This window comes from Heterodontus francisci, unplaced genomic scaffold (genome assembly GCF_036365525.1).
Source record: "Heterodontus francisci isolate sHetFra1 unplaced genomic scaffold, sHetFra1.hap1 HAP1_SCAFFOLD_51_2, whole genome shotgun sequence".
NCBI classification, from domain to species: domain Eukaryota; kingdom Metazoa; phylum Chordata; class Chondrichthyes; order Heterodontiformes; family Heterodontidae; genus Heterodontus; species Heterodontus francisci.
In genome coordinates, this window is record NW_027141369.1 from 3,602,388 (window position 1) to 3,674,476 (window position 72,089).

At 45.3% G+C, this 72,089-nt stretch overlaps 2 protein-coding genes across 2 annotated transcripts; one reads left to right on the top strand and one right to left on the bottom strand.

The window, feature by feature from the left end:
• The first annotated feature begins 44,559 nt into the window (after window positions 1–44,559).
• Window positions 44,560–48,505, top strand: LOC137363008 (histone H3-like). Its single transcript, XM_068027127.1, has 2 exons — window positions 44,560–45,027; window positions 48,290–48,505. The coding sequence occupies exons 1-2, from the start codon at window positions 44,596–44,598 to the stop codon at window positions 48,503–48,505; spliced, it is 648 nt and encodes a 215-aa protein (XP_067883228.1). The 5' UTR covers window positions 44,560–44,595.
• A 514-nt stretch (window positions 48,506–49,019) lies between these two features.
• Window positions 49,020–49,394, bottom strand: LOC137362996 (histone H2B 1/2-like). The gene has a single exon (XM_068027114.1). The coding sequence runs from the start codon at window positions 49,392–49,394 to the stop codon at window positions 49,020–49,022; it is 375 nt and encodes a 124-aa protein (XP_067883215.1).
• Window positions 49,395–72,089: the final 22,695 nt, after the last annotated feature.

The window sequence follows — 72,089 nt, forward strand, 5'->3', positions numbered from 1 at the left end:
TCCCCTCTCTTTCCTCCCCTGAAGGTGCTAACTCTGGCTGGGTTCAGTTCCACACTCACTGGTTCCCCTCCCACTCCTCCCCTGAAGGTGCTGACTCTGGCTGGGTTCAGTTCCACACTCACTGCTTCCCCTCCCTCTCCTCTCCTGAAGGTGCTGACTCTGGCTTGATTCAGTTCTACACTCACTGCTTCCCCTCTCTCTCCTCCCCTGAAGGTGCTAACTCTGGCTGGGTTCAGTTCCACACTCACTGCTTCCCCTCCCACTCCTCCCCTGAAGGTGCTGACTCTGGCTGGGTTCAGTTCCACACTCACTGCTTCCCCTCCCACTCCTCCCCTGAAGGTGCTGATCTGGCTGGGTTCAGTTCCACACTCACTGCTTCCCCTCTCTCTCCTCTCCTGAAGGTGCTGACTCTGGCTTGATTCAGTTCTGCACTCACTGCTTCCCCTCTCTCTCCTCCCCTGAAGGTGCTGACTCTGGCTGGGTTCAGTTCCACACTCACTGCTTCCCCTCTCTCTCCTCTCCTGAAGGTGCTGACTCTGGCTTGATTCAGTTCTACACTCACTGCTTCCCCTCTCTCTCCTCCCCTGAAGGTGCTGATTCTGTCTGTGTGTACATGCTCTCTCTTCGCACCCCCCCCGCCCCCCCGCCAACCCCAACACGCTGATCCTCCCGGTTCAACATAATATCTCCCAGTTTTGGTGACGTGCTCTCCCTGACCCCTCTCCATTTCTCCTTCTTATACAGACTTTCCCTGACTGTCACTATTTCACAGAATCATACAGCACAGAAGGAGGCCAATCGGCACATTGTGCCTGTGCTGAATCTCTAAAAAAAAATTATGCAATTATTCCCGCTCACTGCCTATTTCCCCATAGTTCTGGAGAATTTCACTTTGAAATATTTGTCCAATTCCTTTATGAAAGTTGTAATTGAATCTGTTTCCACCACCCTGTCAGACAATTCATTCCAAATCCGAATCAGTTACTGGGTAAAAAGATCTCTCCTCGACTGTCTTTGACGTTTTTGGCCGATTATTTTAAATCTGTGTCCTCTGGTTACTGAGCCCCAGGACAGTGGAAACAGTTTCTCCCTCTCTACCCTATGAAAATCCTTCATGATTCTGAACACCTCTATTAAATCTTCCCTTAACATTCTCTACTCTGAGGAGAACAATCCCAGCTTCACCAGCCTGTCCAGAGAACTGAAACCCCTCATCTCTGGTATCATTCTAGTAAATCTCCTCTGAACTGTCTCAAAAGCTGTGATGTCCTTTCTAAAGCCTGGTGCCCATAACTGGATACATTACTCTAGCTGAGATCGAGCCAGTGACGCCCACATCCCACGAACGAACAAAAAAAGTCCCCTGACCAGTTCCCATTTCCCTCCATTTACAGACACTCCCTGCCCAGTCCTCAATTCTTATCCATTTACAGACACTCCCTGACCAGTCCCCATTTACAGACACTCCCTGCCCAGTCCTCAATTCTTATCCATTTACAGACACTCCCTGACCAGTTCCCATTTCCCTCCATTTACAGACACTCCCTGCCCAGTCCTCAATTCTTATCCATTTACAGACACTCCCTGACCAGTCCCCATTTCCCTCCATTTACAGACACTCCCTGCCCAGTCCTCAATTCTTATCCATTTACAGACACTCCCTGACCAGTCCCCATTTCCCTCCATTTACAGACACTCCCTGCCCAGTCTTCAATACTTATCCATTTACAGACGCTCCCTGCCCAGTTGCCCGACATGTCTGGCTGGCAGTTTCCGAGAAGCCTCACCAGGAAAAGCTTCACCGCCGCCATCCGCAGGGACACAGACGGGATTGTTCCATTATATTGTGGCCCTGAGGCCCTGCTCCAGCTGTGTGAGCCCGCAATGAGCACGGTCTTCCCGCACTTTGTGAATATTACGCTCCCGCTCCGGAGCCGGAGCTCCAACTGCTGACGGAACTCAGCCCCAACCGCGCTTGCGTGCCCCCGCTCCTGGAATAGACAGGGCGGATTCCGGAGCGCAGAGCATTCTCGGTAACCACACCTGTCATTAATGCCAGTCTCTCGTATGCGAATCAGGGTTTATTTCGTACTTTTCAGTTCCTGGTATGTTACTGCATGTTTTCCTTTGTACCTGTCAGTGCCTGGGAGGAGAGAGCCAGCTTCACGTTGTCACCGTGAGTTTCTGGTGTGAGAAAGTGGGCTTCTGCTCGGTATGTTTCAGTTTTTATTTTGAGATACAGCACTGAAACAGGTCCTTCGGACCACAGAATCTGTGCCGACCAAGAACCACCCATTTACACTAACCCTACCGTAATCCCATATTCCCTCCCTGCACTCGGGGCAATTTGCAATGGCCAATTTCTTTGGCGGTGGGAGGAAACCGGAGCACTCGGCGAAAGCCCACACAGTCACAGGGAGAACTTGCAAACTCCGCACAGGCAGTACCCAGAATTGAACCCTGGTCCCTGGAACTGTGAAGCGGCGGTGCTAACCACTGCGCCATTGTGACTGTTTCTGCTATTGTCATGTGAGTTTCACCACATGTATTTCAACAACTTGTATGTGAGCATCAGCTTTTGTTGATATCTATCAGTTTCTAATATGTGAGAAAAGGTTTGATTCGATCCCTACCAGTTTTTGTTACATTACATACCTCCTCTAAGTGTTCTCTATACTTGTCAGTCTCTTGTAGTCTGTGTTTTGCTTTGTATCTCTCACTCTTCCAAGTGTGAGCCTGGGTTTGTACCTAGTTTCCTTTGGACCTTGCAGTTTGGATATGGAAGAAAGGTTTTTACACGTTAGCTGCCAACTCCTGCTAAGTGATAAAAACATAGAAAATAGGAGCAGGAGTAGGCCATTCAGCCCTTTGAGCCTGCTCCGCCATTCATTATGCACATGGCTGATCATCCAATTCAGTAACCTGTTCCCACTTTCCCCCCATATCCTTTGCTCCCTTTCGCCCCAAGAGCTATATCTAACTCCTTCTTGAAAACATATAAAGTTTTGGCCTCAACTGCTTTATGTGGTAGCGAATTCCACAGGCTCACCACTCTCTGGGTGAAGAAATTTCTCCTCATCTCAGTCCTGAAAGGTTTACTCCGCATCCTCAGACTATGACCCCTGGTTATGGACTCCCCCACCATCGGGAACATCCTTCCTGCATCTACCCTGTCAAGTCCTGTTAGAATTTTAGAGGTTTCTATGAGATCCCCCTTCACTCTTCTGAACTCCAGCGAATATAATCCGAGCTGACTCAATCCCTCATACGTCAGTCCCGCCATCCCAGGAATCAGTCTGGTAAACCTTCGCTGCACTCCCTATATAACAAGAACATCCTTCCTCAGATTAGGAGACTGAACCTGCACGCAATATTCCAGGTGTGGCCTCACCAAGGCACTGCATAATTGCAGCAAGACATCCCTGCTCCTGTACTTGAATCCTCTCGCGATGAAGGCCAACATACCATTTGCCCTTTTTACCACCTGTTGCACCTGCATGCTTACCTTCAGTGATTGGTGTATGAGAACACCCAGGTCTCGTTGCATATTCCCCTCTCTCAGTTTATAGCCTTTCAGATGATAATCTGCCTTCCTGTTTTTGCTACCAAAGTGGATAACCTCACATTTATCCACATTATACTCCATCTGCCATGCATTTGCTTACTCAGTCAACTTGCCCAAATCACCCTGAAGCCTCTCTGCATCCCCCTCATAACTCACCCTCCCACCCAGTTTTGTGTCATCTGCAAATTTGGAGATATTACATTTAGTTCCCTCATCTAAATCATTAATATATATTGTGAATAGCTGGGGTCCTAGCATTGATCCCTGCGGTACCCCACTAGTCACTGCCTGCCATTCAGAAAAAGACCCGTTTATTCCTCCTCTTTGTTTCCTATCTGCCAACCAATTTTCTATCCATTGCAGTACACTATCCCCAATCCCATGCGCTTTAATTTTACATGCTAACCTCTTATGTGGGACTTTGTCGAAAGCCTTCTGAAAGTCCAAGTAAACCACATCCACTGGCTCTCCCTCATCAACTCTACTAGTTATATCCTCGAAGAATTCTTGTAGATTTGTCAAAAATGATTTCCCTTTCGTAAATCTATGCTGACTCAAATCCATGCTGACTCTGTCCGATTCTACCACTGTTCTCTAAGTGCTCTGCTCTAAAATCTTTGATAATGGACTCTAGAATTTTTACCACTACCGACGTCAGGCTGACTGGTCTATAATTCCCTGTTTCCTCTCTACCTCCCTTTTTAAATAGTGGGGTTACATTAGCTACCCTCCAATCTGTAGGAACTGTTCCAGAGTCTACAGAATCTTGAAAGATGACCACCAATGCATCCACTATTTTAGGCTCACTTGCTTAAGTACTCTGGGATATAGATTATCAGGCCCTCGGGATTTATTGGCCTTCAATTCCATCAATTTCCCCAACACAATTCCTCTTCTAATACTGATTTCTCTCAGTTCCTCCCTCTCACTAAACCCTGTGTTCCCCAACATTTCTGATATGTTATTTATGTCCTCATTTGTGAAGACTGAAACAAAGTATGCATTTAGTAGGTCAGCCATTTCTTTGTTCCCCAGAATAATTTCCTCTGTTTCTGACTGTAAGGGGCCTACATTTGTCTTCACCAATCTGTTTCTCTTCACATACCTATAGAAACTTTTAGAGTCAGTTTTTATGTTCCCTGCAAGCTTACTCTCGGACTCTATGTTCCCCTTCTTAATCAATCCCTTGGTCCTCCTTTGCTGAACTCTAAACTACTCCCAATCCTCAGGTCTGTTGTTTTTTTCTGGCGAATTTTTATGCCTCTTCCTTGGATCTAATGCTATCTCTACTTTCCCTTGTAAGCCATGGTTTGGCTGCCTTTCCGTTTTACTTTTGCACCAGACAGGAATAAACAATTGTTGCACTTCAGCCATGTGCACTTTGAATGTTTGCCATTGCCTATCCACCGACATCCCTTTAAGTAACATTTCCCAATCCATCATAGTCAACTCGAGCCTCATATTTTTTATTTTACTTTTATTTAGAGATACAGCACTGAAACAGGCCCTTCGGCCCACCGAGATTGTGCCGACCAACAACCACCCATTTATACTAACCCGACAGTCATCCCATATTCCCGATCACCTCCCTACACGAGGGGCAATTTACAATGGCCAATTTACCTATCACCTGCAAGTTTTTGGATGTGGGGGAAACCGGAGCACCCGGCAAAAACCCACGCAGACACAGGGAGAACTTGCAAACTCCGCACAGGCAGTACCCAGAATCGAACCCGGGTCCCTAGAGCTGTGAGGCTGCGGTGCTAACCACTGCGCCACTGTGCCACCCATACTTTCGTACTTTCATTTTTTAAGATTCAGGATCTAGTCTCAGAATCAACTACGTCACTCTCCATCTTGATGAAGAATTCTATCATATTGTGGTCGCTCACCCCCAAGGGGTCTCGCACAACTTGACTGTCAATTATTCCTCTCTCAGTGGACAATACCCAGTCTAGGATGACCTGCTCTCTAGCCGGTTCCTCAACGTATCGGTTTGTGGGTTTCACACTGTATCTGTCAGTCTCTGGTATGTTAGTGTAAGGTTTATACTGGAACTGTTAGTTTCTGGTCTCGGAGTGTTGGTTTTACTCTGTATAGAATCATAGATCGTAGAGTAGTTACAGCACAAAAGGAGGCCATTCAGCCTGTCGTGCTTGTGCTGCCTCTCTGCACACGCTACTCAGCTCAGGACACATCCTCATGTATTCATGAAGCTCTGCAATTTTCTTTTCTCTTCAGATAATTATCTGATACCCTTTTGAAAGGCATGGTTGAATCTACCTCTGTTACAATCTCAGGTAGTGCATATCAGATCTTAACCAGTCGTTGCATAAAAAAAAAGTTTTTTCTCATGTTGGCTTTGGTTCTTTTACCGGTCACCTTCGATTAGTGTACTTTGGTTCTCAAACTCTCCACCAACGAGAACAGTTTCTCCCTATGCACTCTGTCCAGAGCTCCCATGATTTTGAATAGCTCTATCAAATCCCCTCCAACCATCTCTTCTCTAAGCAGAACAGACAAAACTCCTCTAATCTATCAATGTATATGCCAGTCTCTGGTGTATAATGCACTGTACCTGCTGTCATGCACACCGGAACTGCGATGATACACAACCATGGAATAGCTCTGAAGTGTTATGACAAACGGACTTTGTCTTTAAAAAATAAACCTTTATGTTAGAAAGTGAACAATGGTCCAAAATGGCCACCGAAGAAAAAGGGGATTGGCCTTTTGTGTGTTCAAACTGTCTGACAAAGGCAAAGGACAAATCTTCGAATCTAAAAGGTGTTGAGGTAACCCATCCTACATCTATCCTAAAACATTCCAGAATTGAATGTCTTCTTATGAAACAAAGGAGGTGTGAAGTATCCATGTCCTGGTCCATTGTGCAATCACCATGCGGAGGAAACCAGAGTTCCTCCCAACAAGAGTTGAGAGATAACAGCATTTCCTTGAAAAAGAGCCAGAGAGAGAGAGACTCACCCAGGAGCAAAAAGCAACATCAGAACAGCTTTCATTCCAGCCAAGCAAAGAAGCACGTGCCCTGCTGAAAAAATCCAACATCTCCCTTTTTTAGCAGTGAGAGCTGGAAGTAACCCATCGTTTTCAACAGAACCTTCAATCAAGAGAGAAATCTACACTCATCTCAGGCCTGAATTCATCTCGAACTTGATTTCCAAGAGTATTCAACAGGTTTATCATAACCTTTCCCCCACTAAAAACCATCTTCCATTTGCCCTTCTCGATCTATCTTCTTGTGTGTGTGCGCGCGAATGCATGAATGGATGTGGTTGCCACAATTTCAGGATAAAGCATAGTTATCAATAAACAATTGATTTTCTGTTTTTAGAATCTACAAGAAAATCTGTCGCTTTCTGTTTATTAGCACAATAAAGCATCAAGATGCTAAACCCAAATTCAAATACACTTGCTGTGGTCAGGTGGGGAGTTGAAGAATGGGAACCGCTCACATCAAACCACATGGCTGTAACACTGGCAGTTTGTGGTATGTAAATATGCATTTTATTCTCTATCTGCCAGTTTCTGCTACTCGAATCTAGGTTTCACTCTGTATCTGTCAGTCTCTTGTATGTGAGTATGGGTTTTACTCTGTACGTGGCAGTTTTTAGTATGTAAATGAATATCTGCTAGTTTCTGATTTGTGAGTTCTGTCCTGTACCTGTCAGTTTCTGCTTTATACAAATGTATATTATCCTGCACCTGTCAATTTCTGTTATGTAAATCCGTATGTTGTTATGTACCTGTCAGTTTCTGGTACATGAGTCTGGGTTTTGCTCTGTATCTGTCTGTCTCTGAAGTGTCTATATAGATCGGTTGGAGACTTGGGCGGAGAAATGGCAGATGGAGTTTAATCCGGACAAATGTGAGGTAATGCATTTTGGAAGGTCTAATGCAGGTGGGAGGTATACAGTAAATGGCAGAACCCTTAGGAGTATTGACAGGCAGAGAGATCTGGGCGTACAGGTCCACAGGTCACTGAAAGTGGCAACGCAGGTGGATAAGGTAGTCAAGACGGCATTCGGCATGCTTGCCTTCATCGGTCGGGGCATAGAGTATAAAAATTGGCAAGTCATGTGGCAGCTGTACAGAACCTTAGTTAGGCCATACTTAGAATATTGCGTGCAATTCTGGTCGCCACACGTCCAGAAGGATGTAGAGGCTTTGGAGAGGGTAAAGAGGAGGTTTACAAGGATGTTGCCTGGTCTGGAGGGCATTAGCTATGAGGAGAGGTTGGAAAAACTCGGATTGTTTTCACTGGAACGACGGAGGTGGAGGGGCGACATGATAGAGTTTTACAAAGTTATGAGCGGCATGGACAGAGTGGATAGTCAGAAGCTTTTTCCCAGGGTGGAAGAGTCAGTTACTAGGGGACATAGGTTTAAGGTGCGAGGGGCAAAGTTAAGAGGGGATGTGAGAGGCAAGTTTTTTACACAGAGGGTGGTGAGTGCCTGGAACTTGCTGCCAGGGGAGGTGGTGGAAGCAGATACGATAGAGACGTTTAAGAGACATCTTGACAAATATATGAATCGGAAGGAAATAGAGGGATATGGGCCCCGGAAGTGCAGAAGGTGTTAGTTTCAGCAGGCATCAACATCGGCGCAGGCTTGGAGGGCCGAATGTACTGTTCTTTGTTCTTTTTGTTCTTTGTGAGCCTTTTTTCCTTTGTACCTTACAGCCAACAAAATCGGAACTCAGTGAATCCATTGATTCTCTAGCCAGCGGAAAAGCCCCTGGGAAGGACGGCATTACCCCTGAAATAATCAAGAGTGCTAAGCCTGCCATACTTTCAGCACTCTATGAACTGCTTTGCCTGTGCTAGGACGAGGGAGCAGTACACAGGACATGCGCGATGCCAATATCATCACCCTCTATAAAAACAAAGGTAACCGCGGTGACTGCAACAATTACCGTGGAATCTCCCTGTTCAGCATAGTGGGGAAAGTCTTCACTCGAGTTTCTTTAAACAGACTCCAGAAGCTGGCCCAGCATGTCTACCCTGAGGCACAGTGTGGCTTTCAAGCAGAGAGATCAACCATTGACATGCTGTTCTCCCTTCGTCAGCTACAGGAGAAATGCCGCGAACAACAGATGCCCCTCTACATTGCTTTCATTGATGTCATCAAAGCCTTTGATCTCATCAGCAGACGTGGTCTCTTCAGACTACTAGCAAAGATCGGATGTCCACCAAAGCTACTAAGTATCATCACCTGATTACATGACAATATGAAAGGCACAATTCAGCATAGTGGCGCCTCATCAGACCCCTTTCCTATCCTCAGTGGCGTGAAACAGGGCTGTGTTCCCGCACCTACACTGTTTGGGATTTTCTTCTCCCTGCTGTTCTCACATGCGTTCAAGTCTTCAGAAGAAGGAATTTTCCTCCACACAAGATCAGGTGGCAGGTTGTTCAAACTTGCACACCTAAGAACGAAGACCAAAGTACAGAAAGTCCTCATCAGGGAACTCCTCTTTGCTGACGATGCTGCATTAACATCTCACACTGAAGAGTGTCTGCAGAGTCTCATCGACAGGTTTGAGGCTGCCTGCAACAAATTTGGCCTAACCATCAGCCTCAAGAAAACGAACATCATGGGACAGGACGTCAGAAATGCTCCATCCATCAATATCAGCGACCACGCTCTGGAAGTGATTCAAGAGTTCACCTACCTAGGCTCAAATATCACCAGTATCCTGTCTCTCGATGCAGAAATCAACAAGTGCATGGGAAAGGCTTCCACTGCTATGTCCAGACTGGCCAAGAGAGTGTGGGAAAATGGCGCACTGACACGGAACACAAAAGTCCGAGTGTATCAAGTCTGTGTCCTCAGTACCTTGCTCTATGGCAGCGAGGCCCGGACAACGTATGTCAGCCAAGAGCGACGTCTCAATTCATTCCATCTTCGCAGCCTCCGGAGAATCCTTGGCATCAGGTGGCAGGACCGCATCTCCAACACAGAAGTCCTCGAGGCGGCCAACATCCCCAACTTCTACACACTACTGAGTCAGCGGCGCTTGAGATGGCTTGGCGATGTGAGCCGCATGGAAGATGGCAGGATCCCCAAGGACACATTGTACAGCGAGCTCGCCACTGGTATCAGACCTACCAGCCGTCCATGTCTCTGCTTTAAAGAAGTCTGCAAACGCGACATGAAGTCCTGTGACATTGATCACAAGTCGTGGGAGTCAGTTGCCGGCGTTTGCCAGAGCTGGCGGGCAGCCAGAAAGGCGGGGCTAAAGTGTGGTGAGTCGAAGAGACTTAGCAGTTGGCAGGAAAAAAGACAGAAGCGCAAGGGGAGAGCCAACTGTGTAACAGCCCCGACAACCAATTTTTTCTGTAGCACCTGTGGAAGAGTCTGTCACTCGAGTATTGGCCTTTATAGCCACTCCAAGGCGCTGCTCCACAAACCACTGACCACCTCCAGGCGCTTACCCATTGTCTCCCGAGACAAGGAGGCCAAAGAAGAAGAAGACCTTACTGTATGGATGTGGATGAGAGTCATAGAGTTTTACAGCTTTTACACTGGATCTGTCAACTCCTGCTAATCAATTGTGGGCTCACTCTGTATCTGTCAGTCTCTGGAATATGAGTATAAATTTTACTCTGTACCTGTCAGTTTCTAGTATGTAGATATGGGTTGTACTCGTACCTGTCAGTTTCTGGTATATAAATGTGTATTTTGTCTGGACCTGTCAGTTTTTGTAAATGTGTATTTTGTTCCGTACCTGTCACTTTCTGCAATGGGTGTGGGTTTTGCTTCATCCCGGTCAGTTTCTGGTATGTCAGCATGGTTTTATACTTTTCTGGGAGGTGAGTTATGTTTTCTTTCTTTTTCTACTGTTATCATTCAATTTCTGGTCTGTGGGTGTGTGTTTCACTCCATATCTCTCAATCTCTGGTCTACGGCTTCTCTATATCTGTCAGTTTCTGATTTTAAGTGCGGTGTTATCTGTACCTGTCAAATTCTATTTTGTGAGAAAGGTCTTATTCTGTATCTTTCAGCTTCTGATGTGTGTTTATGGCTTGTACTCTGTCCTGGTCAGTTTCTGGTATGAGTATGGGTCTAACTCTTTATTTTTCATTTCTGGTTTATGAGTGGGGATTCACTTTTTATCTTTTATTGTCTGGATTTTGAATTTTGACCAGTACCCGTCCACTTCTAATGTGTGGGTGTGATTTTTAATCTGTGCATGTCATTCTCTGATGGGAGTAGGGGTTTTATTCTGGTATGTGTGTGGATTTTACACCATATCTCTTATTGTCCAGGATGTGATTGTGATTTTTAATCATTGTGTCCCAGTTTCTGACATGTTGGTGTGATTTTTACTCCATACATTTCATTCTCTGGTATTGGACTGTAGATTTTATTCCATACCTGTCAGTTTCTAATATGTGAGTGCAAGTTGTAGTCTGTATCTGGTATATAAATCTGCTTAATTGTGTGTGGGTTTTACTCTGTATCTGTCAGAGTCTGAAGTGTGAGAATAGGGTTTTCTTTGTACATGTCAGGTTCTGGTATGTATGAGAGATTTTCACTCTATACCTGTCAATTTCCAGTATTTCAGTATGGATTTCACTCTGCATCTGTCAGTGTGTAAATGTTTTATTCTGTATCTCTCATTTTCTGGGATGCAAATGTCGATTTGACTGCCTGTTTCTGGTATGTGAGTCTGGGTTTCAATCTGTATCTGCCAGGTTCTGGTACGTGTCTGCTATTTTAATCTGTACCTGTCATTTTTCTGGTATCTGAGTATCAGTTTTAATCTGTATCTGTAGGTTTTGGGTATGTGAGCATGGGTTTATTCTGTATCATTCAATCTCTAGCATATGAGTAGCAGCTCTTCTCTGTATCTGTTGGTTTCTGGTATGTGACTGTGTGTTTTAATTTGCATCTTTCAGTTTCTGATTCATGTGTATGTGTTTTTCTGTAGCTATCAACGTCTGCGTGTCATTCTTACCTTTCAATTTTTGTTATAGAGGAATTGATTCCACTCTGGACCTCTCTGTTTTTGGTATATGTCTGTGTGTTTTACATTGTAACTGTCCATCTTTGTTTTGGGAATCTGGTTTATTCTGTATCTGGCAGTCTCTGGTATATGAGTGGTTTATTTTATTCACTGTACATGTCAGTTTCTGTTTTGTGAGTGAGGATTTTAATCTTTATTTAAACTTTTCAAATACTTTTTAATGTGCTTTTCACACTGTATCTGTCAGTTTCCAGTAGATAAGTGTGCGTTTTATTGTGTATAAATCTTGTATCTTCACCTTGGAATGTGTGTCTCAGTTAAACTCCTCTGTATCTGTCAGTCCCTGATGTGGGCATGTTTATTTTAATCTATATCTGTTAGTCTCATTTAAATGATTGTTTCTGTGTGTGTCTGTGTGTTTAGTATTTACTTTCAATGACCAGAACACCAACCACATCTACACCCAACCCCTCACCTATTTCTAACTCTTGCATTTGTCAAAATATCTAAAATTCAATTACATTCACAGAATCCTGCTAATTTTCAGATTTTTATTTGTGAATTACTACCACAATCTCTGTCCATTAAATACCAACTCAGCTTTCAGTTGTTTGATAACTGTCACAGTTCTATATCTGATACTCATTGAGGCAGTTTGTGTTTGTGAGATTCATTAAGTGTCAGTCAGTCGCTTGATCTTGATCTATTCTGTGTCTTTCTGTGTTAATGTGTGTCAGAGTGTGAATATTTTTATATTTGCCAGTCCGTACTGCTATGTGCCATTGTGGGATTAATTTTAATCTGTCAGTCTCTGGTACGACATGTGAATGTGTGAATATGTAATTGTGAGTCTCTCGTACTGTGTGAGAGTTAGATTAATTCTGTACAACATAGTCTCCAGTGCTGTACGTTAGTATGAAATTGAATCTGTGCTTGTCCGCAATGTGCTGTATGAGAGTCTGTCACATTTTTCCAAATGTTCTTCTGTGCTATTGTATGTTAATTAGTCATTCATTTTGTATCTCTGTCAATCTGTGGTGATGTATGTCAATATGAGATTTATTCTCCAACTGTCACTCACTGCTACTGCATGTTTTGTGGGATTTATTTCTGTGTCTGACAGTCTCTGTTACTCTTTGTGAAACTTTTAAATCTTGAAGTTCAGAGTCTTGGGTGCAGTCGTACAAGGAACACAAAGTCATCTTGCAAATACTGCAAACAATTAGGAAGGCAGATGGCATGTTAGCCTTTATTAAAAGGACATTGGAGTCCAAGCATAAGGAAGACTTGCTACAATTGTGGAGGGTTTTGATGAGACCACACATGCAGCTGTGTGTACTCTTCCTGGTTTCCATATTTAAGGAAGGATATACTTGCATTGGAGATGGTGAAATGAATATTCACTCGATTGATTCCGGAGATTAGAGTGTTGTACTATGATGAGAGCTGACTAAATTGGTTGTTTATTCTGTTACGATCAGGTGAGAAGGGGTCCAGGGGTTCCCTCTCAGTCTTTGCCTGGTTTAATCGTAACAGGGTTCAATTTTTAAAACACCGTGCTTTTAGCTCCCCCTTAGTGAATCCTTGTTCATTGCTCCAGTTGTAAGGCAAATAAATCAAACAGATTTCCTTAGATTTAAACAAGAAAGTTAGAAGTTTATTAACCTTAAACTCTAATCTGGTTAACGACTATGAATACGCGAAGTGACCAGGCTAGCATACCCGATAAACACAGGTGCAGATAGAGACAGAATACATAGAAGGAATAAAGGGGGAACAGTTTGAGGCAATATCTGGTATTTACAGTCCTTTAGGTTCAACATGGAGTCTTTGGTTGCCAGTAAGTCTTGCAATTCGTTGGGGCTGATTTCACACTTCAACTTGTTCCGATGTTGGAGTCTTTTCTCTCTTGAGGTTTATGTGTCTTCTGTGGGTCCGGTGGCTTGGGTGAAAGGAGGAGAGCCAGGCGAGAGACTTGTTTGTTTCAACTACAGTTGCACACCGCCTTCTGAATTCAAACTGTCCTGTGGCAAGTTCAAAAAACCTGGACCAGCCAGTTAGTCATGTGACCAGCTGGTTTAACCGGTCCTGGCTCTGTGAATTGCATCATCTTAGCAGGGCCTGGAATGTGCTTCCTTACACCTTCAATGTCTGGTGATCAAAATCCATTTGGGGTTAATTAGAGCAGGGAAACAGTCCTTTATCTCCACATGCAGCATCTCTTAGTATGTAAATAACCTTCCAGCCCAGTGTCTGGTGATCTTCAAGCAAGTTATTTCTTCATTCCAGCAACAGTTTAAAATCAATGTTCATTTGACAAAAGTAATATGCCTCATTCTTGGCAGGTGGGGGCCAGCGAAATGAAATGCAAATTGTTTTTAAAGTGCATTTCATTAAAAGGGACTGGAGAGAAAATTAGGAATGGAACACATACACTCATCTCTCACACTCATTCAGAACCCTAACGATTGTTACAGGCTGTCTTTTCTTGGTAGCAGTGCTGCTTTAAACGGCATTTTCTGACATCCCAATAAACATGTGGATTTTGGGGAAGTTATTTTTTACAGTTTACATATTTCCAAGATTGTCTAAGGTGTCTTTGTCCCAATTGAGGTAAAAGCCTGCTACCCAACCCGAAGCTGACGGGACCCGATGACGTGTCGGGTTCGGGTCAGGCCGCTCTTCCGGGTCCGCCTTCGGGCCGGACGCACACTGCAAGAATTGCAGGTAAGTATTAAGAGTTAAAAACGTACCTGAGCTGCGAGTCCAGAATGTCAAGCAGGGAAACTCTAAATCTGCGCAGTGAGCATCTTTATGACGTCATCACGCTTGTGCTGCAGCTTCCTGAAGATTGGGAGTTGGAAGGTAAGTAAAGAGAACATTGCGGGGGTTGGGTCGGGTCGGGCTGGGCTCGGGGGGAAAATGGAGGGAACTCAGGCCGGGTTGGGTCCAATGTGATTCTGTCGGGTTCGGGTTGGGTTTTTTTTGTTATCTGAGCAGGCCTTTATGTTGAGGTCTGCAGAGGGGAGGGTTAGGTTTAAGTAGACCTCGGTGAGAGTTCTGCTCAGGGGTGGGGGCAGTGGGCAGTTCCACTCTGAATTCTCTTTCAGTGCTTTGATGAGTCATGCAAGGGCTCTTCACTCATGGAACGGCTGATTCCCTTTTTTCCTGACTGTGGGGGTGGATTGTTTGCTAATCCCCCCCATTCTCCTCTGGGACAATCCTGCCTGCAGGTATTTGTCCAATTTCTGCTGCAATCCCCTGCGTTACTTCGACTAGGTGAGGCATCACCTGCAATGTTTCTCTGCCTCTTGAGAACTTTATTTGTCTCTGCAGGTGCCTGCAAATGCTGCTAGCAACTCTGGTGGGGTGCTTCTAGTGTCTGCATTTACATAGGAGGATGTGGTGTTTAATTTTTCAAACATTTTGGGGTTTGCTGACTGGACAGTGGGGGTTTCATCCGGGATTCTTTCCAGACTTCCTTTAACCTGCCCTCTTGGTCCCTTTTTCCCCGTTCCTTTCTCACCTTTTGCCAGCCTGATGCCTGGCCTATTCCCTTTTGTTCTCAGCAGGAGTCCCTTACAGTTCACCAGCCTTCTGCTGTCGGGGCCTCCAAACACCGATACAGGACTTAGAGGTGTAGATTTCACTGCAGGCTGGGGTTTCCCCTCAATCTGGCACATGTGGAAACTCCTACAGTACTCCACTACATCTTTGTAGAGTTTTAGCCAGTCAAACCGCTGTGCTATGTGGGCTCTGGGTTTTTGTACACCGACATATACAGCCACTGTAGTCCCGTGGGCCATTCTTAATATTTCTCTCCGGTCCCTCTGTGGCAGCACTAACTGGTGAACCACTGTCCACTCCTTGCTCTCAGGTCTGTGACGAGAACTCCACTTCTTCATCAGTACCTCATTCTTTAAACAGTAGCAATCAGGGACTCCCTCTGCTTCAATTTCAGAATAGGTAGCCTGTGCTAACTCTCTCAATACTGGGTCAGCTCGCTGAGCCTCAGCTGGGGAAGATCTATTTAACTGATTCCCTGGGTCTTCTAACTTTCCAAAGAAAGTCGCGGACAGGCAGACCTCATGGTCATCTGCCTGCAGTGCCAATTCAGTCTCCTCTGGGGGAGCTGGTTTGATCATGGCCTCACTCATTACATTCAGAGAAACTGCAGAGGACCATCTCCCGCCACTGCCCTGTCTCTCTCACCTCCTGCGGTCTCTCTTTCACTACTGGGGAAGCTACCACCTTTGTCCCTGCCCGATCATTACCTAGGAGCAGGTCAACCCCATCCACAGGCAAACTAGGGACAATCCCTATGGTCACCGGTCCTAAAAATAGGTCGCACTCCAAGTGCACCTGGTGCAAAGGTACAGGCATACGCTGCCCTCCAATACCATTTACCACTATTCTGTAGTTTACTGCACTCTCTGGGGCAAAGGTCAGGCCTTTTCCCAGTAAAAGGGATCTAGTGACCCTGTGTCCCTGAGAATTACTATGGGCTTGCTGGCCCCACACCAGTGGTATGGGGTTACTCTTCCTTCAGACACACAACCCTGATAACCTTCAGGAATCCTATTAAAGTTTCCTGCACTTGCAACGGTAGACTTCCTGGGTCTCACTCTTACTGCAGTTAAAGCCATAACTTGTTCTGCTGTGCTTTCCATCAGGGTCCTTTCTTCACTGAGCGGGTGTGCCCTGATTAACCCGACAGGTTTTCCTTTTAGTTTCCAGCAGTCAGCTCTTAAATGCCCTGCTTTATTACAAATGGAAGCACACAGGTCTCCGGGTCTCACTCCTACTTACAGCACTTTCCTTTTTGGCTGAAGGAGGGTCCCCTGTGTCTCCTGCTTTTCTTCCCCTCCCAGGATTGCTTGGGCTTCTATCACCTTCCCACCCTCTGTCCTTTTCGGATTTGTAGGGGTGATTAGGAAAGGTTTTCCCCTGGGAAACTGATTTATAAATGAGAGCAAACTCATCGGCCAGGACTGCTGCCTGCTGTGCTTTATGAGCCTTTTGTTCCTCCACATGTGTCTTTATGGAGAGCAGGAGAGAGTTTTTAAATTCCTCTAACAAAATTACTTCTCTGAGATTTTCATAGCTGTACTTTAAGAGCCCTCAGCCACTGGTCAAAAGCCACCTGCTTATTTCTCTCAAACTCCAGGTAATTTTGATCAGCTTGTTTTTGAGGGTCTAAATATTTGGCGATAGGCTTCTGGTACTAACTCATATGCCCCGAAGATAGCATTTTTTGTCAGTTCATAATTTCATGAACTCTCATCTGGCAACATGGAATAAACCTCATCAGCTTTTCCCACTAATTTGCTCTGTAACAACAGAGTCCAAGCCTCAGCTGGTCACTTTAACTGCCTTATCAGTTTTTCAAAAGACACAGAAAATGCTTCCATGTCTCCCTCATTGAATTTTGGGATCAGTTGGGAAAGTTTTAACAATCCTGTACCCAGCCCTGAATTGTGTTCCTCCATATTGGCCATGCTTTCACTGTGGTTACTCTGTCGCCCCTGAGTTAACTCAATCCATCTCAGCTCTCTTTCTTTGCATTCTTTCTGGAAGGTTCTTTCTCTTTCCCTCTCCTCTCTCTCTCTTTCCCTGTCTTCTAATTCAAGTTTCCTCTGTTCCAATTGTACCTTTGCTAGCAATACCCTGTCAGAGTCTACTTCTAACCCTGTTTCTGCTTCTTCAGATTCAAGGGAAAAATGATTGGCCACTGGTCTTAGGAGTTCAGACTTCCTCACCTTGTCACGTACAGTGATCCCACACTGCTCAGCCATTTTCCTCAACTCCTCCATAGTCAGTGCTTTTAACTTATTCCAAGTTACTTCCCCCTGGCTTGGGGAGCTACTAGCTTCCATCGCAGACATGTTAGTATTCCAGCACACACAACCACGAGAAAACCTGTATTGAAATCTTTTCTCTTTGTTGATTGGGAAAATATTGGCTTCCCACTTCCAATTTCCCTTTTGTCTATGGGTAAAATCTCAGATGCTCGCCCCCAAATTTCTCTTATGACTAGGTGAGAAGGGGTCGAGGGGTTCCCTCTCAGCCTTTGCCTGGTTTAACTGTAACAGGGGTTAATTTTTAAAACACTGTGTTTTTAGCTCCCCCTTAGTGAATCTTTGTTCACTGCTCCAATTGTAAGGCAAAGAAATCAAATAGGTTTCCTTAGATTTAAACAAGGTAAAAGTTTATTAATCTTAACCTCTAATCAGGTTAACGATTATGAACATGCGATGCGACCAGGCTAGCATGCATATACGATAAACACACGCAGCTAGAGACAGAAAAAGTAGAAGGAATAAATGGGAAATGTTTGAGGCAATATCTGGTAGTTACAGTCCTTTAAGTTCAATGTGGAGTCTTTGGTTGTCGATAGGTCTTGCAATTTGTTGGGGCACAGGTTCTGATGTAGCAGTCTTTTCTCCATTGAGATTTACGTGTCTTCCGTATCCAGTGCCTTCAGTCGTTTCTTGATATCATGTGGAGTGAATCGAATTGGCTGAAGTCTGGCATCCGTGATGCTGGGGACTTCAGGAGGAGGCCGAGATGGATCATCAACTCGGCACTTCTGGCTGAGGATTGTTGCAAATGCTTCAGCCTTATCTTTCACACTGATGTGCTGGGCTCCTGCATCATTGAGGATGGGGATATTTGTGGAGCCACCTCCTCCAGTTAGTTGTTTAGTTGTCCACCACCATTCATGGCTGCATGTGGCAGGACTGCAGAGCTTAGATCTGATCCGTTGGTTATTGGATCACTTAGCTCTGTCTATTGTATGCTGCTTACGCAGTTTGGCACGCAGATAGTCCTGTGTTGTAGTTTCACCAGGTTGACACCTCATTTTGAGGTATGCCTGGTGCTGCTCCTGGCATGCCCTCCTGCACTCTTCATTGAATTAGGGTTGGTCTCCTGGCTTGATGGAGTAGAGTGGGGGATATGCCGGACCATGAGGTTACAGATTGTGGTTGAGTACAATTCTGCTGCTGCTGATGGCCCACAGCGCCTCATGGATGCCCAGTTTTGCATTGCTAGATCTGTTCAAAATCAATCCCATTTAGCACGGTGATAGTGCCACACAACACGGTGGACGGTATCCTCAATGTGAAGGCGGGACTTTGTCTCCACAAGGACTGTGCAGTGGTCACTCCTATCAATACAGTCATGAACAGATGCATCTGCAGCAGGCAGATTGGTCAGGACGAAGTCAAGTATGTTTTCCCCTCTTGTTGGTTCCCTCACCACCTGCCACATACCCAGTCTAGCAGATATGTCCTTTTGGACTCGGCCAGCTCGGTCCGTAGTGGTGCTACCGAGCCACTGTTGGTGATGGACATTGAGGTCACCACCCAGAGTACATTCTGTGCCCTCGCCACCCTCAGTGCTTCCTCCAAGTGCTGTTCAACATGGAGGAGTACTGACTCATCAGCTGAGGGAGGGCAGTAGGTGGTAATCAGCAGGAGGTTTCCTTGTCCATGTTTGATCTGATGCCATGAGACTTCATGGGGTCCAGAGTCAATGTTGAGGACTCCCAGAGCAACTCCCTCCCTACTGTATACCACTATGCCGCCACCTCTGGTGGGTCTGTCCTGCCGGTGGGACAGGACATACACGGGGATGGTGATGGCAGTGTCTGGGACACTGTCTGTCAGGTATGATTCCGTGAGTATGACTATGTCATGCTGTTGCTTGACTAGTCAGTGGGACAGCTCTCCCAACTTTGGTACAAGCCCCCAGATGTTAGTAAGGAGGACTTTGCAGGGTCGACAGGGCTGGGTTTGCCATTGTCGCTTCCGGTGCCTGGGTCGATGCCGGGTGGTCCGTCCAGTTTCATTACTTTTTATTGACTTCGTAGCGGTTAGGTACAACTGAGTGGCTTGCTGGGCCATTTCAGAGGGCATGTAAGAGTTAACCACATTGCTGTGGGTCTGTGCTAAATTATTCGGATTCATTCTGTACCTTTCCATCTGCTGCTCTACCTCATATTTAATTTGTAGCTTAGGCTGCACTCTTGTGGGATTGATCCGGTGCCTTTCAATCTGATAGTGGGTGTGATTTTGAACTGAGATTGATGGATCTACCTTTGAGCAGTACTGAGTTGGGGTGAATTGGAAACAACTTCTGCCTCTCCTGCTTTGTTTGATTGTCTGATGGATTGAAAATGTGTCTCTGGAACTTGGGATCAGTGTGAGTCTGACTGCTTCTGCTCTCTGTGACTGTGGAACTCATGGCCTGTCTGTGTCTCTGAGCTCTGGGAGTGATAATGTACCTACTCTGTGTTAGAAGGAGTGGACTGTACATATCCTTGTGCTGGGGAATCATCACAATCCTTCTGGTTCCTTCAAGTATTTGCCGAGAGAAAGAAAGAAAAATATATCTTGTAACTCAAGATCAATTGAGGTGGAAACTAGAAAAGACATGAATGTAATATTTCAATTAATAATCATTATGACCAACCACAAAGGATGATCAGTAATACAAAGAATGTCAGTGTCTGATTCCACTGCAGCACTCAGCTTCTGCTGATCAGGTTTTCTTTGGTAGTTTTATAACAATTTAGTGACATCCAGGAACAACCCAACATCTGCACTGCTCCATGAATGGGAATACCTGCTGGAGCAGGGATATTTGCACAAGTCAGATTTTTAATTCCACCTGGCATTATAATGCAAGAACTAGGAGCAGGATTAGGCCATCTGCCAGTCGAGTCTGTTCCACCATTCAATCAGATCATGGCAGATCTGATCATAGTCTCAACTCCACTATCCTGCCTGTCCCAATAACACTTCACTCCCTTGTAAATCAAAAGTCAGTCTAACTCAGCCTTGAATATATTCAATGACCAGCTTCCACCATCCTCTTGGGTAGAGAATTCCAAAGAACAACAACCCTTTGAGAGAAGAAATTCCTCCTCAATTCCATCGAAAATGGGAGATCCCTTATGTTGAAACTGTTCCCCCGAGTTCTTGTTTCCCCTCATGAGGGGAAACATCATCTCAACATCATCAAGCCCCTCAGTATCCTATATGTTTCAAAAGATCACCTCTCATTCTTCTGAACTCCAATGAGTGTAGCACAACCAGGTCAACCTTTCCTCACAAGAGAACCATTCATCCCAGGAATCAACCTGGTGACACTTGCCTGAACTACCTCCAATGCAAATATATTCCTCCTTAAATAAGGAGACCAAAACTGTAGGCAACACTCAAGGTGTGGTCTCACCAACACCCTGTTCAGTTGCAGCAAGACTTTCCTACATTTATACCACATCCCCCTTGCAATAACGGCCAACATTCCATTAGCCTTCCTAATTACTTGCTGTACTTTCATGCTAACTTTTTGGGATGCATACACAAGGACACCCAGAACCCTCTGTACCACAGCATTCTGCAGTCGCTCTCCATTTAAATAATATTCTGCTTTTCTATACAGTCTACCAAAGTGGATAACCTCACATTTTCCCCACACTATACTTAATTTGCCAAATTTTTGCCCACACATTTAACCTGTCTTTATCCCTTTGCAGACTCTTTGTGTCCTCCTCACAACTTGCTTTCCCACCTATCTTTGTATCAGTAAATTTAGTTACAATACATTCTGAAGGGGGAGGTGAAAGGGAAAAGGACATGTAACAGTGAACAAAGGAGAAGGCCTGATGAACCACGAGTAGTCATGTCTGACATAAACCAGACAAGGGTGAAAGTTTCATGCGTTCGTGCCTTGCTAATGATTGGATAGTATAATGTATACCTGCTTAGAATGTAATTGGGTAACCTAGCTATGTACAAGTAGACACAACTGGATTGAGATAAGAGACAAGACTGTGTAACAGAATGATTGGTAAATGTAAATGAGCTGCTATCTGTAAAATGGTATAAAAATGATGTTTTTGGAACTATTTGGGGAGTTCATACACCATCTCGAATGGGTACGGTCTCCCTTGCAGATGCTTGCAATAAACCGGTGAACAAAGAGCTTGAGTCTCGTGTGGTCTATTATGGACAGAGGGTGACTGAACTCCTTTTCACACTCGGTCCCTTCATCAAAATCATTAATATAGATTGTAAGTAGTTGAGGCCCCAGCACTGATCCCTGTGGCACCCCACTAGTTACAGTTTGCCAACCTGAAAATTACCCATTTATCCCAGTTCTGTTTCTTGTTCAATAGTCAATCCTCTGTCCATGCTGATATATTACCCCTCAATACCATGAGCTCTTACCTTGTGTTGTAATCTTATACAGGGCACTTTAGCAAATACCTTTTAAAAGTCCAAATACACTACATCTACTGGTTCCCCTGCATCTACCCTGCTTGTTACATCCTCAAAGAACTCTACTAATTTTGTCAAACATGATTTCCCTTTCATAAATCCATGTTGACTCTGCATGATTGTATTATAAATGTTCTTTTGCTCTTTACTTCATCATGGATTCCAGCATTTTCCCAATGACACCCATTAGGCTAGCAGGCCTGTCATTGCCTGCTTTCTCTCTTCCTCCTTGCCTGAATAGGGACGTTACATTTGTGGTTTTAATATCCACTGGGACTGTTCCAGAATCTAGGGAATTTAAGAAGATTACAACCAATGCATCCACTATCTCTGTAGCCACTTCTTTTAAACTGATGCAAGCCATCAGGTCCAGGGGACCCGTCAGCCATTAGTCCCATTAGTTTTCTTCGTACATTTTCTCTAGTGATAGTGATTGTTTCAAATTCCTCCCTCATTTTCTGCCTTGATTTTCTACTATTCTTGGGATGCTTTTAGTGTCTTCAGTGAAGACATGCAAAATTCTTGTTCAAAGTCTCTGCCATTTACTTGTTTCTCATTCCACCAACCATTCAACCGAAACCGACAGCCGCTGTTCAAACCCTTAACACTTCTCACCTGGTGCCAGCCATAGGTGTCGTTTGCATAACTGTCCCCATCCCTACTGTCCGGCTCTGTTCCCTCTATTCACTGCTCAATAACAACAAACAGTGTGAAACTGGAGCTAAACCAGGAACATGCATTACAGGTTTGAGGATAGAAAACAACAATTATTTTCAACAGCAGCTTCTTCCCGTTCTGTCTCCCTTACCTTGTCCACAAATCGCCTGAGAAAGGCTTCTCCTTCCGCGCTCACTCCATGTTCCGGGACCAGTTCCTGCTCCACTCCGCCTCTTACAAACAGCCCCCGAACTTGCTCCAGAGTCAATGTTGATCTCTGAGCCCCTCTGCGGACAGGCTCCCAAAACAACGTGCTGCTGGAAGGAGACTGCTGTTTACTCGCTTACACCGGGACTCCCATCTGTTTCAAACAAACTTCTTCCGCTCACAGAGTAAATGACGCGAAAGGACACTGCGAGGGGAGGGGAGAGCGCATGCGCTCTTCTGCTCCTGAACAGTGGGGCGGGTGGGATTGCATCGCGCATGCGCTTCTTTCCCCACTCATTCAGAAAATAAAAATGAATTGGAACTTTCCCCAGTTCAGTTTTCTCCGAGTTTGAGCAAAGGAACTGGGGCTGTGGGGAAAGGTCAGAGAACGTTTCAAGCTGGGGGATTCCCCCTTTCTGAAGCTCAGTTTGAGATCATTCCCTGCAGTGTGTTTGCTCTTCATTCACCCGTCTTCTCAAAGCAATCCTCCGAGGGAGTCGCTGTGTTTGCTGCGATCGCGCAGGAGTTAATATCTGACAGTAACAGTCCCAGATTAATGTCATCACATTGAAACTGTCCCTCACTGACAGTCATATCGAACGGTGTGAGCTGAAAGATTACAGAGATCAACAGAGCCAAGAGCGTTAAATTTGGAACATTGTTCACCTCACGAACTGTTTCACAGAGTCGAGGAATAATAATGTGTCTGTTTTTGACACAGTATCAGTTAGAGATGAGACTGCACCGTCTGTCTCCCAGGGGATCTTTCAAAATAAAATGAGGCTTCCAGGTCAGCCTGTAACTGCTGATGGGGATCTCTCTCTGTCTCACCTCTCATCACCCCCCGCCCGTTTCCACCCCGCCCCCGTCTCGCTCAATTTTTCACTATCACCTCTGTCTCTCGTGCTCTATATAAACGTGGGACCCAGTTATTGGGTGTGACATGGACATACTGATAGAAAATGCACTATTGATACTGTCTCTCTTCCTCTCTAAATGCTGCACATATGTTTGGGATACATTATTGTTATCAAAGTTATTGAGTGTGATACGTGTGCACTTTATTGTGTTACTGATACTGTCTCTGATGATACATATGAATGTGTAATACAGTGTGATATGGGCACACTGTTAGGAATGGTCGGACTTATTCTCTGCGGTGCTGTATATGAAGGGGGATAATGTTAGTGAACATGATAGAATCATAGAAGGTTTAAGGCAGAGAAAGAGGCCACTTGGCCCATCATGATCTGTGGCAGCAGAAAAAGGGCTAACATAAAGGAATGGCAGGGGTGCTTCAACCTCGAGAATGCACCTCTTGTGCTATGTGGGAGCTCCAGGATGCTTCCCGTATCCTGGAGAACCATTTGTGCCAGGAAGTATTGTGAATTGCAGCTGCTTAAACTCTGGGTTTGGAACTTAAGCGGCAGCTGGTGAAACTGCGGTGCATTCGTGAGAAGTGAGTTATATGGATAGTATGTTTATAGATGTGGTCACCCCACAGATTAAGAGTATGCAGGGAGAGAGGGAATGGGTGACCACTAGGCAGTCAAAGAGAATCAGGCAGGTATGCAGGACACCCTGAGTGCATCACACTCTCCGACAGGTTCTGAACACAGAGGACAGTGATGCTTCAGTTGGGGAGTGCAGCCAGAGCCAAATCCATGGCACCACGGGTGGCTCAGCTGCAAAGGGGAGTACAGGGAAGACTGGAAAAGCCATAGTGATAGATGATTCAATAGTCAAGGGAACAATCAGGCATTTCAGTGGCTGTAGACGTGAATCCCAGAATACTGTGGTGCCTCCCTGCCTCCAGGGTCAAGGATGTCATTAAGCAGTTACAGAGCATCCTAAAGGGGGAGGGTGAACAGCCAGCAGCTGTGGTCCACATCGGAACCAATGACAAAGTTGAAAGAAGGATGTTGTCCTCCAGTCAGAATTTAGGGAGCTCGGTAAGAAATTAGCATCAAAAGCAGTATTCTCCGGATTACTCCCACTGCCAGGCAAAAATGAGTACAAGAATAGAAGGATAAGACAGATAAATGCCTGGCTGGAAAGATGGTGCAGGAGGGAGGGCTTTAGATTCTTGGGACAGCTCGGATGGGTTACACCTGAACAGAGCCGGGATGGAGTTCCTTGTGGGACATTTGCTAGTACTGTTGGGGAGGGTTTAAACTCATTTGGCAGGGGGGTGGGGACTGGAAGGTAGACTCAGATGGGACAAAATTAAAAATGAAAATGGAAGGCAGAAAATTAATGGATGAGTCTGGAAGACAGAGGAAACAAAGGTTAGAAATTTTTTTTCAAGTTTGGCAGTGCTCAAGAGTATCAATTTCAACGCAAGGAGTATAGAAAAGGAAGCAGATGAGCTGAGGGCACAGATAGACACGTAGCAGTATGATATCATAGCTATTACAGAAACATGGCTTAAGGAGGGACAGGAATGGCAGCTCAACATTACTGGTTACAGGGTTTTCAGACACGATAGGGAGGAGGATAACCAAGGAGGGAGAGTGGCAATTTTGGTCAAAGAAACTAATCCAGCTGTGAGGAGGAATGATATGTTGGAAGGTTTATCAAATGAGGCCGTATAGATTGAGCTAAGGAAAAAAAAGGGGCAATCACACTGCTGGGAGTGTACTAAAGACCCCCAAACAGTCAGAGGGAGATAGAAGAGCAGATATGTAGGCAAATCTCTAAGAAGTGCAAGAACAATAGGGCAGTAACAGGAGGGGATTTTAACCACCCCAACATGAACTGGGATACTTTTAGTGTGAAAGGAATTGAGGGAGCAGAATTCTTGTGATGCATTCAGGAGAACTTTTTTGCAACAAGAGAGGGTGAAGTTTTAGATGTAGTTTTAGGAAATGAAGATGGGCAGGTGGAAGGAGTGGCAGTGGGAGAGCATTTTGGTGGTAGTGATCATAATTCAGTCAGAGTTAACATAATTATTAAAGGACAAGGATAGAACAGGAGTTAAAGTTCTCAGTTGGGGCAAGGACAACTTTACTAAGCTGAAGAGTGATTTAGCAAAAGTGGACTGGAAACAGGTACTTGAAGGTAAATCAGTGTCAGAGCAGTGGGAAGAATTCAAAGGGAAGATTCAAGGGGTTCGGAGTCAACATGTTCCCACAAAGAAAAAGGGTGGGAAGGCCAAATCTAGAGCCCCATGGATGTCAAGGAGCTTATGGGTATGATAAGGCAGTAAAGGAAAAATTATGCCCGACATAGAGAACTCAATACTACAGAAAGCCTAGAGGGGTATAGAATGAGGAGTGGAGCGGGGTGGGGGGTGGGGGGGGGGATGCGGAATCAACATCGAAATTAGGGAAACTAAGAGCGGGCATGGAAGAATATTGGTAATCAAAATCAAGGTGAACACAAAAATGTTTTATCAATGCATTAAGAGTAAAAGGATAACTAAGGAAAGAGTTGGGCACAGAAAAGACCAAAAAGGCAACCTATGTGTAGAGGCAGAAGATGCTGGCATTGTTCTTAATGAATAATTTGCATCTGTCTTCACAAAAGAGGGGGACGATGCAGATACTGTAGATAACGAAGAGGGGTGTGAAGTATTAGACGTGATCAACAGAGGGAGAGAGGACATATTAATGGAATTAGCTTATTTGAAAATTGATAAATCACCAGGGCCGGATGAAATGAACCCCAGGCTCTTCAAAAGCAAGAGAGGAAATAGCGGAAGGTCTGACCATCGTTTTTCAGACCTCACTGGATACAGGTGTGATGCTGGAGGATTGGAGGACTGCTAACATTGTACCTCTGTTTAAAAAGGGAGTGAGGGATAGACCGAATAATTACAGGACAGTCAGTCTGACCTCAGTAGTGGGAAAATTATTGGAATCTATTCAGAGAGACAGGATAAAATGTCACTTAGAAAGGCACAGATTAATCAAGGATAGTCCAGCATGGATTTGTTAAGGGAAGATCTTGTCTGACCAACTTGATCAAAATTTTGAAGAATTAAAAAGGAAGATAGTTGAGGGCAGTGCAGCTGATGTAGTCTACATGGATGTAAATGTAGGAAGCATGATCAAGAAGTTTGCAGATGACACAAAGATTGGCCATGTGGTAAATAGCAAGGAGGATAACTGTAGGCTGCAGGAAGATCTTCATGGTTTGGCCAGATGGGCAGAAAAATGGCAAATGGAATTCAATCCAGAGAAGTGTGAGCTGATGCATTTGGGGAGGTCAAACAAGGCAAAGGAATACACAATTAATAGGAAAATGCTGAAAGGTGTAGAGAAAGTGAGGGACCTTGGGGTAAATGTCCACAGATCCCTGAAGGTAGCAGGACAGGTCGATAAGGTGGTAAGAAGGCATATGGAATCCTTTCCTTTATTAGCCGAGGGATAGATATAAGAGCAGAGAGGTTATGCTGGAACCGTATAAATCATTAGTCAGGCCACAACTTGAGTAATGTGTGCAGTTCTGAGCACCTCATTACAGAAAGGATGTAATTGCCCTCGAGAGAGTACAGAGGAGATTTACGAGGATGTTGCTGGGACTGGAACAACGCAGCTGTGAGGAAAGATTGGATAGGCTGGGGCGGTTCCCCTTGGCACAGAGAAGGCTGAGGGGAGTTCTGACTGAAATGAACAAAATTTTGTGGATTCTGGATAGAGTTGAAGTGAAGGGCCTGTTTACCTTAGCAAAGAAATCAGTGACTCGGGGAATAGATTTTCAGTGATTGGCAGAAAGATTACAGGGGAGATGAGGAAAAAAAAATTTCAGCCAGAGGGTGGTGGGTGTCTGGAACTCACTGCCTGAAAGGGTAGTTGAGGCAGAAACCCTCAACTCATTCAAAAGGAGTCTGGATATACACTTCAAATGCCGTAATCTGCAGGGGTACCGACCAAATGCTGAAATGTGGGATTAGAATGGGTGGAAAGTTTTTCATCTGGCACAGACATGATGGGCCAAATGGCCTCTTGCTGTGCCATAAACTTGCTTTGATTCAATAGTTATCCAGCTGCTGCAGTGGAATTTGAACTCATGTCTCTGGACCATTAGTGGAGACTTTTGGATTACTCGTCCTTTAATGTAACCACAAAATCACCATACCTCTGTATGAGAGTTTTTACTGGTTTGTCATGTGGAGTTCAGTCTGCACAAATGGAATTGATAATCTATTTCACTCTGATCATGTATGAGATGTTTTTGGCTGGTAAATAATGTGGATCACAGTCAACTGTATTTTTCAATTCTGCAGTCTGGGTGAGTTCTACCCAGGCATCTAATTTACATCACAGTTTACACTTCGTATCAGCATTGCTCAGTCTGATACTGTATGTGATTTTTGGACTGGCAATGTTTCGATAAATTTACAGTAATGGAATTGATACTGTATTTCAGTTTGATATTGTATCAGTTTTTAGAATGGTATGTAATGTTTAGATCAATCTGCACTAATAGAATTGATACTGTGTGTTTTTAGAATGGTATACAATGTTTAGATCAATCTGCATGAATAGTATTGATACTGTATTTCAGTTTGGTATTGTATGAGTTTTTAGAATGGTAGATAATGTTTAGACCAATCTACACTAATGGAATTGATTCCGTATCTTTCCATTTCACAGTGTGGGTGAGTTCTGAACTGGTATCTAATTTGTGTCTCAGCTTACAATATCTTTCAGCACCTTTGAAACTTTCACTGTAATGAATGTTGGACTTGTTTGCGACTTGTATCTCAGGGTACACCATGGGGATGTTTCAACATCCTTTATAATCAATGGGTGTGAGCTTTGGGTATGGTATTTAATTTAAATCTCAGGGTACATCATTAGGTTAGATTCTGTGCCAATCAATCAGTCTTCTTCTTCTTTGGCCTCGTTGTCTCGAGAGACAATGGGTAATTGCCCAGAGGCAGTCAGTGGTTTGTGAAGCAGCGCCTGGAGTGGCTAGAAAGGCCAATTCTCGAGTGACAAACTCTTCCACAGGCACTGCAGATAAAATTGGTTGTCGGGGCTGTTACACAGTTGGCTCTCTCCTTGTGCTTCTGTCTTTTTTCCTGCCATCTGCTAAATCTCTTCGACTCGCCACTCTTTAGCCCCGCTTTTATGGCTGCCCGCCAGCTCTGGCAATCTCTGGCAACTGACTCCCATGACTTGTGGTCAATGTCACAGGACTGCATGTCGCGTTTGCACATGTCCTTAAAGCGGAGACATGGATGGCCGGTGGGTCTGATACCAGTGACGAGTTCCCTGCACAATGCGAGATGGGGATCCTGTCATCTTCCATGTGGCTCACATGGCCAAGCCATCTCAAGCGCCGCTGGCTCAGTAGGGTGTATATGCTGGGAATGCTGACCGTCACGAGGACTTCTGCATTGGAGATACAGTCCTGCCACCTGATGCCAAGGATTCTACGGTGGCAGCAAATATGGAATGAGTTGAGATGTCAGTCTTGGCTGACAGACGTTGTCTAGCCTTGCTGCTGCAGAGCAAGGTACTGAGGACACAGGCTTGATAAACTTGGACTTTTGTGTTCTGTGTCAGTGCATCATTTTCCCACACCCTCTTGGCCAGTCTGGATATAGCAGCAGATGCCTTTCCCATGCGCTTGTTGATTTCTGCATCGAGAGATAGGTTACTAGTGATAGTTGAGCCTAGGTAGGTGAACTCTTGAACCACTTCCAGAGTGTGGTCGCCGATATTGATGGTATCAATAACAAACAGTAACGTGTACCAATTCTATCTGATATTTAATTGCTAGCTAAGTCTGCATTATATTTAGATTGACACATTGCATTTCAATCTGCTAGTGGGTGTGATTTTGACCTGGGATTGATGTATCTGACTGTCAGTGGGACTGAATTGGGTGAAATGGAAACAACTTCTTTCTCTCCTGCTTTGTTTGATTGTTGGATTGAAAATGTGTCTCTGGAACTTGGGATCCATGTGGGCCTGACTACTTCTGCAGTCTGAGACTAGGGAATTGATGAACCATCTGTACCTCTGTACTCTGAGTGATAATGTACCTACTGTGTGTGAGAGGAGCTGGCTGCACTGTTCCTTGTGCCTCGAGTGCAGCAACCATCACATTCATCATGATTCCGTCAAGTATTTGCCTGTATGAAGAAAAAATATATCTTATAACTCAAGAACAGGTGAGGTGCAAAATATCAAAGATGTGAATTTACTTTCTGAATTAATAATTATTAAGAACACACACAATTGAAAACCCATGTCAGTATCTGCCTCCACTGAAGTACTGAAGCTCCCAGCTCCTGCATCACAAGTGTTCTGGGCAGATCCATCCAGACAAAACACTGCACTGGGATCGTCCCAACTGCTCTATGCTCTACACAATATTTCCAGCCATCCTGCATCATTTGCATAAATAAAGAAAAATAAAGCCTGATATGTATATTGCTCAATTCATTTCTCCCCATACACTTGCTCACTTGTTCCACCTCCCCTTACGTGCATCAATACTATTCACCTCAATCTCTCCATGTGATAGAAAATTCCAGATTCTGTCCATTCACTGCGTAAATACAATTTTCATGAATTCCTCATTGGCTTTAGGAATGATGATTTTATATTTTTGGCTCTTGTTTCAGACACCACCACAAGTGGAAACATGTCTCCGTGTATTCCATAAAAGCCCTTCACTATTTCCTCACTTTTTTCATTTGTTATGTGACGTGAATGTTACTTGACACTTATCAGCCTAAGCCTGGATGTTGTCCAGGTCTTGCTGCATCTGGGTTCGGGCTGCTTCAGTATCTGAGGAGTCATGAATGGTGCTGAACATTGCACAATCATCAGTGAACATCCCCACTTTCAGCCTTGTGATGGAGGGAAGGTCATTGATGAAGCAGCTGAAGATGGTTGGGCCCAGAACATGAGCCTTAGGAATTCCAGCTGTAATGTCCTGAGACTGAGATGATTGACCTGAACAACCACAGCCATCTTCCTTTGTGCTAGGTATGACTCCAACCAGCAGAGAGTTTTGCCCAATTCCCATTTACTCCAGTTTTGCTTGGGCTCCTTGATGCCATACATGGTCAATAGCTGCCTTGATATCAAGGGCAGTCACTCTCACCTCACAAGGCAATGTTTCTTTAACTCTAAAATAAAAGCAAAATTCTGCAGATGCTGCAAATCTGAAATTAAAAAAAACAAAATTGCTGGAAATACTTAGCAGTTCAGGCAGCGTATGTGGAGAGAGAAACAGAATTAACATTTCAGGTCTGTGTCCTTTCATCTTACAATATGTTTTATGTCCTGGTATGTAATGGTCAAGTTCATTCAGTTTGCAGTAATGGAATTAATACTGTGTCTTCCGCTCTGACCATTTGTGAGATTTGTGGAGTGATGTGTAACATGGAGCTCAGTCTGCAGTCTGGGTACATTATTGGGATAAATTCTGTACTTTACAATCAGGTTCTGTTTGTCTGCTGTATCTGACATTGAATTTGTAGTTCAGGCTGCACTCTTGTGAGAGTGACACAGTGCCTTGCAATCTGATAGTGGGTGTGATTTTGGACTGGGATTGATGTATCTCCTGGTCAGTTGGGGTGAAATGGAGACAACTTCAGTCTTTCCTGCTCTGAGTGACTGTTGGATTGAATAAATGTTTCTGGAACTTGGGATCAGTGCCGGTCTGACTACTTCTGCTGGCGGTAATTGTGGAATTGATGTCTCTGCTCTCTGTGAGTGATACTGTACTTACTGTGTGTGAGGAGCTGGCTGCACTTCCTCTTGTGTCGAGGAATCACTGCATTTATTCTGCTTCCTTCAAGTATTTGCCTATGGAAAGAAAAAAGTATTTATTATAATTCAGGAAGAGATGTGGTAGAAGATACAAAAGTGACCAAAACAATTTTTCAATTAATAATCATTGTGAACAATCACAAAGGAAACCCAGCAATGCAAACAGAGTCAGTGTCTGATTCCACTGCAGTCCTGCAGCCCCCAGCTACTGCATACCAGGGGCTTTGGCCATTTTACAACAATTAAATGACATCCAGAAACAATCCACTGGGACATGAATGGGACTGACCGACGGAACAGGAACTTTTACACAGGTCAGATTTCCAGTTCCCGCTCCCATGGTCTAACCGTTCAAGCGAAACCAAACAGCCGCTGTTTAAAATGTGTCCTTCACACTTCTCACCTGGTGCCGATAATAGATTCTCTTTGTGTAACTCCCCACATCCTGACTGTCCGCATCTGTTTCCACACTTCACTGTCCAATAACAAGAAACTGTGGGATGAGGCTGGATCGCTCTCTTTGCGCTGGCACGGACATGATGGGCCGAATGGCCTCATTCTGCGCCGGAAATTTTCCATGTTTCTGTTTGCTGAATTGTTGCAGAAATCTGCGCCTGCGCTCCCCTCCCCCAGCACTGCCTGTGAGCGGAAGAAGATGGTTGAAAACAGCCGCGAATGGAGAGATCCCAGTCCCGGGGGAAGGGAGCAAACAGCAGCCTCCTTCCAGCAGCACATCGCTTTGGGAGCGTGTCCGCAGATAGACTCAGAGATCAGCATCGAGTCCGGGGCAAGTTCAGGCGGAGGCGGGGGCTGTTTATAAGAGGTGGAATGGAGCAGTAACTGGTCCCGGAACATGGAGTGAGTGGGGGAAGGGAGAGGCCATTTTCGGGCTGTGTGTGGACAGGGAAAGGAGACGGAATGGGAAGAACCTGTTACTGCAGTGCAGTCAAACAATGATAATATTTGTATGGCTGGGCTTCCTTTGTGGGCGTTCATTATTATTTGAGAGATTAAATTCTTTAAAATCCTGTATGTTCTACCTTCCCTGTATTTCAGTTATAAACATACTTTTGTTCAAACAGGCAAATAAGTGAATGAACCGGAATAAATGTGATGTTTCCTCCACCCAAGTTACAAGGAAGAGTGTCACCAGCTCCTTCTCATACAGTCCGTACATTATCACTCACAGAGCGCAGACGCACAGACAGGTCATCAGTTCCACAGTCTCAGACAGCAGAAATAGATCCAGAGACACATTTTCAATCCCTCAATCAAACAGAGCAGGAGAGACAGACGTTGTTTCCATGTCACCCCAACTCATAAATCCCAGTCCAAATTCTCACCGACTATCAAATTATCACTGTGCCAATCCCACGATCGTGCAACCTCAGCTACAAATTATGGTTCCCGTTTCAAAGTTACAGAATTAACCTCAATAATGGAGGCATTATGTGTGTTTATGGGCGGCACAGTGGTTATCACCGCAGCCTCACAGTTCCAGCGACCCCCGGGTTCAGTTCTGGGTACTGCCTGTGTGGAGTTTGCGAGTTCTCCCTGTATCTGCGTGGGTTTCCGCCGGCTGCTCCGGTTTCCTCCCACCTCCAAAGACTTGCAGGTTGATAGATTAATTGGCCATTGTAAATTGCCCCCAGTGTAGGTAGGTGGTAGGAGAATGGTGGGGATGTGGTAGAGAATATGGGATTAATGTAGGATTAGGATAAATGGGTGGTTGTTGGTTGGCACAGACTCAGTGGGCCGAAGGGCCTGTTTCAATGCTGTATCTCTAAATAATATAAAAATATACTCTGAGATTCAAGTTAAATACCAGCCCAACACGTTCTGAGTTTATGAGTAATAATTGCCATAATGTGTCCAGACATATACATTAAAACTCATCTGGATTATGAAAATAAAAGTTACAATATAAATTTGATTTGTGTAGTCTGAGCTATAAATAACATACCAGTCCTAAAACCTCATACTGTGTCAGTTGGAAGATACTGTACAATTCCAGACTGAGTTCATTTTACATGCAAGTCCAAGATTCTCCCTCAGACTGAATGGCACTGATCAAATTGATTCGTACAGCCTGAGTTACACTTGCACACCAATCCTGTATCAGATTGAAGGATACATTATTTTTCACTATTGTGTTTACAGTGACAGATATTTAATATCAGGTAAAACCTCAAACATACTGTCTGCTTAAAACCTATCACATCTGTGGCCTGTTGCATTGCTGACATTTTATGTAGAATGAATCCAGACTTGCAAACAGTCCCAGGGACGGAAGGTTATATCATGAATCCCACACTCACACAGAGTACCAGATACTGACAGATACAGAGTGATTCTGATACACATGCTCAGTGCCAGATGCTGAAAGGTATAGGTTGATTGCTGCACTCCCTCACAGTATCGCAGCCTGAGTCATCTAAAGCAATCTAACACACAAATAGTAGCACTGCGACATTGAGAAAGAGTCCAAAACTCACATAGAGTACCAGGCACTGACAGATACAAACTGAAAACTACACGCACATGGATATAGGATTGGCTAACTCACAGAAAACAGAGTGGGGATAAATGGGGCATTTTCAGATTGGCAAACTGTAACTAATGGAGTGCCACAGGTACAGTGCTGGGGCCTCAACTATTTATGATCTATATTAATAACTTGCATGAAGGGACTGAGTGTACTGTTGCCAAATTTATGGATGGTACAAAGATAGGTAGGAAAGCAAGTTGTGAGGAGGACACAATGTGTCTGCAAAGAGATATAGATAGGTTAAGTCAGTGGGCAAACGTTTGGCAGATGGAGTATAATATGGGAAAATGTGAGATTGTCTACTTAGGCAGGTAGAATAGAAAAACAGAATATTATTTGCACAGTGACAGACTGCAGAATGCTGCTGTACCAAGGAATCTGGGTGTCCAGGTACATGAATTACAAAAAAGTTAGCATGAAGGTATAGCAAGTAATTAGGAAGGCAAATGGAATGTTGGTATTTTTAGCAAGGGGAATGGAGTATCAAAGTAAAGAAGTTTTGCTATAACTTTACAGGACATTAGTGACATCCCAACTCCACACAGTTTTGGTCTCCTTACTTAAGGAGGGATATACTTGCATTGGAATCAGTTCAGAGAAGGTTCACTAGGCTGATTCCTGGGATGTTGCATTGTCATATGAGAAAAAGTTGAGCAAGTTGGGCCTATACTCACTGGAGTTTAGAACATTGAGAGTTGATCTTCTGGAAACCTACAAGATTCTCAGTTGCTGGCCGGGGAGATGCTGAGAAGATATTTCTACTTGTGGGGAAAAGTAGAATTAGGGACCACAGTTTCAAGATAAGTGGTCTCCCATTCAAGAAGGAGATGAGGAGGATTTTCTTCTCTCAGAGGGTTGTTCATCTTTGGAATTCTGTTCCCCAGAGGACTGTGGAGGCTGGGTCATTGAATATATTCAAGGCTGTGACAGACAGATTTTTGATCTACAAGGGAGTCAATGGTTCTGGGCGCAGGCAGGAAAGTGGAATTTAGGCCACAATCAGAACAGCTATGATCTTATTGAATGGCGGAGCAGGCTCGATGGGCCAAATGGTCTTCCCCTGCTCCTATTTTGTATCTTCTTATCTTCTTGCACACACACATTCAACCAGTGTGTGGTGGACCGAGAATGAATCCCACTTTCATCCACAATTGCAGTGACTGAAAGGTATAGAATTAATCCCACAGATGCACGCAGTACCACTGACAGGTGCAGAATGAATCCCATGCTCACACACAGCAACAGGGATTGAAAAATACATGTGATTCCCACCCTCACAGGACAATATCAGACTGAGTTACAGAATGATTTCCACATTCACATAGTGCACCACTGACGGCTAATTAATTCATCCCACAATCACACACATTACAGAGGCTGACAGATACAGAATCTATCTCACACTTTCACAAATTGAGTGACAGGTACAGAATGAATCCCAAATTCATAAACTGTCCGAGAGAATGACAGATACAGTACCAATGACAATTCAGAATTAATCCCAAATTTACACATGAAATTCGAGATGGACCGATACAAAATTAATTCCACATTCACACTCCGCGAGAGACTGATAGTTACAAAGTGGATCCAGAACTTGCAGACAGTGCCTGAGACTGACAATTACAGAATGAATTAAACACTCTCATACAGTACCAGAGATGACTGAAATGGAATTGATAACACACACATATGTGATACCAGCGATGGAGCATACAGAATGAATCACATTCTGGAACAGAGATAGAGTTATACAGTATGAATCTCACACTCATGTACAGTACAACAGATTAACAGGTAAAATATCAACCTCAAACACACATACATTACCAAGGGTCAGTTCAGAATGACTAACAAACTCAATTAATGTGTTAGAGGCTGAAAGATACAGATGAATACAAAGCTCAAACACAAGATACAGCCTGAAAGCCACACTCAAACACAGTACTGGAGACCAACAGATACAGAATGAATCCCACACTCGCACATAATTCCAGAGACTGACAGATGCAGAATGGATGTCACACTCAAACTTCTTCTTAGGCAGTCCCTTGGGAACAAGGATGACTTTCTTCCACTACAGGGTTGTGTGTCCTTAAGTAACTGAATAGTCCAATTCTTGATCCACACACTCGGCTACAGGTGGGGCAGATGGTGTTTGGTGAGGTGGATGAATGGGATACTTGAATTTCCAAATACTCCTCCCACTGTTTGCGTTTGGTTGCTACCTGGGCATGCCGACGTTGTTCAAACTGGCTGGCACCTTCACGGTTGCTTCTTCACCATTTTGGGTGGTCTCAGGTAAGAGATGCCCACGAATCAGTGGAGATGTTACTTATTTTTCAGGGAGTCTTTAAGGAAATTCTTGTAACGTTTCCTCTGCCCTCCTGGTAGTCTCTTGCCCTGACGGACCTCAGAGTAAAAAGCTTGATTTGGAAGTCTGGTGTCAGGCATGCGGATAATGTGGCCCACCCAACATAACTGACTAGCCATGAACAGTGTCTCGATACTGGGGTTGTTGGCCTGAGAGAGGACACTGATATTGGAAGCGCCTGTCCTGCCACTGAATTTGCAGGATCTTGCGGAAGCACCGCTGGTGATATCTCTCCGGGGTTTTGAGATGTCTGCTGAACAGTGTTGATGTTTCCGACACATACAGGAGGGCAGGTAACACTGCAGCCATGTCAACCATGAGTTTGTGTCTGATTTGAGGTCTTTGTCATCAAACATTCTTTTCCTCAGACAACTCAAGGCTGTGCTGACACACTGGAGGTGATGCTGAGTGACATTTTTAGTTTAGTTTAGAGATACAGCACTGAAACAGGCCCTTCGGCCCACCGAGTCTGTGCCGACCATCAACCACCCATCCATACTAATCCTACACTAATTCCATATTCCTACCACATCCCCACCTGTCCCTATATTTCCCTACCACATACCTATACTAGGGGCAATTTTTAACGGCCAATTTACCTATCAACCTGCAAGTCTTTGGCATGTGGGAGGAAACCCACGCAGACACAGGGAGAACTTGCAAACTCCACACAGGCAGTACCCAGAATTGAACCCTGGTCCCTGGAACTGTGAGGCTGCGGTGCTAACCACTGCACCACTGTGCCGCCCTATATGCCGCTGTGCCGTCTTATGTGAAAAGGTTGAGCAGGTTGGGCCACTGCGCCGCTACTGTGCCATCTTATGTGAAAAGGTTGAGCAGGTTGGGCCAAAACTCACTGGAGTTTAGAAGATTGAGAGGTGATCTTTTTGAAACCTATAAGATTCTCAGTTGCTGGACAGGTAGATGCTGAGAGGATGTTTCTCCTTGTGGGGAATGTAGAATTAAGGGCCACAGTTTCAAGGTAAGTGGTCTCCCATTCAAGAAGGAGATGAGGAGGAATTTCTACTCTCAGAGGGTTGTTCATCTTTGGAATTCTGCTCTCCAGAGGATTGTGGAGGCTGGGTCATTGAATATATTCAAGGCTGTGATAGATAGATTTTTGACCTACAAGGGAGTCAATGGTCATGGGCGCAGGCAGGAAAGTGGAATTAAGGCCACAATCAGAACAGCTATGATCTTACTGAATGGCGCAGCAGGCTCGATGGGCCAAATGGCCTTCTCCTGTTCCTATTTTGTCTCTTATTATCTTCTTACACACACACACTCAACCAGTGTGTGGCGGATCTAGAATTAATCCCACTTTCGTACAAAATACCAGAGACTGAAAGGTACAGAATTAATCCCACAGCTATATACAGTGCCACCGACAGGGACAGAATGAATCCCATGCTCACATACAGCATCAGGAATTGAAAGATACATGTGATTCCCACCCTCACAGAACAATATCAGACTGAGTTACAGAATGATTTCCACATTCACATAGAGCACCACTGACTGCTAATTAATTCATCCCACAATCACACACACTACCGGAGGCTGGCAGATACAGAATGTATCGTTCACTTTCACAAAGTACTAGTGAGTGACAGGTACAGAATGAATCCCAAATTCACAAACTGTACTAGAGAATGGCAGATCCAGTGCCAATGACCAATTCAGAAAGAATTCCAAATTTACACATGACACTAGAGATGGAGAGATACAAAATTAATTCCACATCCACACTCTGCGAGAGACTGATCGTTACAAAATGGATCCAGAACGTGCAGACAGTGCCAGAGACTGATCGTTACAGAATGAAATAAACACTCACATGCAGTACCAGAAATAACAGAAATGGAATTGATAACACACACATATGTGATACCAGCGATGGAGCATACAGAATGAATCACACACACATAACAGGAACAGAGATAGAGTTATACAGAATGAATCTCACACTCATGTACAGTACAACAGATTAACAGGTAAACCAACAACCTCAAACACACATACATTACCAAGGGTCAGTTCAGAATAACTGCAAAACTCAAATAATGTGTTAGAGGCTAAAAGATACAGATGAATACAAAACTCACACACAAGATACCAATAGATACAGCCTGAAAACTGCACTCAAACACAGTACCAGATACCGACAGATAATGAATGAATCCCACACTCATACTCAATACCAGAGACTGACAGATGCAGAATGGATGTCACACTAAACTTCTTCTTAGGCAATCCCTCGGTAAGGAGGATGACTTCCTTCCACTCCAGGGTTGTGGGTTCTTAGGTAACTGAATAGTCCAATTCTGGATCCAGACACTCGGCCACAGGTGGGGCAGATGGTGCTTGGTGAGTTGGGATAATGGGATTCTCCAATTTCCAAGTACTCCTTCCACTGTTTGCATTTGGTTGCTTACTGGGCATGTCGACGAATTTTGAACTGGCTGGCACCTTCGTGGATGCTTCTTCTCCATTTTGGGTGGTCTCAGGCAAGAGATGCCCATGAATCAGTGCAGATGTCACGTTTTTTCAGGGAGTGTTGAAAGGAAATTCTTGTAACGTTTGCTCTGCCCTCCTAGTAGCCTCTTGCCCTGACGGAGCTCAGAGTAGAAAGCTTGTTTTGGGACTCTGGTGTCGGGCATGCGGATAATGTAGCCTGCCCAACATAACTGACTCACCATGACCAGTGTCTGGTTACTGAGGATGTTGGCCTGAGAGAGGACACTGATATTGGAGCGCCTGTCCTGCAACTGAATTTGCAGGATCTTGCGGAGGCACCACTGGTGATATCTCTCCAGGGTTTTGGGATGTCTGCTGTACAGTATCTATGTTTCTGACACATACAGGAGGGCAGGTAACACTGCAGCCATGTCAACCAAGAGCTTGGTGTCTGATTTGAGGTCTTTGTCATCAAACATTCTTTTCCTCAGATGACTGAAATCTGCCCTGACACACTGGAGGTGATGCTGAGTGTCATTGTCGATATCTGTCCTTGGTGACAGGAGGCCCCCAAGGTATGAACAGTGATCCACATTGTCCAGTGGTTCGCCGTGGATCTTGATAGTCGGGGGGCAGTGTCAGGGAGCAGGTTGGTAGAGGACCTTTGTCTTCTGGAGGTTTAGATTAAGGCCAATTATTTCATATGCCTCTGTGAATGCATCGATAAGGGTTTGAAGCTTGGCCTCTGAGGGTGTGCATATGCCAGCGTCATCAGCATACTGCAGCTCGATGACAGAGGTTGGAATAGCCTTGCATCTGGACTGGAGGCAACATATGTTAAATCGTTTCCCAGCAGGTCTTGCAGCATCTGTGGAAAGAGAAGCAGAGTTAACGTTTCAGATCAGTGACCCTTCTTCGGAACTGGCAAATATTAGAAATGTCAAAGGTTATAAGCAAGTAAGTCGGGGGTGGGGCAAGAGATAACAAAGGAGAAGGAGCAGATTGGACAAGGCCACATAGCTGACCAAGAGGTCATGGAGCAAAGGCAAACAATATGTTAATGGTGTGTTGAAAGACGAAGCATTAGTACAGATAGGGTGTTAACGAACTGACGATTGAACAGCAGCAAGTACAAATATGAAAACAAACAGTGGGTAAGCAAACTGAACAAACTACAATGAAATGAAATGAACAAAAGAAAGAAAATTGTAAAATATGTAAAAAAGAAAAAAGAACTAAAAATAAAAGTAAAATGACGGGCCCCCGTCCTTGACTACATTCCAATGCATGGTACCCACCGTGCTGTCAGCACAATTCCTGACTGACAGAGACTGAAAAGGCAAACTGACAGCTAAAAATCCATAAGGCCGCTTGCGTATATGGAATTCCCGCCGAAATTCTAAAATACGGCAGAGAAGCACTCTTGACACAAATACATGGTCTCATTTCTCTCATCTGGAAGGAAGAGAGCATGACAGGGGATCTCTGAGATGCCGTAATTGTGATCATCTTCAAAAAAAGGTGACAAGACAGACTGTGTTAACTACAGAGGGGTATCCCTGCTGTCCACCACAGGGAAGGTCATCACAAGAGTCCTTCTCAACTGCCTCCTCCCCGTGGCTGAAGACGTCCTACTGGAATCACAATGTGGATTCTGTCCATCAACAGACACAGTGAACATACTTTTCACAGCAAGACAACTTCAAGAAAATGTAGGGAGCAGCAGCAACCTTTATAAATGGCCTTCTCTGTCCTGACAAAGGCCTTCGACTCGACCAACTGGGAGGGATTATGGAACGTCCTCCTCAAATTTGGCTGCCTGGAGAAATTCGTCACCATCCTCCGATGACTGCATGAGGACATGCAAGCTGTAATCCTTCCCAACAGCCCTACCACTGAACCAATGCTAATATAAACTGGGCTCAAGCAAGGCTGTGTCACCACACCAATGCTCTTTTCTATCATCCTCGCCCCAACACTCCACCTCATCTCCTCACACTCACATTACCAGAGACTGAGAGACAGAATGGATGTCAAACTCACACACAGTACCAGAGTCTGAGAGATACAGAATGAATCCATACAGCACCAGACACTGAGAGCTACCGAATGACAGAACACTCTCAAACACAAAAGAAGAGAGTAAAATAATTGAATTAACTGCACACTCACCTACAATAGCAGAGACACAAGGACACATAAGTGTCCTCCCAACAACAGCCAGGACATTTCCAGGGAGGTTTACACGGGCAGCGGCTCTTTCAATATAAACTGGGTTTGGAGAGAGTCTTTATGAAATATACTTCCTGATTGCAGGTAGGGTGTTTGTGATTGGTTGCAAATCTTTAATCTGATTGGATGGGGAAAGACACCAATTAGAGAATTACAATATAAAACCTTTGTGACATCACTTCCAATCACCCAATCACAATCTTTACTTTCCCCCATCCGTCAATAGCATAGAGCTGTGGGATTGTCTATTTAATCCGCACTCGGAAGGGGTTTGGTTTATTTCTGTGTCTGAAATTGGAACTGAAGATGGTTGAGGAGAAGAAGAAAGCTCTACACAAACATCAGTAGCGCAGTCTCAATCAACGGGTGGGAATCTGAAAGTTTCCCGATCAAATCTGGAGTCAGACAGGGCTGTCCTCTGTCCCCGGTCTAGTTTGTTTGCTGTATTGAACACTTTGCTGAGTCGATGAGGAAGGATGCGAGCATAAGAGGGGTGACAATCCCAGGCAGCGGAGGCACTCAGGTCAAAACCTCCCTGTACATGGATGACGTCGCCGTTTTCTGCTCGGATCCGCTGTCCGTGCGCAGACTAATGAGCATCTGCGACCAGTTCGAAATGGCCTCGGGAGCCAAAGTTAACCACGGCAAGAGCGAGGCCATGTTCTTTGGCAACTGGGCTGACCGATCCTTTGTCCCCTTCACCGTTAGGTCAGATTACCTGAAGGTGCTGGGGATATGGTTCGGAAGGGCCGGGGCGTGCACCAAAACATGGGAGGAGCGAGTAGCCAAGGTACGACAAACGTTGGGCATGTGGGGGCAGCGATCTCTCTCCATTGTGGGTAAGAACCTGGTCATCAGGTGCGAGGCGCTCACGTTGTTGCTCTACATGGCGCAGGTCTGGCCTATACCCCACTCCTGCGCCGTGGCAGTCACCCGAGCCATTTTCCGCTTCGTCTGGGGATCTAAAATGGACCGGGTCCGGAGGGACACGATGTTCAAATCTCTGGACAAGGGCGGGAAAAATGTACCCAACGTGGCCCTCATCCTGATGACCACCTTCGTGTGCGGCTGCATCAAGCTGTGTGTAGATCCCCAGTACGCAAACTCCAAGTGTCACTACGTGCTGAGGTTCTATCTGTCCCCGGTGTTGCGAAGGATGGGCCTGGTCACATTGCCGCGGAATGCACCATGCAGTTGGGCGGCGCCGTACCACCTATCCTTCGTGGAGCAGTTTCTGCGGAAAAACACCTTTGACCACCGGTCCATCAGGCAGTGGTCTGCACGGAATGTCCTCAAGGCCCTACGGGAAAAGGAAACGGTGGATCCTGTCGGATGGTTCCCCGAGCAGACCGTCAAAGTCATTTGGCGGAATGCCTCATCACCAGAACATTCAAACAAGCACCAAGACGTAGCTTGGCTGGTGGTGAGAAGGGCCCTCCCCGTCAGATCCTTCATGCACACCCGAAGTCTCGCCCCCTCCGCAGAGTGCCCCCGCGTTGGCTGTGGTGGGGAAGAGACGGTCGCCCACCTCCTCCTGGAATGTGCCTTTGCAAAGCAGGTGTGGAAAGAGATGCAGTGGTTTTTGTCAAGGTTCATCCCAAGCACCTCTGTAACACAGGAGTCTGTGCTCTGCGGGCTGTTCCCAGGGACGCACACCGAGACAAACATCATCTGCTGCTGGAGGACTATCAATTCGGTGAAAGACGCCCTTTGGTCTGCCCGAAACTTGCTGGTCTTCCAGCGCAAAGAGTTGTCCACCACCGAATGTTGCAGACTGGCACATTCCAAGGTCCAGGACTACGTGCTGAGGGACGCACTAAAGCTTGGGGCAGCCGCAGCAAAGGCTCAATGGGGAAAGACCACAGTGTAAGGTTCCCCCACCAAGCTGGACTGAGGAGCTGGATCAATGGGAAACCCCTCGAACTGTATCGTTAATATTCTCAATTGCTGTAAATGTAAAACTGTAATTGACATGACAATTGTGAAACGGAAGGGTTGGGAAGAAACTCATGACAGTATTGAAGGAAACTGATCTCCCTTGCAATGTTTGTATTTTTTGGTGCTGTTTGGAAACTGTTTGGCAATGTAATTTTTATAGATTTTTATGAATAAAGTATATTTTGGAAAAAAGAAAGAAGAAAGCAGCTCCTAAGAAGGGCGCCAAGAAAACCTTAAGTAAACCATCAGCAAAGGGCGGCAAGAGGCGGAGAAAGTCGAGGAAGGAGAGTTACTCCATCTCCATCTACAAAGTGATGAAGCAGGTTCACCCCGACACCGGCATCTCCTCCAAGGCCATGAGCATCATAAACTCGTTTGTGAACGATATTTTCGGGCGCATCGCGGGTGAGGCTTCCCGCCTGGCCCATTGCAACAAGAGCAGAACCATCAGCTCCCGGGAGACCCAGACCGCCGTGCGCCTGCTGCTGCCCGGGGAGCTGGCCAAGCACGCCGTGTCGGAAGGGACAAAGGCGGTGACCAAGTACACCAGCTCCAAGTAAAACTGCACAATGGACTGAAAAACATCCCAAACACAACGGCTCTTTTAAGAGCCACCCACAATCTCTCTGAAAAAGCTACAACTTCATCTCTATGGTATCGATTTGTTTTGTTTCTTATATATGAAAAGTCTGGAACTTTCTAATTGCCTTTGTGATCTCTGTTTTATCCCAGGTATATTTGGGTGATTCACTTTCACTGTCTGTGAGATCTTTGTGTCTCTACTTAATGATGCCGTGTAAATTAATTACTGACCACTGACCGCAAGTGCGCTTTGATTTCAGACGCGTTCATATTCGGCCCCTTTCCTGTATTCCGCTAATAAAAGCTGACAGATCAGTTCTCAGTCACTTGTTTCCCTTGTTCAAGCTTGGCCTCAATAATTAATAAGTACATTATCTGGAAACCCCGCTGTTGTAGGAAACCTCAGTCTCACATTTCAACTCCTGACAATAAAACACTTTCTCTCCGCTTTTGTCTCCCACAAATAGGTTCAATCTAGAATCAGTGATTCGGTATCTTGACAAAGATTGACCTGAAATGTATCCGTTTGCAGAATGCTGTGAAAGAGACTTTCTGCCGCCGCTTCCAGACTGTTTCAAAAAGGACGGAGAATAAACCCGAATAGATACCAGATTGGAAAAGTGTATCTGGAACTTGTGACAATGTGTGGAATAATACAAGAGAAAGAGTTTAAAATCTTTGCTGTAAAAGATCTTTGCTGACAAATATCATTGAAATGTTCTGATCATGTTCATAAGATGAATTAAAGCAAATTTCTCCTTTGTCAAAACCGTTGTTTCCGGCACTGATATTGGCGGTTTTTTTTAAATTGAGTAATCAGTAATAATCGACCAATCGGAGGCAATAGCTTCCTGTGTTTCTGTTTATTATCGGGGTTTGGTTTAAACTGACTGGGCGTCGGGTTCCAGCCAATTACTGCTCAGGGCGGTTCCTCACAGAGTTTAAAAAGGCGGATGTGCAGCAGATTCAGTATTAACAGTCTGTGTGTCTCAGATTGTGCAGAATCCGTTGAGAAAATGGCCCGGACAAAGCAGACAGCGCGTAAATCGACCGGAGGGAAAGCTCCTCGCAAACAGCTGGCTACCAAAGCGGCCCGGAAGAGCGCTCCAGCCACGGGTGGAGTAAAGAAGCCTCATCGCTACAGACCCGGCAGTGTGGCTCTGAGGGAGATCCGCCGCTACCAGAAATCCACTGAGCTCCTCATCCGCAAACTGCCCTTCCAGCGCCTGGTCAGAGAGATCGCTCAGGACTTCAAGACAGACCTGCGCTTCCAGAGCTCGGCCGTCATGGCCCTGCAGGAGGCCAGCGAGGCTTACCTGGTGGGGCTCTTTGAGGACACCAACCTGTGCGCCATCCACGCCAAGCGAGTCACCATCATGCCCAAAGATATCCAGCTGGCCCGCCGCATCCGCGGGGAACGCGCCGAAAACCCGGCTTCAGTAACAAGTGTAACAAGGGCTCTTTTCAGAGCCACCAAATCAGCAAAGGAAAGAGCTTCCATCTCTGTTCATCATCAAACACATTAGATTGGAGGGGCGGTCACATGGTTTCTGTTTTGTCACATCACTTTCCCGAAAGGCCTGTCGGACTGAGAGCTGATCTGGAATTTAGAAAGCAGCATTACCGGAGACTCATTGCTGTTCAGCACAATCTCAACCCTGCTCCTGGGATCCGTTAGCTGACATTTGGGGAAAAGAAATGGATCCCAGTTTTATTTGGAAGGCATTAATGGAGCCAGCTCCGTTCACATGAGGGTTATTTACAAACATTACCCAATGAGTTCGCTAATAGTTGAATCCCTTGGAGATCGGTACACAGGACATGTAAGGCAGCTCGGTCACACTGACTCGAACCGCCAGTTCCCCGGGGTTGCAAACCCTGACACTGCGGGGAGAGAATCCCCGACTCTCCCGCCGCCGGGGGAGTAGACAGCTTTGTGTCCGGAGAATAGGGAGGGCCGGGGGGGAAGGCACATATTAAAGCGCTGCAATGGACTCAGCTCCCGTGTGTGAGCAACTCTCAGATTCCGTCCTCTGGGAACAGTGCGGTCTGAACAGATCAGGTTAGGAGAGAAACATACAGCCCGAGAATGGCCTCTTCCTGCATTTACTCTGCTCCGGGAGCAAATTCTCATTGAGAAGCCGGAGAGAGAGAAAAAACAGAATTGAAACTGTCTGCATGCGAAACAGGTCAATCCACTGTTACAATAACTCCATCTCTGATTCCCTCCTGACAGTAACCAGCCCTTTCACAGAGACTGTGGGTGGCTCTGAAAAGAGCCTTTGGTTTATTAGATGATATTTTGGCCGCTTTACTTTTTCTGGGAGCTCTGAGCACTGGTTTTCTAGGGCAGCAGCACGGCCTGGATATTAGGCAGCACCCCACCCTGAGCGATGGTCACTCCTCCCAGCAGCTTGTTGAGCTCCTCGTCGTTGCGGACGGCCAGCTGCAGGTGTCTGGGGATGATGCGGCTCTTCTTGTTGTCCCGGGCCGCGTTCCCGGCCAGCTCAAGGATTTCAGCGGTCAGATACTCGAGCACAGCAGCCAGATAGACCGGGGCTCCGGCACCCACACGCTCAGCATAGTTACCCTTTCTCAGGAGTCTGTGAACACGGCCCACTGGGAACTGCAGTCCAGCCCGGGAGGAGCGAGACTTGGCCTTGGCCCGAGCTTTCCCGCTGGTCTTTCCTCTTCCTTTTTTTTTTATTTCCATAATATACTTTATTCATAAAAATGTGTAAAAATTACATTGCCAAACAGTTTCCAAACAGCACGAAAAAATACAAACATTGCAAAAGAGATCAGTTTCTTTCAATAATGTCATGAGTTTCTTCCCAACCCTTCCGTTTCACAATTGTCATGTCAATTACAGTTTTACATTTACAGCAATTGAGAATATTAACGATACAGTTCGAGGGGCTTCCCATGGTTCCAGCCCCTCAGTCCAGCTTGGTGGGGGAACCTTACACTGTGGTCTTTCCCCATTGAGCCTTTGCTGCGGCTGCCCCAAGCTTTAGGTCGTCCCTCAGCACGTAGTCCTGGACCTTGGAATGTGCCAGTCTGCAACATTCGGTGGTGGACAACTCTTTGCGCTGGAAGACCAGCAAGTTTCGGGCAGACCAAAGGGCGTCTTTCACCGAATTGATAGTCCTCCAGCAACAGTTGATGTTTGTCTCAGTGTGCGTCCCTGGGAACAGCCCGTAGAGCACAGACTCCTGTGTTACAGAGCTGCTTGGGATGAACCTTGACAAAAACCACTGCATCTCTTTCCACACCTGCTTTGCAAAGGCACATTCCAGGAGGAGGTGGGCGACCGTCTCTTCCCCACCACAGCCAACGCGGGGGCACTGTGCGGAGGGGGCGAGACTTCGGGTGTGCATGAAGGATCTGACGGGGAGGGCCCTTCTCACCACCAGCCAAGCTACGTCTTGGTGCTTGTTTGAAAGTTCTGGTGATGAGGCATTCCGCCAAATGACTTTGACGGTCTGCTCGGGGAACCATCCGACAGGATCCACCATTTCCTTTTCCCGTAGGGCCTTGAGGACATTCCGTGCAGACCACTGCCTGATGGACCGGTGGTCAAAGGTGTTTTTCCACAGAAACTGCTCCACGAAGGATAGGTGGTACGGCGCCGCCCAACTGCATGGTGCGTTCCGCGGCAATGTGACCAGGCCCATCCTTCGCAACACCGGGGACAGATAGAACCTCAGCACGTAGTGACACTTGGAGTTTGCGTACTGGGGATCTACACATAGCTTGATGCAGCCGCACACGAAGTTGGTCATCAGGATGAGGGCCACGTTGGGTACATTTTTCCCGCCCATGTCCAGAGATTTGAACATCGTGTCCCTCTGGACCCGGTCCATTTTAGATCCCCAGACGAAGCGGAAAATGGCTCGGGTGACTGCCACGGCGCAGGAGTGGGGTATGGGCCAGACCTGCGCCACGTAGAGCAACAACGTGAGCGCCTCGCACCTGATAACCAGGTTCTTACCCACAATGGAGAGAGATCGCTGCCCCCACATGCCCAACTTTTGTCGTACCTTGGCTACTCGCTCCTCCCATGCTTTGGTGCACGCCCCGGCCCTTCCGAACCATATCCCCAGCACCTTCAGGTAATCTGACCTGACGGTGAAGGGGACAAAGGATCGTTCAGCCCAGTTCCCAAGGAACATGGCCTCGCTCTTGCCGTGGTTAACTTTGGCTCCCGAGGCCAGTTCGAACTGGTCGCAGATGCTCATCAGTCTGCACATGGACAGCGGATCCGAGCAGAAGACGGCGACGTCATCCATGTACAGGGAGGTTTTGACCTGAGTGCCTCCGCTGCCTGGGATTGTCACCCCTCTTATGCTCGCATCCTTCCTAATAGACTCAGCAAAGGGTTCAATACAGCAAACAAACAAGACCGGGGACAGAGGACAGCCCTGTCTGACTCCAGATTTGATCGGGAAACTTTCAGATTCCCACCCGTTGATTGACACTGCGCTACTGATGTTTGTGTAGAGCAGTTGGATCCAATTGCAGATTCCCTCCCCAAACCCCATTTTGGAAAGCACGTCCATCATGTAGGTGTGCGATATCAACAATCTCACAAATACCTTGACGAAGAATGGTTATTTTCCGCAGCATTTACTGTACTTATAGACTGAGAACTCATCTCCTTGGTCGGTACTTAATTCACCTCATTTGCCTATATTCTTCACCAATCAGGGCACTGACAAATGGAAGAGGGCGGGATTTACCCGCCACACTACCAGAAGCAGAGAATTTGTCAATTTCACAAAGCCCGCCAATTTCATTCTCGGAAAAGAGCGGATTAAAATAAATGTCATCCTTAGTCAAAGATTTCAAATCCCTTCTCTTTTTTTTGTTTTATTCAATTCTTTCCGTCACCAATCACAAGCGCGGTTTAAAAATGTTGTGTAAATTGTGGTTCATTTTACAATCGTTTACAAACTGTTCCAGTTGGGAATAAATCCCTGTTCATAGCATTTCCCTGAAGGAAAACACTCAGTTTAGTCTTCAATCAGAGCCCAGTGTCCTTCTCTGAAAAGAGGAAGCCGGATCTGCTCAATCTGCTCTGTTCCTGTTCCGGCGAGTTGCTGTGAATAAAACGATGAATCAGTTCACATTTCAGGAATAGAGTGAAGGGACTAAGGTCTGACCTTTACAGCTAAAAACAGCTGTTAATGCAGTCATTGAGGAGCTGTGCAATAATAACAGCTTTTAGCAAAAAAGCGAAGGCGGATGAGCGGATTATGTGTCCGTGTACAGTTTATGGGACAGAAGACACAGGTACAGCAGTGGGAACGTTATTATGTTATACATTGTTTTAAAATAATTTAATAGAGATGTTCGGATGCAGCTTTTTCAGAGAGATTGTGGGTGGCTCTTAAAAGAGCCGTTGTGTTTGATCTGTTTTTCAGTCCATTGTGCAGTTTTACTTGGAGCTGGTGTACTTGGTCACCGCCTTTGTCCCTTCCGACACGGCGTGCTTGGCCAGCTCCCCGGGCAGCAGCAGGCGCACGGCGGTCTGGATCTCCCGGGAGCTGATGGTGCTGCGCTTGTTGTAATGGGCCAGGCGGGAAGCCTCACCCGCGATGCGCTCGAAAATATCGTTCACAAACGAGTTCATGATGCTCATGGCCTTGGAGGAGATGCCGGTGTCGGGGTGAACCTGCTTCATCACTTTGTAGATGTAGATGGAGTAACTCTCCTTCCTCGACTTTCTCCGCTTCTTGCCGCCCTTTGCTGACGGTTTATTTAAGGCTTTCTTGGCGCCCTTCTTCGGAGCTGCTTTCTTCTTTTCAGGCATCTTCAGATTCAATTTCAGACACAGAAATAAACCAAACCCCTTCCGAGTGCGGATTAAATAGACAATCCCACAGCTCTATGCTAATGAGGGATGGGGGGAAAGTAAAGATTGTGATTGGGTGATTGGGAGTGATGTCATAAAGGTTTTTTAACTGTAATTCTCTAATTGGTGTTTTTCCTCATCCAATCAGAATAAACATTTGCAACCAATCACAAACACCCTTCCTGCAATCAGGAAGGATATTTCACGAAGATCCTCCGGCCCCAGTTGATATTGAAAGAGCCGCTCCCTGTGTACAGCTCCCTGGAAATGTCCTGGCTGTTGGTGGGAGGACACTTATTGATGATTCTCTGTCGTTGTGTCTCTGCTATTGCATGTGAATGTGCAATTAATTCCACTGCTTTTAGTCTGTGGTACTGTGTTTGCACATGTTATGTAATTCGGTAGCTCTCGGTCTCTGGTGCTGTATGGATTCCTTATCTATCTGTCAGACTCTGGTACTGTGTTTGAGTATGACATCCATTCTGTATCTGTGAGTCTCTGGGATGGTACGTGAATTTGGGACTGACTCTGAATCTGTCAGTGGTTCTGTATGTGTGGAATTCAAGCTATCTGTGTCAGCATCTCACAATATGTAGGAGTTCAAGATTTATTTGTCAGTCTCTGGTAATTTTGGCAGTTACTGAATCTGCCAGTGGTACTGTAGGAGTGTTTGTGATTGATTTTGTATGTGTCAGTCTTTGCTACTACATCGGAGTGTGGGATTAATTTTGTATCTCTCAACCTCTGGTAGTGTGTGAGATTGTGGGATGAATTGATCAGCAGTCAGTGGTGCTCTATGTGAATGTGGAAATCATTCTGTAACTCCGTCTCATATTGTCATGTGCGAGTGGGAATCACATGTATCTTTTAATACCTAGTGGTGTGTGTGAGCATGGGATTCATCCTGTACTTGTCGGTGGTACTGTATGCATCTGTGGGATTGATTCTGTACCTTTCAGTCACTGGTATTGTGTATGAAAGTGAGATGAATTCTGGATCTGCCACACACTGGTTGTGTGTGTGTGTGTACACGTGTGTGTAAGAATATAATAAGATACGAAATAGGAGCAGAAATAGACCATTTGACCCATCAAGCCTGCTCTGCCATTCGATAAGATCATGGCTCTTCTGATTGTGACCTTAATTTCACCTTCCTGCCTGCGCCCATAACCATTGATTCCCAACCATTGATTCCCATGTAGATCAAAAATTTGTCGAACAGAGCCTTGATTCAATGACTCAGCCTCCACAGTCCTCTGGGGAACAGAATTCCAAAGATGAACAACCCTCTGAGAGAAGAAATTCCTCTTCATCTCCTTCTTGAATGGAAGACCACTTAGCTTGAAACTCTCGCCCCTACATTCCCCCACAAGGAGAAACATCCTCTCAGCATCTACCTGTCCAGCCCACTGAGAATCTTATAGGTTTCAATAAGATCACCTCTCAATCTTCTAACTACAGTGGGTATAGGCCCAACCTGCTCAACATTGTCTCATAAGGCAATCCTTCATCACAGAAATCAGCCTAGTGAACCTTATTTGAGTTGATTCCAATGCAAGTATATCCCTCCTTAAGTAAGGAGACCAAAACTGTATGGAGCCCTTTAGTTGGGTTGTCACTAATGCCCTAGACAGTTATAGTAAAACTTCCCTACTTTTATACTCCATTCCCCTTGCTAAAAATGCCAACATTCCATTTTCCTTCCTAATTACTTGCTATACCTTCATGCTAACTTTTTGTAATTCATGTACCTGGCACCCAGATCCCTTGGTACAGCAGCATTCTGCAGTCTCTCTCTATGTAAGTAATATTCTTTTTTTCTATTCTTCCTGCCAAATTAGACAACCTCACATTTTCCCACATTATACTCCAGCTGCCAAACTTTTGCCCATTGACTTAACCTATCTATATCTCTTTGCAGACACTTTATCCTCTTCATAACTTTCTTTCCTATCGATCTTTGTCACATCCATAAATTTGGCAACAATACACTTGATCGCTTCATGTAAGTTATTAATATAGACCATACATAGTTGAGGCACCAGCACTGATCACTGTGGCACTCCATTAGTTAGATTGCGAAAATGAAAATGCCCAATTTATCCCCACTCTCTGTTTCCTGTGAGTTAGCTCATCCTAGATCCATGTGTGTATAGTCTTCAGTTTGTATCTGTCAGCATCGAGTGCTCCATGTGAGTTTTGGACTCTTTCTCAATCTCTCAGTGCTACTATTTGTGTGTTAGATTGCTTTAGATGACTCAGGCTGAGGAATTGTGAGTGAGTGCAGTCATCAACCGATGCCTTTCAGCACCTGGCACTGAGCATGTGTTTCAGCATCACTCTCTATCTGGCAGTGTCTGGTACTCTGTATGAGTATGGGATTCATTATATAATCTTCTGTCCCTGGGACTGTTTGCAAGTCTGGATTCATTCTACATAAAATGTCAGCACAGCAACAGGCCACTGATGTGGTCGGTTTTAAGCAGACAATACGTTTGAGGTTTTGCTTGTTATTAAATATCTGTCACTGTGAACACAATAGTGAAAGATAATGTATCCTACAATCTAATACCGGATTGGTGTGCAAGTGTAACTCAGACTGTACGAAGCAATTTGATCAGTGTCATTCAGTCGGACAGTGAGAATTTTGGACTTGCATGTAAAATGACCCTATACATCTGGAACTGTACAGTATCTTCCATCTGACACTATATGTGGTTTTTGGACTGGTAGAAAACTTATAGCTCACTAGACAAATCAAATTTATATTGTATCTTTTAGTTCCACAATCCAGATAAGTTTTAAACTGGAATCTGAGTTTGTATCTTAGGTTATACTGTTTTTCATAATCTCTCAATCTGATTATGCAGTTGAGATATGGACTAGTGTCCAAATGTGGGTGATGCAGTGGTTAGCACCGCAGCCTCACAGCTCCAGTGACCCGGGTTCAGTTCTGGGTACTGCCTGTGTGGAGTTTGCAAGTCCACCCTGTGACCGCGTGGGTTTCCGCCGCGTGCTCCGGTTTCCTCCCACAGCCAAAGACTTGCAGGTTGATCAGTAAATTGGCCATTGTAAATTTCCCTAAGTGTAGGTCGGTGGTTGGAGAATGGTGGGGATGTGGTAGGGAGTATGGGATTAATGTAGGATTAATATAAATGGGTGGTTGTTGGTCGGCACAGACCCGGTGGGCCGATAGGCCTGTTTCAATGCTGAATCTCTAAATAAAAATAAATACATTATGGGAATTAATACTGCAACTTCTAAACTCATAACGTGTAAATATTTAGCTGGTATTTAACCTGAATCTCAGAGTACATTATTGAGGTTAATTCTGTAACTTTGAAACTGGAACCACGTGCCAGTTCTATATGTATTTAAATTGTAGCTGAGGTTAGTCATAGAGTCAGAGTTATACAGCATAGAAACAGGCCCTTCAGCCCATCGTGTCCATGTCAGCCATCAAGCACCTATCTTTTCTAATCCTATTTTCTAGCACTTGGCCTGTAGACTTGTATGCTATGGCATTTCAAGTGCTTATCTAAATTATTCTTAAATGTTGTGAGGGTTCCTGCCTCTACCGCCCCTTCAAGCAGTGTGTTCCAGATTCCAACCCCTCTCTGGGAGAAAAGGTTTTTCCTCAATTCCCCGCTCAACCTCTTGCCCCTTACCTTAAATCCATGCCCCCTGGTTATTGACACCTCTGCTAAGGGAAAAAAAGTTTCTTCCTATCTACCGTATCCATGCCACTCATAATTTTTTATACCTCAATCAGGTCCCCCCTCGGCCTTCTCTGTTCTAAGGAAAACAACCATGGCCTATCCAGTCTCTCTTCACAGCTGAAATGTTCCAGCTCAGGCAACATCCTGGTGAATCTCCTCTGCAACCTCTCCAGTGCAATCACATCCTTCCCATAGTGTGGCGACCAGAACTGTACACAGTACTCCAGCTGTGGCCGAACGAGCATTTTATACAACTCCATCATAACCTCCCTGCTCTTATATTCTATGCCTCGGCTAATAAAGGCAACTATCCCATATGTCTTCCTAACCACCTTTTCCACCTGTGCTGCTGCCTTCGGTGTTCAATGGACAAGTATACCAATGTCCCTCTGTACTTCCTGTGGTCATTTCATCTATTGTATATTCTCTTGCCTTGTTAGTCCTCCCAAAATGCATCACCTCACACTTCTCAGAATTAAATTTTATCTGCCACTGCTCTGCCCACCTTACCAACCCATCTATATCGTCCATAATCCAAGGCTTTCCTCCTCACTATTTACGACACCCACCAATTTTCATGTCATCTGCGAACTTACTAATCATATCACCTATATTCACATCTAAATCATTAATGTACACTGCAAACAGCAAGGGTCCCTGCACCAATCCCTGCGTACACCACTGGTCACAGGCTTTCAATCGCAAAAACAACCCTCGACCATCACCCTCTGCCTCCTGCCAATAAGCCAATTTTGGATCCAATTTGCCAAATTGCTCTGGATCCCATGGACTCTTACCTTCTTGACCAATCTCCCATGTGGGACCTTATCAAAAGCCTTACTGAAGTCCATGTAGACTACATCAACTGCTTTAACCTCATCTACATGCCTAATCACCACCTCACAAAATTCAATCAAATTTGTTAGACACGATCTCCCCCTGACAAAGCCATACTGACTATCCCTGATTGATCCCTGCCTCTCCAAGTGGAGATTAATCCTGTCCCTCAGAATTTTTTCCCAATAGTTTTCGTACCACTGATGTTAGACTCACTGGCCTGTAATTACCTGGTTTATCCCTGCTCCCCTTCTTGAATAATGGTACCACATTCACCGTCCTCCAGTCCTCTGGCACCTCTCCTGTGGCCAGAGAGGATTTGAAAATTTGTGTCAGAGACCCTGCAATCTCCTCCCTTGCCACACATAGCAGCCTGGAATACATCTCATTTGGGCCTGATGATTTATCCACTTTTGAGCCCGCTAAAACCGCTAACACCTCCTCCCGTTCAATGCTAATTTGTTCACGTATATCACAATCCGCCTCCCTGATCTCTACACCAACATCGTCCTTCTCCATAGTGAACACAGAAGAAAAGTAACCAACCAAAACCTCGCTTACATCCTCCGGCTCCACATACAGATTGCCACGTTGGTCCCTAATGGGCCCTACTCTTTCCCTGGTTATCCTCTTGCCCTTAATATACTTATAAAATGCCTTGGGATTTTCCTTTATCTTGCCCACCAGTGTTTTTTCATGCCCCCTCTTCGCTCTCTTAATTACTTTTTTTTTTAATGTACCCACCCCCACCTGCACTTTCTATACTCCTCGAGGGCCTTTGCTGTTTTCAGCCCTCTGAATCTGCCATAAGCCTTTTTTTTTCCTTATTCAATCCTTGATATCCCTTGACATTCAGGGTTCCCTAAACTTGTTGGTCCTCCCCTTCATCTTTACGGGAACATGTGGGCCCTGAACTCTCACTATCTCCTTTATAAATGACTCCCGCTGGTCTGATGTAGACTTTCCTAGAAGTAGCTGCTCCCAGTCCACTTTGGCCAGATCCTGTTTTATCATATTGAAATTGACCTTCCCCCAAAACAGTACCTTTATTTCCAGTTCATTTTTGTCCTTTTCCATAACTGCCTTAAATCTTAGAGTTATGGTCACTATCCATGAAATGCTCCCCCACTGACACTTCTACCACTTGTGCGGCTTCATTCCCCGAGATTAGGTCCAGTACCACTTTCTCTTGCAGGACTCTCTACGTGCTTGCTCTAAAAGCTCTCCCGAATGCACTTTCAGAATTCCACCCCCTTTAACCTTTTGCACTACGACTATCCCAGTTAATATTGGGGAAGTTGAAATTCCCTCTTATTACCCTATTATTTTTACACCCCTTTTAGATTTACCTACATATCTGCTCCTCTATCTCTCCCTGACTGTTTGGAGGCCTGTAGTACACTCCCAGACAAGTGCTTGCCCCATTTTTGTTTTTAAGTTCTAACCATATGGCCTCATTTAAAGAACCTTTTAATATATCATCCTTCCTTACTGTAGTAAATGATTCCTTGGTCAATAGTGCAATGCCACCTCCTCTTTGACATTCACACCACCCCCTCCCCCTCCCCCTTGCCCCCATTCCAGTCCTTGTCACACCTGAAGATTCTATACCCTGGAATATTGAGCTGTCAGTCCTGCCCTTCCCTCAACCATGTTTCCGTGATAGCAATATCATATTGCCATGTGTTAATCAACGCCCTCAATTCATCTTCGGAGTTCTGAAGAAGGGTCACTGACCTTTTATTTTTTTATTTAGAGATACAGCACTGAAACAGGCCCTTTGGCCCACCGAGTCTGTGCCGACCATCAACCACCCATCCATACTAATCCTACACTAATTCCATATTCCTACCACATCCCCACCTGTCCCTATATTTCCCTACCACATACCTATACTAGGGGTAATTTTTAATGGCCAATTTTACCTATCAACCTGCAAGTCTTTGGCATGTGGGAGGAAACCGGAGCACCCGGAGAAAACCCACGCAGACACAGGGAGAACTTGCAAACTCCACACAGGCAGCACCCAGAATTGAACCCGGGTCGCTGGAGCTGTGAGGCTGCGGTGCTAACCACTGTGCTGCCCCAAATGCCCTGAAATGGTAACTCTGCTTCTCTCTCCACAGATGCTGCCAGACCTGCTGAGTATTTTGAGCATTTCTTGTTTTTAGCCCTCAATTCATCTGCCTTACTTGTAAGACGCCTTGCGTTAAAATAGATGAAATCCAGCCTTGCATTATTCGCTTGCAATATTGTGGGATTGACACAGTGATAATTTGATAGTGAGAGAGAATTTGGACTGGGATTTATGTATCTACCTGTCAGTGGTACTGAGTTGGGGTGACATGGAAACAACGTCTGTCTCTCCTGCTCTATTTGATTGATGGATTGAAAATGTGTCTCTGGAACGATTTCTGCTGTCTGAGACTGTGGAACTGATGACCTGTCTGTGTCTCTGCGCTGTGTGTGTGATAATGTACGGACTGTGTGTGAGAAGGAGCTGGTGGTTGGGCTTTGTCTGTGAATGGCTCTGTGGTGTAGTAGACAGCACGTCACTGTTATATTAAATATACGTCACCATCCAGTTGATGAAACCCTCCATTCTTTAACCATTGCACTGCCCCATGACAGGTAGATGGGGGAGGGGAGCGCAGGTGCAGATTTCTGCAAGAATTCACCAAACAGAAACATCAAAAAGTTCCAGCACAGAATTAGGCCATTTGGCCCATCGTATCCACACCAATGCAAAGGCAGCAATCCAGTCTAATCCCATAGTTTGTTATTGGACAGTGGGATGTGGGGAGTTACACAAAGAGAATCTATTATAGGCACCAGGTGAGAAGTGTGAAGGACACATTTTAAACAGCGGCTGTTTGGTTTCGCTTGAACGGTTAGACCATGGGAGCGGGAACTGGAAATCTGACCTGTGTAAAAGTCCCTGCTCCGTCCGTCAGTCCTATTCATGGCCCAGTGGATTGTTTCTGGATGTCATTTAATTGTTGTAAAATGGCCAAAGCCCCTGGTATGCAGTAGCTGGGGGCTGCAGGACTGCAGTGGAATCAGACACTGACTCTGTTTGTGTTGCTGGGTTTCCTTTGTGATTGTTCATAATGATTATTAATTGAAAAATTGTTTTGGTCACTTTTGTATCTTCTACCACATCTCTTCCTGAATTATAATAAATACATTTCCTTTCTACAGGCAAATACTTGATGGAAGCAGAATAAATGTCGTGATTCCTCGACACAAGAGGAAGTGCAGCCAGCTCCTCACACACAATAAGTACAGTATCACTCACAGAGAGCAGAGACATCAGTTCCACAATCACCGACAGCAAACGTAGTCAGACCGGCACTGATCCCAAGTTCCAGACACATTTATTCAATCCAACAGTCACACAGCGCAGGACAGACTGAGGTTGGTTCCATTTCACCCCAACTCTGTCCCAGGTAGATACATCAATCTCCGCACAAAATCACACCCACTATCAGATTGCAAGGCACTGTGTCATTCTCACAAGAGTGCAGCCTGAACTACAAATTCTATGTCAGATGGGAAAGACAAACAGGACCTGATAGTAAAGTACAGAATTAATCTCAATAATGTTAGATTGCAGACTGAGCTACATGTTACACACTACTCCACAAAACTCATAAATGGTAAAAATGGAAGACATAGTCTTCCATTACTGCAAACTGAGCACAAGTAGGAAGAGGAGCAGGCCATTCAGCCCCTCAAGCCTGGCCCGCCATTCAATAAGATCATGGCTGATCTCTCCCATGCCTCAACTCCTCTTTTGAGCCTGCTCCGCTTAACCCTCCACTCCCTGAGATTTCAAAAATCTATCTACCACCTCCTTAAATACATTTCGTGACCTAGCCTCCACAACTCTCTGAGGTAGAGAATTCCAGAAATTCACCACCCTCAGAGAAAAAAATTCATACACATCTCAGTTTTAAATGTGTGCCCCCTTATTCTGTAACAATGTCCCCTAGTTCGAGATTCCCCCACCAGTGGAAATATATTCTCAACATCTACCCTGTCAAGCCCCCTTAGAATCTTATTTGTTTCAATAAGATCACCTCTCATTCTGTTCTTGATAAGACAACCCCTGCATTCCAGGAATCAGCCTAGTGAACCTTTTCTGAACTGCCTCCAATGCTAGGATATCCTTCCTTAAATACAGTGACCAAAACTGTACGCAGTACTCCACGTGTGGCCTCACCAACACCCTGTACAGTTGTAATAAGACTTTCCTATTTTTAAACTCTCACCCCTGAGCAATAAAGGCCAAAATTCCATTTGCCTTCCTAATTATTTGCTGCACCTGCATGCTAACTTTTTGTGTTTCCTGCACAAGAACACCCAGATCCCTCTGAACTGCATTTTGAATTTTGTAGTTTTTCTCCATCTAAATAATAATCTGCCTTTTTATTCTTCCTGCCAAAGTGGATTACCTCACACTTTCCCACATTGAACTCCATCTGCCAAGTTTTTGCCCACTCACTTAACATATCCCTTTACAGTTTCTTTGTGTCCTCATCACAACATGCCTTTCCACCTATTTTTGTATCGTCAGCAAATTTGGATACTCTACAATCTGTCCCTTCCTCCAGGTCATTAATATAGATAGTAAATAGTTGAGGCTCTAGGACTGATCCTTGTGGCACCCCACTAAATACGTCTTTCCAACCTGAAAAAGACCAATTAATCCCGACACTTTGCCTTCTGTGTGTTAACCAATCCTCAATCCATGCTAACACATTACCCCCAATACCCTGAGCTCCTATTTTGTGCAATAACCTTTTATGTGGCGCCTTCTGAAAATCCAAATACACTACATCTACTGGTTCCCCTTTATCCACTCTGCTTGTTATATCCTCAAAGAGCTCTAACAAGTTTGTCAAACATGATTTCCCTTTCATAAAACCATGTTGACTCTGTTTGATTGCATTATGTTTTTCTAAATGTCCTGCTATTTCTTCCTCAATAATGGACTCTAGCATTTTCCCAATGACAGATGTTAAGCTAACTGGTCTATAGTTTCCTGCCTTCTGTCTCCCTCCTTTCTTGAATAAGGGCGTCGCATTAGCGGTTTTCCAATCCGCTGGCACCCTACGGAATCCAGTGAATTTTGGTATATTATGACCAATGCCCCTACTATCTCTGCAGCCACTTCTTTTAAAACCCTTGGATGGAGGCCATCAGTTCTTGGCGACTTGTCTGTCTTTAGTCCCATCAGTTTGTCCAGCACCTTTTCCCTCGTGATAGAGATTGTTACAAGTTCCTCCCTCCCATTTACACCTTGCTCATCTATTATTGTTGGGATGTTTATAGTGTCTTCCACCGTGAAGACCGATGCAAAATATTGGCTTAAATTATCTGCCATTCCCCTGTTCCATGTTATTTATTCCCCAGTCTCATCCTCTAAGGGTCCCACATGTACTTTAGCTACTCTCTTCCTTTTTATGTTCAAGGATATTCGATATTCCGGAAGAATAGGGAGAAAGGAAAAGGAGGTGGGGTAGCTTTATTATTAAAGGAAGGGATCAGTGCAGTTGTGAGGAATGATATCGGTGTAATAGATGGTGATGTAGAATCAGTTTGGGTGAAAATAAGGAATAGCAAGGGAAAGAAATCACGCATTGGAGTGGTCTATAGGCCCCCGAGCTCTTGCTGTTTGTTTTTATATTTATTGCCAATTTACTCTCAATCAATTTTCTCTCTTTATTCATTTTTTAAGTCATGCACTGCTGGTTTCTAAATAATTCCCATTCCTCTGGCCTAGCACTAGCTTTTGCTGCTTTGTCTGCCTTTGCTTTTGATTTGATACTCTCCTTAACTTACTTTGTTATCCTCGGGTGGTTCATCGTTCTCCTCGAGTCCTTCCTTCTGACCGGAATAAATGTTTGCTGAGTGTTATGAAATATCTGCTTAAAAGTCTGCCACTGCTCATCGACTGACTTCCCCCGTAGTCTATTTTCCCAGCCTGCTTTAGACAACTCATTCTTCCTACCACTGTAATTGCCCTTGTTCAAGTTGAAGACACTGGTTTGAGACCCCAGTTGCTCACCCTCAAACTGAATTTGAAATTCTACCATGTTATGATCACTTCCCCCTAGAGGATCCTTAACTACGAGATATCTTATTAATCCTACCTCATTACACATTACCAAGTCTAAAATAGCCTGTTCCCGGCTAGGTTCTGCAATGTTCGAAGAAACAATCCCTGATGCACTCTACAAATTCGTCTTCCATGCTACCCTTGCCAATTTGATTTGTCCAGTCTATATGAAGATTAAAATCACCCACGATAATTGCAGTGTTCTTCTTACACGCCTCCATTATTTCCTGATTAATGTTTTGTCCTACAGAGGCACAACTCCTCAGGGGCCTATAGACCATTCCCATCCGTGATTTCTTCCCCTTGCTATTCCTTATTTCCAACCAAACTGATTCTACATTACCATCTATTACACCTATATCATTCCTCACAACTGCACTGATCCCTTCCTTTAACAAAGCTACCCCACCTCCTTTTCCTTTCTGCCTATTCTTCCGGAACGTCGAATATCCTTGAACATTGAGATTCCAGTCCTGGTCATCCTGCAACCACGTCTCAGTGATAGCTATCAAATCATATTCATTTATTTCTCTGTGTGCCGTCAGCTCATCTATCTTGTTACAAATGCGATGTGCATTCAGATAAAGAGCCTGAAGCTTTGACTTATTCCCATTTTTACCTATTCTAGTTCTAATTTCTACTGTACTCTTATGCTTGTATTCTCTGTTCCTACCGGTCACACTCTGATTAATGTATGCCCCTTCACTACCCTGCACCTCTGTTCTCTCGTTACTTTTCAACTTTATAAACTTCCCTTCAATAGAACCCTCCACCCCACTATTTAGTTTAAAGCCTTATCTACAAGCCTAGTTGTACGATTCGCCAGGACACTGGTCCCAGCATGGTTCAGGTGCAGCCCATCCCAATGGAACAGCTCTCTCTTTCTCCAGTACTGGTGCCAGTGTCCCATGAATTGGAACTCATTTCTCCCACAAAAATCTTTGAGCCACGCATTTACCTCTCTAATCTTATTTACCCTGTGCCAATTTGCACGTGGCTCAGATAGTAATCCGGAGATTATTACCTTTGTGGTTCTGCTTTTTAATTTAGCCTCAAGCTGCTCATAGTCCCTCAGCAGAACCTCTTTCCTAGTCCGACCTATGTTGTTGGTATCTATGTGGATCACAACAACTGGATCCTTTCCTTTCCACTCCAAATTCCTCTCTCGCCCGGAAAAGATGTCCTTAACCTTGGCACCAGGTAGGCAACACAATCTTCGGGACTCTCTATATCTTTGCTGTGGATAACAGTATCTATTCCCCTAACTATGCTATCCCCTATGACTACAATATTTATCTTTTCTCCCCCCACTTGAATGGCGCTCTGAACCAGGGTGGTCAGTTCACTCATCCTCCCTGCAGCCTGTGCCCTTATCCACATTGGAAGCAAAAATCTCGTACCTATTGGATAAGGGCACTGGCTGAGGCTCCTCCAAAGCTACATTCTGGATCCCCATACCTGCCTCACTCGCAGTCACACCCTCCTGTCCCTGACCATGGTCCAAATTGTATGTAATTAATCTAAGGGGTGTGACTGTCTCCTGAAACAGTGTCCAGGTAACTTTCGCCCTCCCTGATGCGTCGCAGTGTCCACAGCTCGGACTCCAGCTCATCAACTCTGAGCCAAAGTTCCTCAATCAGCTAACACTTGCTGAAGATGTGGTCACCGTGGATTGCATCGGCGTCCACCAGCTCCCACATACTACAGCTGTAACACATCGCCTGCCCAGCCATCTCTATTCTATTTATTTAATTAATTTGGATGGCAGTATTTAAAAAAAAACATTTAATTGTAATCTTAACCTGTAATGACATCTCCTGATTTAAATCACTTGGCCAAAACAAAACAGACATGGAAGAAATACCCACCAATCACTTACCGGCTCTCCTGTGATGTCACACTTCGATTATTGCTGGTCAAGCAGGTCCACAGAACTGAACAGAGCTCTTGCCACCGACACTGTCACTGCTTCTGGTCTCGGGCCTCGGCTCACTGCTCTTTATACCCAGGCTCCTCTCGCCACCGACACTGTCACTGCTTCTGGTCTCGGGCCTCGGCTCACTGCTCTTTATACCCCAGCTCCTCTCGCCACCGACACTGTCACTGCTTCTGGTCTCGGGCCTCGTCTCACTGCTCTTTATACCCCAGCTCCTCTCGCCACCGACACTGTCACTGCTTCTGGTCTCGGGCCTCGGCTCACTGCTCTTTATACCCCAGCTCCTCTCGCCACCGACACTGTCACTGCTTCTGGTCTCGGGCCTCGGCTCACTGCTCTTTATACCCCAGCTCCTCTCGGCACCGACACTGTCACTGCTTCTGGTCTCGGGCCTCGGCTCACTGCTCTTTATACCCCAGCTCCTCTCGCCACCGACACTGTCACTGCTTCTGGTCTCGGGCCTCGGCTCACTGCTCTTTATACCCCAGCTCCTCTCGCCACCGACACTGTCACTGCTTCTGGTCTCGGGCCTCGGCTCACTGCTCTTTATACCCCAGCTCCTCTCGCCACCGACACTGTCACTGCTTCTGGTCTCAGGCCTCGGCTCACTGCTCTTTATACCCCGGCTCATCTCGCCACCGACACTGTCACTGCTTCTGGTCTCGGGCCTCGGCTCACTGCTCTTTATATCCCAGCTCCTCTCGCCACCGACACTGTCACTGCTTCTGGTCTCGGGCCTCGGCTCACCGCTCTTTATACCCCAGCTCCTCTCGCCACCGACACTGTCACTGCTTCTGGTCTCGGGCCTCGGCTCACCGCTCTTTATACCCCGGCTCCTCTCGCCACCGACACTGTCACTGCTTCTGGTCTCGGGCCTCGGCTCACTGCTCTTTATACCCCAGCTCCTCTCGCCACCGACACTGTCACTGCTTCTGGTCTCGGGCCTCGGCTCACTGCTCTTTATACCCCAGCTCCTCTCGCCACCGACACTGTCACTGCTTCTGGTCTCAGGCCTCGGCTCACTGCTCTTTATACCCCGGCTCCTCTCGCCACCGACACTGTCACTGCTTCTGGTCTCGGGCCTCGGCTCACTGCTCTTTATACCCCAGCTCCTCTTGCCACCGACACTGTCACTGCTTCTGGTCTCGGGCCTCAGCTCACCGCTCTTTATACCCAGGCTCCTCTCGCCACCGACACTGTCACTGCTTCTGGTCTCGGGCCTCGGCTCACTGCTCTTTATACCCCAGCTCCTCTCGCCATCGACACTGTCACTGCTTCTGGTCTCGGGCCTCGGCTCACCGCTCTTTATACCCCGGCTCCTCTCGCCACCGACACTGTCACTGCTTCTGGTCTCGGGCCTCGGCTCACTGCTCTTTGTACCCCAGCTCCTCTCGCCACCGACACTGTCACTGCTTCTGGTCTCGGGCCTCGGCTCACTGCTCTTTATACCCCGCCTATCACCTGACCTTACATACCGGGACATAAAACATATCGTAAGATGAAAGGACACAGACCTGAAACCTTAATTGTGTTTCACTCTCCACATTTGCTGCCTGAAGGCCTGAGTATTTGCAGCACTTTTGTTTTTTTTTCAAATTTCCAGCAGCTGCAGAATTTTGCTTTTGTTTTCGGGTTAAAGCAACACTGCATTGTGAGGTGAGAGTGACTGCCTTTGACATCAAGGCCGCCTTTGTCCGTGTATGGTACCATGGAGCCCAAGCAAAACTAGAGTAAATGGGAATCAGGAGTAAAACTCTCCGCTGGTTGGAGTCAGACCTAACACAAAGGAATATGGCTATGGTTGTTCAGGTCAATCATCTCAGTCACAGGACATTACTGCTGGAGTTCCTCAGGCTAGTGTTCTAGGCCCAACCATCTTCAGCTGCTTCATCAATGACCTTCCCTCCATCACAAGGCCAGAAGTGGCGATATTCACAATGTTCAGCACCATTCGTGACTCCTCAGATAGCCCATGATCAGATGCAGCAAGACCTGGTCAACATCCAGGCTTGGGCTGATGAGTGGCAGTAACATTCATGCCACATAAGTGCCAGGCAATGACCATCTCAAACAAGAGAGAATCTAATCATCTCTCCTTGATGATCAATGGCATTACCATCACTGAATCCACCACCATCAACATCCTGGAGGTTACCATTGACCAGAAACTGAACTGGACCAGGCACATAAATGCTGTGGCTACAACAGCAGGTCTGCTAGGAACAACAGCTAGGAACTCTGTGGCGAATAACTCACCTCCTGTCTCCCCACACATGTCCACCATTTACAAGGCACAAGTCAGGAGTGTGATGCAATACTCTCCACTTGTCTGGATAAGTGCAGCTCCAACAACACTCAAGTAGCCTGTTTGATTGCCCCCATCCGCCACCTTCAACATTCATCACCGATGCACAGTGGCAGCAGTGTGTACCATCTACAAGATGCACTGCAGCAACTCACCAACGCTCCTTCGACAGCACCTTCCAAACCCGCAACCTCTACTACCTAAAAGGACAAGGGTAGCAGATGCATGGGAACACCAAGTTCCCCTGCAAGCCACAAACCATCCTGACTTGGAACTATATCGCCATTCCTTCATTGTCGCTGGGTAAAAATCCTGGAACTCCCTTCCAAACAGCACTGTTGGTGTTCCGACATCTCAAGGACTGCAGCGGCTCAAGAAGGCAGCTCACTACCACTTTGTTTAAGGCAATTTGGAATGGGCAATGAATGCTGGCATAGCCAGTGATGCCTACATCCCATGAACAAATGAAAAAAGTGAGGAAATAATGAACGGCTTTTATAAAGTACAAGGAGGCATGTTTACTTTTGTGGTGAAACAAGAGCCAAAAATATAAAATCGCCATTCATAAAACCAATGAGGAATTCATGAAATATGTATTTATGTAGTGAATGGTTAGAAGCTGGGATTTGCTATCACAGGGAGAGGTTGAGACAAATAGTATCGATGCAGGGAAGGTGGAACAAGTGTATGGGGAGAAAGGAATTGAGAGATATACATATCGGACTTTATTTATCTTTCATTCATATGAAGCAAGATGGTTGGAAATATATGTAGAGCATAGAGGAGTTGGAACAATCCCAGTGCAGTGTTTTGTCTGGATGGATAAACTGCATTTATTTTAATGCAAGAAGCCTTACAGGTAAGGCAGATGAACTCAGAGCATGGATCGGTACATGGGATTGTGATATTATAGCTATTACGGAATTGTAGTTGAGGGATGGGCAGGACTGGCAGCTCAATGTTCCGGGGTACCGATCCTTCCGGTGTGACAGAGGTGGAGGTAAGAGAGGAGGGGGAGTTGCAATATTGATTAGGGAAGTCATCACGGCAGTACTTAGAGAGGATATCCCGGGGTGAATGTCCAGTGAGGCCAAATGGGTAGAACTTAGAAATAAGAAAGGGGTGATCCCTTTGATGGGATTATACTATAGACCCCCCAATAGTCAGAGGGAAGTGGAGGAACATATAGGTAGGGAAATCACAGATAGGTGTAGGACTTATAGGGTTGTAATAATAGGTGATTTTAACTTCCCTCATATTGACTGGGACTGCCTTCGTGCTAAGGGATCAGATGGGAAGAATTTTTTAAATGTGTCCAGGATAGTTTTCTGAAGCAGTATGTGGATGGCCCGACTAGAGAAGGGGCTACACTCGACCTCCTCTTAGGAAATGAGGATGGGCAGGTGGTTGATGTGTCAGTGGGGGAGCACTTTGGGACCAGTGAACATAATTCCATTAGCTTCAAGATAGTTATGGAAAAGGATAGGACTGGTCCTCAGGTTGAAGTCATAAATTGGGGGAAGGCTAATTTTGATGGCATCAGACAGGAATTCTCAAAAGTTGAATGGGAGAGGTTGTTTACAGGTAAAGGGACGTCTGGCAAGTGGGAGGCTTTTAAAAGTGAGATAGGAAGAGTTCAGGGCCAGCATGTTCCTGTTAGATGGAAGGGCAAGGCTGGCAAGTTTAGGGAACCTTGGTTGACGAGGGATATTGAGGGTCTGGTCAGGACAAAGAAGGAGGCACATGTCAGGTATAGGCAGCTGGGATCGAGTGAGTCCCTGGAGGAGTATAGGGGATTTAGGACGACACGTAAGAAGGAAATAGGAAATTAGGAGGGTTGCCACATGACCAGAAGGACGTGGAGGCTTTGGAGAGGGTATAGAAGAGGTTTACCAGGATGTTGCCTGGTCTGGAGGGCATCAGCTATGAGGAGAGGTTGGATAAACTCATTGTTTTCACTGGAACGACGGAGGTGGAGGGGCGACATGATAGAGGTTTTCAAAGTTATAAGCGGCATGGACAGAGTGGATAGTCAGAAGCTCTTTCCCAGGGTGGAAGAGTCAGTTACTAGGGGACATAGGTTTAAGGTGAGAGGAGCAAAGTTTAGAGGGGATGTGCGAGGCAAGTTCTTTACACAGAGGTTGGTGAGTGCCTGGAACTTGCTGCCGGGGGAAGTGGTGGAAGCAGGTACGATAGCGACGTTTAAGAGGCATCTTGACAAATACATGAATAGGAAGGGAATAGAGGGATACGGTCCCCGGAAGTGCAGAAGGTTTTTGTTTAGGCAGGCATCAAGATCGGCGCAGGCTTGGAGGGCCGAATGGCCTGTTACTGTGCTGTACTGTTCTTTGTTCTTTGAAAAGGGGCCATGAGATTTCCCTGGCAGATAATATAAAGGAGAATCCTAAAAGATTCTATAAGTATATTAAGAGTAAGATGGTAGCTAGGGGGACAGTAGGTCCCCTTAAGGATCAGTGTGGCAATCTATGTGTGGAGCCACAGGAAATGGGCGTGGTCTTAAATGAATATTTTTCGTCCGTATTTACCGTGGAGAAGGTCATGGAATCTAGTGAGTTCAAGGGAGGGAACAGCAATATCCTGGAGCATATCAACATTACAAAGGAGGTGGTGTTGGAGGTTTTGAAGTGCATTAAGGTGGATAAATCCTCAGGGTCTGACCAGGTGTATCCTAGGATGCTATGGGAAGCAAGGGAGGAGATTGCTGGGGCCCTGGCAGAGATTTTTGTATCATCGTTAGCCACGGCTGAGGTACCGGAAGACTGGAGGATAGCTGATGTTGTGCCTTTATTTAAGAAAGGCTGCAGGGATAAGCCAGGGAACTGCAGGCCGGTGAGCCTTACATCAGTGGAGGGAAAGTTATTGAAAGGGATTCTGAGAGACAGGATTTATATGCATTTGGAAAGGCATGGTCTGATTAGGGATAGTCAAAATGGCTTTGTGCGTGGGAAATCATGTCTAATGAATTTGATTCAGTTTCTCGAGGAGGTGACCAAGAGGATTGATGAGGGCAGAGCGATGGACGTTTTCTACATGGACTTTAGCAAGGCCTTTAGCAAGGCCCCGCAAGATAGGCTGGTCCGGAAGGTTCGAACACATGGGATCCAGGGTAAGCTAGCAAATTGGATACAAAATTGGCTTGGTGATTGGAGGCAGAAGGTGGTAGTGGAGGGTTGTTTTTCCGATCGGAGGCCGGTGACCAGTGGTGTGCCGCAGGGGTCGGTGCTTTGCCCTCTGTTTGTCATATATATTAATGACTTAGATGTGAATGTTGGGGGCATGATTAGTATGTTTGCAGATGACACCAAAATTGGTGGTATAGTGGACAGTGAAGAAGGTTGTCTAATGTTACAACAGGATATAGATAAACTGGGAAAGTGGGCAAGGGATTGGCAAATGGAATTTAACGCAGACAAGTGTGAAGTGATGCATTTTGGGAAGTTAAACCAGGGCAGGACATATATAGTGAATGGCAGGGCCTTGGGGAGTGTTGTTGAGCAGAGAGACCTTGGGGTGCAAGTACATAGTTCCCTGAAAGTAGCAACACCCGTAGACAGGATGGTGAAGAAGGCATATGGCATGCTTGACTTCATCGGCTGAGGCATTGAGTACAAGAGTTGGGACAACATGTTACAGTTGTACAAAACGTTGGTTAGGCTGCATTTGGAGTACGGTGTGCAGTTCTGGTCGCCACACGACAGGAAAGATGTGATTAAGCTAGAGAGGGTGCAGAAAAGATTCACAAGGATGTTGCCTGGTTTGGAGGGCTTGAGTTATAAAGAGAGATTGGATAGGCTGGGTCTGTTTTCCCTGGAGCAAAGGAGGCTGAGAGGAGACATGATAGAGGTATATAAAATTATGAGGCATAGGTGGGTGGACAGCCAGAGTCTGTTTCCCATGGGAGGGGTGACTAAAACTAGACGGCATAGATTTAACGTGAGAGGGAGGAGGTTTAAAGAGGATCAAAGGGGTAAATTTTTCACACAAAGAGTAGTGGGTATCTGGAATGAGCTGCCTGAGGTGGTGGTGGAGGCAGGAACAGTAGCAACATTTAAGAGGCATCCGGACAGGTACTTGAATGAGCAAGGCATAGAGGGATATGGAATTAATGCAGGCAGGTGTGATTAGTATGGATGGGCATTATGGTCGGCATGGACGCGGTCGGCTGAAGGGCCTGTTTCTATGCCGTATGACTCTATGACTCTATGGATCTGCCCAGAACACTTGTGATGCAGGAGCTGGGAGCTTCAGTACTTCGGTGGAGGCAGATACTGACACTGGTCTACATTTGTGGCTGTTATTAATGATTATTCATTGAGAAATTTAATTCATCTGATATTTTGCACCGCATCTGTTCTTGAGTTATAAGATATACTTTTTCTTCATGCAGGCAGATACTTGAAGGAATTGTGATGGTTCCTGCACTTGAGGCACAAGGAACTGTGCAGCCAGCTCCTCTCTCACACAGTAGGTACATTATCACTCAGAGTACAGAGGCACAGACAGTTCATCAGGTCCCCAGTCTCAGACTGCAGAAGTAGTCAGGCTCACATTGATCCCAAGTTCCAGAGGCACATTTTCAATCCAACAATCAAACAAAGCAGGAGAGAAAGAGGTTGTTTCCATTTCACCCCAATTCAGTCCCATTGACAGTCAGATACCTCAATCCCAGGTCAAAATCACACCCACTAGCAGATTGAAATGCAATGTGTCAGTCTAAATATAATGCAGACTTAGCTAGCAATTAAATATCAGATAGAATTGGCCCACGGTACTGATTGAATGGCACAGAATCTGACCGAATGATATAGCCTGATATTTAAATTAAATACCATACCCAAAGCTCACACCCATGATAAAGGATGTTTAAATATCCCCATAGTGTACCTTGAGTGACATACAAGTCCAACATTTTTTACAGTGAAAGCTTCAAAGGTGCTGAAAGATACTGTAACCTGAGACACAAATTAGATACCAGTTCAGAACTCACCCACACCGTGAAATTGAAAGATGCAGTATAAATTCCAATAGTGCAGATTGATCTAAACATTGCCAATCCAAAAATTACATACAGTATTAGATTGAGCAAAACTGATATGAAGTGTAAACTGTGATATAAATTAGATGCCTGTACAGAACTCATCCAGACTGCGGAATTGAAAAATACAAAGACAGAGATACACATTATTTACCAGTCAAAAAATTCATACATTATCAGAGTGAAACAGATTATCAATTCCATTTGTGTATACTGAAATCCACATTACAAACCAGTAAAAAATCTCAGAGGTATGGTGATTTTGTGGTTACTTTACAGGACGAGTAATCCAGAAGTCTCCACGAATGGTCCAAAGACATGAGTTCAAATTCCACTAAAGCAGCTGGGTAATTTATAGAATCATAGAAAGTTGAAGGCACAGAAAGAGGCCACTTGGCCCATTGTGTCTGTGCCAGATGAAAAACATTCTACCCATTCGAATCCCACCTTCCAACATTTGGTCCGCAGCCCTGCAGATTATGGCATTTGAGGTGCATATCCAGACTCCTTCTGAATGAGTTGAAGGTTTCTGTCTCAACTCCCCTTTCAGGCAGTGAGTTCCAGACCCTCACCACCCTCTGGTTGAAAAAACATTTCCTCTTCTCTCCTGTAACCTTTCTACCAATCACTTTAAATCTATGCCCCTAGTCACTGATCTCTCTGCTAAGGTGAATAGACCCTTCACCTCAACTCTATCCAGACCCCTCAAAATTTTGTGCATTTCAGTCTTCTCTGCACCAAGGAGAACAGCCCCAGCCTATCCAATCTTTCCTCATAGCTGCATTTTTCCAGTCCCGGCAACATCCTCGTAAATCTCCTCTGTACCCTCTCTAGTGCAATTACATCCTTTCTGCAATGAGATGATCACAACTGCACACAGTACTCATGTTGTGGCCTGACTAATGATTTATACAGTTACAGCACAACCTCCCTGCTCTTATATTCTATACCTCGGCTCATAAAGAAAAGGATTCCACATACCTTCTGACCACATTATCGACCTGTCCTGCTACCTTCAGGGATCTGTGGACATTTTTTCCAAGGTCCCTCACTTTCTCTACACCTATCAGCATTTTCTTATTAATCGTGTCTTCCTTTGCCTTGTTTGACCTCCCCAAATGCTTCACCACACACTTCTGCAGGTTGAATTCCATTTGCCATTTTTCTGCCCACCTGACCAGACCATCAATATCTTTCTGCAGCCGACAGCTATCCTCCATGCTATTTACCAGATGACCAATCTTTGTGTCATCTGCAAATTTCTTGGATCGTGACCCGCACGTTTACGTCCATGTAGACTACATCAACTGCACGACCCGCGTCTATCTTCCTTGTTACTTCTTCAAAAAATTCAATCAAGTTGGTCAGACAGGATCTTCCCATAACAAATCCATGCTGACTATGCTTGATTTATCTGTGCCTTTCTAAGTGACAGTTTATCCTGTCGCGCTGAATGGTTTCCAATAATTTGCCCACTACTGAGGTTAGTCTGGCTGGCCTGTAATTATTCGGTCTATCCCTCACTCCCTTTTTAAACAGATGTACAACGTTAGCAGTTCTCCAAAACCACACCTGTATCCAGTGAGGACTGGAAAATGATGGTCAGACCTTCTGCTGTTTCCTCTCTTTCTTCTTTTAACAGCCTATGGTACTTTTCATCCTGCCCTGGTGATTTATCAACTTTCAAATACACTAATCCTATTAATATGTCCTCTCTCCCTCTGTTGATCACATCCAATACTTCACACCGCTCTTCCTTAACTACAACACCTGCATCGTCCCCTCTCTTTTGTGAAGACAGATGCAAAGTATTCATTAAGAACATTACCAACATCTTCTGCCCCTACACACAAGTTACCTTTCTGGTCTTTTATGGGCCATACAATTTCCTTAGTTATCCTTTTACTCTTAATGTATTGATCAAACATCTCTGGGTTCACCTTGATTTTGATTGCCAATATTCTTTCATGCTTTCTCTTCAGTTTCCTAATTTCATTTTTGATTTCCCCCCTCCACATTCTATACTCCTCTTGGCTTTCTGCAGTATTGAGTTCTCTGTGTCGGGCATAAGCTTTCCTTTACTGCCTTATTATACCCATAAGCTCCTTGACATCCATGGGGCTCTCGATTTGGCCGTCCCACCCTTTTTCTTTGTGGGAACATGTTTACTCTGAACCCCTTGAATCTCCCGTTTGAATTCTTCCCACTGCTCTGACACTGATTTACCTTCAAGTAGCTGTTTCCAATCCACTTTCGCTGAATCACTCCTCAGCTTCGTAAAGTTGTCCTTGCCCCAATTGAGAACTCTAACTCCTGTTGTATCCTTGTCCTTTCCATAGTTATGTTAAAACTGACTGAATTATGATCACTCCCACCAAAATGCTCTCCCACTGCCACTCCTTCCACCTGCCCATCTTCATTTCCCAAAACTAAGTCTAAAACTGCACCCTCTCTTGTTGAACTTGCTACATATTGGCTAAAAATGTTCTCCCGAATGCAGCTCAAGAATTCTGCTCCCTCAATTCTTTTCATATTAAAACTATCCCAGTTCATGTTGGTTAAAATCCCCTACTATTTTTTTTTTTATTTCCAAAATATACTTTATTCATAAAAATCTGTAAAAATTACATTGCCAATCAGTTTCCAAACAGCACGAAAAAATACAAACATTGCAAA

Excerpts from the sequence above, each read along its gene's own strand:
- LOC137363008 (XM_068027127.1), top strand. The coding sequence starts at position 44,596 with ATGGCCCGGACAAAGCAGACAGCGCGTAAATCGACCGGAGGGAAAGCT. Across the intron at positions 45,028-48,289 it reads ACCCGGCTTCAGTAACAAGT|GGCACTGACAAATGGAAGAG; the intron begins GTAACAAGGGCT and ends TTCACCAATCAG.
- LOC137362996 (XM_068027114.1), bottom strand. The coding sequence starts at position 49,394 with ATGCCTGAAAAGAAGAAAGCAGCTCCGAAGAAGGGCGCCAAGAAAGCC.